The sequence below is a fragment of the Camelus dromedarius genome, chromosome 11 (genome assembly GCF_036321535.1).
Source record: "Camelus dromedarius isolate mCamDro1 chromosome 11, mCamDro1.pat, whole genome shotgun sequence".
NCBI classification, from domain to species: Eukaryota; Metazoa; Chordata; class Mammalia; order Artiodactyla; family Camelidae; genus Camelus; species Camelus dromedarius.
In genome coordinates, this window is record NC_087446.1 from 72014744 (window position 1) to 72086832 (window position 72089).

Here is a 72089-nt window from a genome sequence, read left to right on the forward strand (position 1 = left end):
GTTTTCACTGTCAAACCGAGTTGGAGCTAGTACCTCCCCATATATATGTATGGATTGGAGTTGGAAACTGCAAAGAAACTTTATGTTTTCAACAAGCAATGTGAAGGACGGCTTTCACACACACTTACCTCTCAGAACTGAGCATGTGGAGAGACGTTCATTCATCTAGCACAAAGGGAAAGGGTTGCAGGAAAAATTTTATTCTGGTTTCTCAGTCTGTTTCCTTGTGCCGGTTTGAAGTTCCTGCAGTTTTCACTGTAAAACAGAGATTTAGATAATCCTCCCCATATATATGTATGGATTGGTAATGGCAACTGCAAAGAAACTATGTTTTCCCAACAAGCTAGTTGAATTACGGCTTTCACACACAATTATCTCTCAGAACTGAGCAAGTGGAGAGAAGTTCGTTCATCTAGCACAAATGTACGGGTTGCAGGAGAAACTTTTACTCTGGTTTCTCAGTCTGTTTCCTAGTGCCGGTTTGAAGTTCCTGCAGTTTTCACTGTAAAACCGAGTTGGAGCTTGTACCTCCCTTTATATATGTATGGATTGGTGTTGGCAACTGCAAAGAAACTTTGTGTTCCCATCAAGCTAGTTGAAGGACGGAATTCACACACACTTAACTCACAGAAGTTAGCATGTGGAGAGGCGTTCGTTCATCTAGCACAAAGGGAACGTGTGGCCGAAGAAACTTTTACTCTGGCTTGTCAGTCTGTTTCCTAGTGCCGGTTTGAAGTTCCTGCAGTTTTCACTGTGAAACCGAGATTTAGATAGTACCTCCCCATATATATTTATGCAGTGGAGTTGGCAACTGAAAAGAAACTTTTTGTTCCTAACAAGCTAGGTGAATTACGGCTTTCACACACACTTATCTCCCAGAATTGAGCATGTGGAAAGACGTTCATTCATCTAGCACAAAGGGAACGGTTTGTAGGAGAAAATTTTACTCTGGTTTCTCAGTCTGTTTCCTAGTGCCGGTTTGAAGTTCCTGCAGTTTTCACTGTGAAACCGAGTTTTATATAGTACTTCCCCATATATATTTAAGGAGTGGTGTTGGCAAATTCAAAGAATCTAAGTGTTCCCAAAAAGCTAGTTTAAGGACGGGTTTCACACAGAATTTATTCTCTGAACTGAGCATGTGGAGCGACGTTCGTTCATCTAGCACAAAGGGAACGTGTTGCAGGAGAAACTTTTACTCTCTTTTTCAGTCTGTTTCCTAGTGCCGGTTTGAAGTTCCTGCAGTTTACACTGTAAAATCGTGTTGGATCAGTACCTCCCCATATATATGTATGGAGTTGATTTGGCAACTGCAAAGAAACTTTGTTTTCCCAACAATCTAGCTGAAGGACGGCTTCCACACACTCTTCTCTCTCAGAACTGAGCAAGTGGAGAGAAGTTCGTTCATCTAGCACAAATGTACGGGTTGCAGGAAAAACTTTTACTCTGGTTTCTCATTCTGTTTCCTACTGCCGGTTTGAAGTTCCTGCAGTTTTCACTGTAAAACGAGTTGGAGCTAGGACCTCCCCATACATATGTATGGAGTGGAATTGGCAACTGCAAAGAAACTTTTTGTTTCCAAAGCTAGTTGAAGGACGGCTTTCACAAACAATTATCTCTCAGTACGGAGCATGTGGAGAGACGTTCGTTCATCTAGGAAAAAGGGAACGGGTTGCAGGAAAATCTTTTACTCTGGTATCTCAGTCTGTTTCCTAGTGCCTGTTTGAAGTTCCTGCACTTTTCACTGTAAAACCGATTTGGAGTTGGAACCTCCCCATATATATACATGGAATGGTGTATGCAAATCCAAAAAACTTTGTTTTCCCAACAAGCTAGTTGAAGGACGGAATTCACACACACTTATCTCTTAGAAATTACCATGTGGAGAGACGTACGTTCATCTAGCACAAAGGGAACGGTTGGCAGAATAAACATATACTCTGGCTTCTCAGTCTGTTTCCTTAGTGCCGGTTTGAAGTTCCTGCAGTTTTCACTGTAAAACCGAATTTTAGCTAGTACCTCCCCATATATATGTATGGATTGGAGTTTGCAACTGCAAAGAAACTTTGTGTTCCCAACAAGCTAAGTGAAGTTCGGTATTCACACACACTTATCTCCCAGAACTGAGCATGTGGAGAGACGTTCGTTCATCTAGCACAAAGGGATCGGGTTGCAGGAGAAACTTTTTCTCTGAATTCTCAGTCTGTTTCCTAGTGCCGGTTTGAAGTTCCTACAGTTTTCACAGTAAAATCTATTTGGACAAGTAAATACCCATATATATGTATGGAGTGGATTTGGCAACTGCAAAGAAACTTTGTGTTCCCAACAAGCTAGGTGAAGGACGGCTTTCACACACACTTATCTCTCAGAACTGAGCAAGTGGAGAGAATTTCGTTCATCTAGCACAAAAGGTACGGGTTGCAGGAGAAACTTTTACTCTGCTTTCTCAGTCTGTTTCCTAGTGCCGTTTGGAAATCCTGCAGATTTCACTGTAAAACAGAGTTTTAGCTAGTACTTCCCCATATATATTTATGGAGTGGTGTGTGCAACTTAAAAGAAATTTTTGTTCCCAACAATCTAGTTGTAGGACGGCTTTCACACACACTTATCTCTCAGAACTGAGCATTTTGAGAGACTTCCGTTCATCTAGCACAAAGTGAACTGGTGGAAGGAGAAACTTTTACTCTGGTTTCTCAGTCTGTTTCCTAGTGCCGGTTTGAATTTCCTGCAGTTTTAACTGTAAAACCGAGTTGGGGCTAGTACTTCCCCATATATATGTTTGGAGTGGATTTGGCAACTGCAAAGAAACTTTGTGTTCCCAACAAGCTAGTTGAAGGACGGAATTCACACTCACTTAACTCACAGAAGTTAGCATGTGGAGAGACGTTTGTTCATCTAGCACAAAGGGAACGTGTGGCAAAAGAAACTTTTACCTGGCTTCTCAGATTGTATCCTAGTGCCGGTTTGAAGTTCCTGCAGTTTTCACTGTGAAACCGAGATGTAGATAGTACCTCCCCATATATATTTATGGAGTGGAGTTGGCAACTGAAAAGAAACTTTGTGTTCCTAACAAGCTAGGTGAATTACGGCTTTCACACACACTTATCTCCCAGAACTGGGCATGTGGAGAGACGTTCATTCATCTAGCAAAAAGGGAACGGGTTGCAGGAGAAAATTTTACTCTGGTTTCTCAGTCTGTTTCCTAGTGCCGGTTTGAAGTTCCTCCAATTTTCACTGTAAAACCGAGTTTTAGCTAGTACCTCCAGATATATATTTATGGAGTGGAGTTGGCAACCTAAAAGGAACTTTGTGTTCCCAACAAGCTAGGTGAATTACGGCTTTCACACACACTTATCTCTCAGAACTGAGCTTGTGGAGAGACGTTCGTTCATCTAGCACAAAGGGAACGGGTTGCAGGAGAAAATTTTACTCTGGTTTCTCAGTCTGTTTCCTAGTGCCTTTTTGAAGTTCCTGCAATTTTCACTGTAATACCGAGTTTTAGCTAGTACCTCCCCATATATATGTAAGGAGTGGAGTTTGCAACTGCAAAGAAACTTTGTGTTCCCAACAAGCTAGGTGAAGTACGGCTTTCACACACACTAATCTCTCAGAACTAAGCATGTGGAGAGACTTTCGTTCATCTAGGACAAATTGAACGGTTTGAAGGAAAAACTATTTCTCTGGTTTGTCAGTCTGTTTCCTTGTGCCGGATTGAAGTTCCTTCAGTTTTCACTGAGAAACCGAGTTTTACATAGTACTTCCCCATATATATTTATGGAGTGGTTTTGGCAAATGCAAAGAAACTAAGTGTTCCCAACAAACTAGGTTAAGGGCGGCTTTCACACACACTTTACTCTCTGAACTGATCATGTGGAGAGACGTTCGTTCATCTAGCACAGATGGAACGGTTTGCAGGAGAAACTTTTACTCTATTTTTCAGTCTGTTTCCTAGTGCCGGTTTGAAGTTCCTGCAGGTTTCACTGTAAAATGTGTTGGAGCTTGTACCTCCCCATATATATATATGGAATAGAGTTGGCAAATGAAAAGAAACTTTGTGTTCTGAAGAAGCTAGTTGAATTACGGCTTTCACACTCACTTATCTCTTAGAACTGAGCATGTGGAGGGACTTTCGTTCATCTAGCTCAAAGGGAACGCGTTGCAGGAGAAACTGGTACTATTTTTTCTCAGTCGGATTCCTAGTGCCGGTTTGAAGTTCCTGCAGTTTTCACTGTAAAATCGAGTTGGAGCTAGAACCACCCCATATATATGTATGGAGTGGAGTTGGCACCTGAAAAGAAACTTTGTGTTCTGAAGAAGCAAGGTGAAGGACGGCATTCACACACAGTTATCTCTCAGAAATGAGCATGTGGATAGACTTTCGTTCATCTAGCACAAAGGGAACGGATTGCAGGAGAAACTATGACTCTGATTTATAAGTCTGTTTCCTAGTTCCGGTTTGAAATTCCTGCAGGTTTCTCTGTAAAATCGAGTTGGAGCTAGTACCTCCCCATATATATGTAAGGAGTGGAGTTGGCATCTGAAAAGAAACATTTTGTTCCGAACAATCTAGTTGAAGGACCGCTTTCACACACACTTATCTCTCAGAACTGAGCATTTGGAGAGACGTACGTTCATCTAGCACAAAGGGAACTGGTTGCAGGAGAAACTATTACTGTGATTTATAAGTCTGTTTCCTAGTTCCGGTTTGAAATTCCTGCAGGTTTCTCTGTAAAACCGAGTTGGAGCTAGTATTTCCCCATATATATGTTTGGAGTGGATTTGGCAACTGCAAAGAAACTTTGTGTTCCCAACCAGCTAGCTGAAGGACGGCTTTCACACACAATTATCTGTCAGAACTGAGCAAGTGGAGAGAAGTTCGTTCATCTAGCACAAATGTACGGGTTGCAGGAGAAACTTTTACTCTGGTTTCTCAGTCTGTTTCCTAGTGCCGGTTTGAAGTTCCTGCAGTTTTCACTGTAAAACCGAGTTGGAGCTAGTACCTTCCCATATATATGTATGGAGTGGAATTGGCAACTGCAAAGATATTTGTGTTCCCAAAAGCTAGTTGAAGGACGGATTTCACACACAATTATCTCTCAGAACTGAGCATGTGGAGAGACGTTCGTTCATCTAGAAGAAAGGGAACGGTTTACAGGAGAAACTTTTACTCTGGTATCTCAGTCTGTTTCCTTGTGCCGGTTTGAAGTTCCTGCAATTTTCACTGTAAAACCGATTTGGAGCTGGTACCTCCCCATATATATGTATGGAATGGAGTAGGCAAATGCAAAAAACTTTGTGTTCCCAGAAAGCTAGGTGAAGAACGGCTTTCACACACATGTATCTCTTAGAACTGAGCATGTGTGGAGAAGTTCGTTCATCAAGCACAAAAGGACCGGGTTGCAGGGGAAACATTTACTCTGGTTACTCAGTCTGTTTCCTAGTGCCGGTTTGAAGTTCCTGCAGTTTTCACTGTAAAACCGAGTTGGAGCTTGTACCTCCCTTTATATATGTATGGATTGGTGTTGGCAACTGCAAAGAAACTTTGTGTTCCCATCAAGCTAGTTGAAGGACGGAATTCACACACACTTAACTCACAGAAGTTAGCATGTGGAGAGGCGTTCGTTCATCTAGCACAAAGGGAACGTGTGGCCGAAGAAACTTTTACTCTGGCTTCTCAGTCTGTTTCCTAGTGCCGGTTTGAAGTTCCTGCAGTTTTCACTGTGAAACCGAGATTTAGATAGTACCTCCCCATATATATTTATGCAGTGGAGTTGGCAACTGAAAAGAAACTTTTTGTTCCTAACAAGCTAGGTGAATTACGGCTTTCACACACACTTATCTCCCAGAATTGAGCATGTGGAGAGACGTTCATTCATCTAGCACAAAGGGAACGGGTTGTAGGAGAAAATTTTACTCTGGATTCTCAGTCTGTTTCCTAGTGCCGGTTTGAAGTTCCTGCAATTTTCTCTGTAAAACCGATTTTTAGCTAGTACCTCACCATATATATGTATGGAGTGGAGTTGGCAAACTAAAAGGAACTTTGTGTTCTCAACAAGCTAGGTGAATTACGGCTTTCACACAGACTTATCTCTCAGAACTGAGCATGTGGAGAGACGTTCGTTCATCTAGCACAAAGGGAACGGGTTTCAGGAGAAACTTTTACTCTGTTTTCTCAGTCTGTTTCCTAGTGACGTTTTGAAGTTCCTGCAGTTTTCACTGTAAAACTGAGTTGGAGCTAGTACGTCCCCATATATATGTATGGAGTATAGTTGGCACCTGAAAAGGAACTTTGTCTTCCCAATAAGCTAGGTGAAGGACGGCTTTCACACACAATTATCTCTCAGAAATGAGCATGTGGAGAGACGTTCGTTCATCTAGAACAAAGGGAACGGGTTGCAGGAGAAACAATTACTCTGTTTTCTCAGTCTGTTTCCTTGTGCCGGTTTGAAGTTCCTTCAGTTTTCACTGTGAAACCGAGTTTTATATAGTACTTCCCCATATATATTTAAGGAGTGGTGTTGGCAAATGCAAAGAAACTAAGTGTTCCCAAAAAGCTAGGTTAAGGACGGCTTTCACACACAATTTATTCTCTGAACTGAGCATGTGGAGAGACGTTCGTTCATCTAGCACAAAGGGAACGTGTTGCAGGAGAAACTTTTACTCTCTTTTTCAGTCTGTTTCCTAGTGCCGGTTTGAAGTTCCTGCAGATTTCACTGTAAAATCGTGTTGGAGCTAGTACCTCCCCATATATATGTATGGAGTTGATTTGGCAACTGCAAAGAAACTTTGTTTTTGCAACAAGCTAGCTGAAGGACGGCTTCCACACACTCTTCTCTCTCAGAACTGAGCAAGTGGAGAGAAGTTCGTTCATCTAGCACAAATGTACGGGTTGCAGGAAAAACTTTTACTCTCGTTTCTCAGTCTGTTTCCTAGTGCTGGTTTGAAGTTCCTGCAGTTTTCACTGTAAAACCGAGTTGGAGCTAGGACCTCCGCATACATATGTATGGAGTGGAATTGGCAACTGCAAACAAAATTTTTGTTTCCAAATCTAGTTGAAGGACGGATTTCACACACAATTATCTCTCAGAACGGAGCATGTGGAGAGACGTTCTTTCATCCTGCAAAAAGGGAACGGGTTGCAGGAGAAACTTTTACTCTGGTATCTCAGTATCATTCCTAGTGCCTGTTTGAAGTTCCTGCACTTTTCACTGTAAAACCGATTTGTAGCTGGAACGTCCCCATATATATACATGGAATGGAGTATGCAAATACAAAAAACTTTGTGTTCCCAAAAAGTTAGGTGAAGGACGGCTTTCACACACATTTATCTCTCAATGTGAGCATGTGGGGAGATGTTCGTTCATCTAGCACAAAAGGAACGGGTTTCAGGAGAACTTTTACTCTGGTTTCTCAGTCTGTTTCCTAGTGCCGGTTTGAAGTTCCTGCAGATTTCACTGTAAAACCGAGTTGGAGCTAGTACTTCCCCATATATATGAATGGAGTGGAGTTGGCAACTGCAAAGAAACTACGTGTTCCCAACAAGCTAGTTGAATGACGGAATTCACACACACTTATCTCTTAGAAATTAGCATGTGGAGAGACGTACGTTCATCTAGCACAAAGGGAACGGTTGGCAGAATAAACTTTTACTCTGGCTTCTCAGTCTGTTTCCTAGTGCCGGTTTGAAGATCCTGCAGTTTTCACTGTGAAACCGAGTTATAGATAGTACCTCCCCATATATATGTATGGAGTGGAGTTGGGATCTGAAAAGAAACTTTGTGTTCCCAACAAGCTAAGCGAAGGACGGCTTTCACACACACATATCTCTCAGAACTGAGCATGCGGAAAAACGTTCGTTCATCTCGCACAAAGGGAAAGGGTTGCTGGAGAAACTTTTTCTCTGGTTTCTCAGACTGTTTCCTAGTGCCGGTTTGAATTTCCTGCAGTTTTCACTGTTAAACCGAGTTGGAGATGGTACCACACCATATATATGTAAGGAGTGGAGTTGGCAACTGAAAAGAAACTTTTTGTTCCCAACAATCTAGGTGAAGGACGGCTTTCACACACACTTATCTCTCAGAACTGAGCAAGTGGAGAGAATTTCGTTCATCTAGCACAAAAGGTACGGGTTGCATGAGAAACTATTACTCTGCTTTCTCAGTCTATTTCCTAGTGCCGTTTTGAAATCCTGCAGTTTTCACTGTAAAACAGAGATTTAGCTAGTACCTCCCCATATATATTTATGGAGTGGTGTGTGCAACTTAAAAGAAACTCTTTGTTCCCAACAATCTAGGTGAAGGACGACTTTCACACACACTTATCTCTCAGAAATGAGCATGTGGTGAGACGTTCGTTCATCTAGCACAAAGGGCACGGGTTGCAGGAGAAACTTTTACTCTGGTTTCTCAGTCTGTTTCCTAGTGCCGGTTTGAAGTTCCTGCAGTTTTCAGTGTAAAACCGAGATGGAGCTAGTACGTCCCCATATATATGTATGGATTGGAGTTTGTAACTGCAAAGAATATTTGTGTTCCCAACAATCTAGCTGAAGGACGGCTTTCACACACACTTATCTCTCAGAAATGAGCATGTGGAGAGACGTTCGTTCATCTAGAACAAAGGGAACGGGTTGCAGGAGAAACAATTACTCTGTTTTCTCAGTCTGTTTCCTTGTGCCGGTTTGAAGTTCCTGCAGTTTTCACTGTGAAACCGAGTTTTATATAGTACTTCCCCATATATATTTAAGGAGTGGTGTTGGCAAATTCAAAGAATCTAAGTGTTCCCAAAAAGCTAGTTTAAGGACGGGTTTCACACAGAATTTATTCTCTGAACTGAGCATGTGGAGCGACGTTCGTTCATCTAGCACAAAGGGAACGTGTTCCAGGAGAAACTTTTACTCTCTTTTTCAGTCTGTTTCCTAGTGCCGGTTTGAAGTTCCTGCAGTTTACACTGTAAAATCGTGTTGGATCAGTACCTCCCCATATATATGTATGGAGTTGATTTGGCAACTGCAAAGAAACTTTGTTTTCCCAACAATCTAGCTGAAGGACGGCTTCCACACACTCTTCTCTCTCAGAACTGAGCAAGTGGAGAGAAGTTCGTTCATCTAGCACAAATGTACGGGTTGCAGGAGAAACTTTTACTCTGGTTTCTCAGTCTGTTTCCTACTGCCGGTTTGAAGTTCCTGCAGTTTTCACTGTAAAACGAGTTGGAGCTAGGACCTCCCCATACATATGTATGGAGTGGAATTGGCAACTGCAAAGAAACTTTTTGTTTCCAAAGCTAGTTGAAGGACGGCTTTCACAAACAATTATCTCTCAGTACGGAGCATGTGGAGAGACGTTCGTTCATCTAGGAAAAAGGGAACGGGTTGCAGGAAAATCTTTTACTCTGGTATCTCAGTCTGTTTCCTAGTGCCTGTTTGAAGTTCCTGCACTTTTCACTGTAAAACCGATTTGGAGTTGGAACCTCCCCATATATATACATGGAATGGAGTATGCAAATCCAAAAAACTTTGTGTTCCCAACAAGCTAGTTGAAGGACGGAATTCACACACACTTATCTCTTAGAAATTACCATGTGGAGAGACGTACGTTCATCTAGCACAAAGGGAACGGTTGGCAGAATAAACATATACTCTGGCTTCTCAGTCTGTTTCCTTAGTGCCGGTTTGAAGTTCCTGCAGTTTTCACTGTAAAACCGAATTTTAGCTAGTACCTCCCCATATATATGTATGGATTGGAGTTTGCAACTGCAAAGAAACTTTGTGTTCCCAACAAGCTAAGTGAAGTTCGGTATTCACACACACTTATCTCCCAGAACTGAGCATGTGGAGAGACGTTCGTTCATCTAGCACAAAGGGATCGGGTTGCAGGAGAAACTTTTTCTCTGAATTCTCAGTCTGTTTCCTAGTGCCGGTTTGAAGTTCCTGCAGTTTTCACTGTAAAACCGAGTTGGAGCTATTACCTCCCGATATATATGTATGGAGTGGATTTGGCAACTGCAAAGAAACTTTGTGTTCCCAACAAGCTAGGTGAAGGACGGCTTTCACACACACTTATCTCTCAGAACTGAGCAAGTGGAGAGAATTTCGTTCATCTAGCACAAAAGGTACGGGTTGCAGGAGAAACTTTTACTCTGCTTTCTCAGTCTGTTTCCTAGTGCCGTTTTGAAATCCTGCAGATTTCACTGTAAAACAGAGTTTTAGCTAGTACTTCCCCATATATATTTATGGAGTGGTGTGTGCAACTTAAAAGAAATTTTTGTTCCCAACAATCTAGTTGTAGGACGGCTTTCACACACACTTATCTCTCAGAACTGAGCATTTTGAGAGACTTCCGTTCATCTAGCACAAAGTGAACTGGTGGAAGGAGAAACTTTTACTCTGGTTTCTCAGTCTGTTTCCTAGTGCCGGTTTGAATTTCCTGCAGTTTTAACTGTAAAACCGAGTTGGGGCTAGTACTTCCCCATATATATGTTTGGAGTGGATTTGGCAACTGCAAAGAAACTTTGTGTTCCCAACAAGCTAGTTGAAGGACGGAATTCACACTCACTTAACTCACAGAAGTTAGCATGTGGAGAGACGTTTGTTCATCTAGCACAAAGGGAACGTGTGGCAAAAGAAACTTTTACCTGGCTTCTCAGATTGTATCCTAGTGCCGGTTTGAAGTTCCTGCAGTTTTCACTGTGAAACCGAGATGTAGATAGTACCTCCCCATATATATTTATGGAGTGGAGTTGGCAACTGAAAAGAAACTTTGTGTTCCTAACAAGCTAGGTGAATTACGGCTTTCACACACACTTATCTCCCAGAACTGGGCATGTGGAGAGACGTTCATTCATCTAGCAAAAAGGGAACGGGTTGCAGGAGAAAATTTTACTCTGGTTTCTCAGTCTGTTTCCTAGTGCCGGTTTGAAGTTCCTCCAATTTTCACTGTAAAACCGAGTTTTAGCTAGTACCTCCAGATATATATTTATGGAGTGGAGTTGGCAACCTAAAAGGAACTTTGTGTTCCCAACAAGCTAGGTGAATTACGGCTTTCACACACACTTATCTCTCAGAACTGAGCTTGTGGAGAGACGTTCGTTCATCTAGCGCAAAGGGAACGGGTTGCAGGAGAAAATTTTACTCTGGTTTCTCAGTCTGTTTCCTAGTGCCTTTTTGAAGTTCCTGCAATTTTCACTGTAATACCGAGTTTTAGCTAGTACCTCCCCATATATATGTAAGGAGTGGAGTTTGCAACTGCAAAGAGACTTTTTGTTCCCAACAAGCTAGGTGAAGTACGGCTTTCAAACACACTTAACTCTCAGAACTGAGCATGTGGAGAGACGTTAGTTCATCTAGCACAAATGGAACTTATTGCAGGAGAAACTTTTACTCTGCTTTCTCAGTCTGTTTCCTAGTGACGTTCTGATGTTCCTGCAGTTTTCAGTGTAAAACCGAGTTGGAGCTAGTACCTCCCCATACATATGTATGGAGTGGAGATGGCACCTTAAAAGGAACTTTGTGTTCCCAATAAGCTAGGTGAAGGACGGCTTTCACACACACTTATCTCTCAGAACTGAGCATGTGGAGAGACGTTCGTTCATCTAGCACAAAGGGATCGGGTTGCAGGAGAAACTTTTTCTCTGGTTTCTCAGTCTGTTTCCTAGTGCCGGTTTGAAGTTCCTGCAGTTTTCACTGTGAAACCGAGTTTTATATAGTACTTCCCCATATATATTTAAGGAGTGGTGTTGGCAAATGCAAAGAAACTAAGTGTTCCCAAAAAGCTAGGTTAAGGACGGCTTTCACACACAATTTATTCTCTGAACTGAGCATGTGGAAAGACGTTCGTTCATCTAGCACAAAGGGAACGTGTTGCAGGAGAAACTTTTACTCTATTTTTCAGTCTGTTTCCTAGGGCCGGTTTGAAGTTCCTGCAGTTTTCACTGTCAAACCGAGTTGGAGCTAGTACCTCTCCATATATATGTATGGATTGGAGTTGGAAACTGCAAAGAAACTTTATGTTTTCAACAAGCAATGTGAAGGACGGCTTTCACACACACTTACCTCTCAGAACTGAGCATGTGGAGAGACGTTCATTCATCTAGCACAAAGGGAAAGGGTTGCAGGAAAAAATTTTATTCTGGTTTCTCAGTCTGTTTCCTTGTGCCGGTTTGAAGTTCCTGCAGTTTTCACTGTAAAACAGAGATTTAGATAATCCTCCCCATATATATGTATGGATTGGTGATGGCAACTGCAAAGAAACTATGTTTTCCCAACAAGCTAGTTGAATTACGGCTTTCACACACAATTATCTCTCAGAACTGAGCAAGTGGAGAGAAGTTCGTTCATCTAGCACAAATGTACGGGTTGCAGGAGAAACTTTTACTCTGGTTTCTCAGTCTGATTCCTAGTGCCGGTTTGAAGTTCCTGCAGTTTTCACTGTAAAACCGAGTTGGAGCTTGTACCTCCCTTTATATATGTATGGATTGGTGTTGGCAACTGCAAAGAAACTTTGTGTTCCCATCAAGCTAGTTGAAGGACGGAATTCACACACACTTAACTCACAGAAGTTAGCATGTGGAGAGGCGTTCGTTCATCTAGCACAAAGGGAACGTGTGGCCGAAGAAACTTTTACTCTGGCTTGTCAGTCTGTTTCCTAGTGCCGGTTTGAAGTTCCTGCAGTTTTCACTGTGAAACCGAGATTTAGATAGTACCTCCCCATATATATTTATGCAGTGGAGTTGGCAACTGAAAAGAAACTTTTTGTTCCTAACAAGCTAGGTGAAATACGGCTTTCACACACACTTATCTCCCAGAATTGAGCATGTGGAAAGACGTTCATTCATCTAGCACAAAGGGAACGGGTTGTAGGAGAAAATTTTACTCTGGTTTCTCAGTCTGTTTCCTACTGCCGGTTTGAAGTTCCTGCAGTTTTCACTGTAAAACGAGTTGGAGCTAGGACCTCCCCATACATATGTATGGAGTGGAATTGGCAACTGCAAAGAAACTTTTTTTTCCAAAGCTAGTTGAAGGACGGCTTTCACAAACAATTATCTCTCAGTACGGAGCATGTGGAGAGACGTTCGTTCATCTAGGAAAAAGGGAACGGGTTGCAGGAAAATCTTTTACTCTGGTATCTCAGTCTGTTTCCTAGTGCCTGTTTGAAGTTCCTGCACTTTTCACTGTAAAACCGATTTGGAGTTGGAACCTCCCCATATATATACATGGAATGGAGTATGCAAATCCAAAAAACTTTGTGTTCCCAACAAGCTAGTTGAAGGACGGAATTCACACACACTTATCTCTTAGAAATTACCATGTGGAGAGACGTACGTTCATCTAGCACAAAGGGAACGGTTGGCAGAATAAACATATACTCTGGCTTCTCAGTCTGTTTCCTTAGTGCCGGTTTGAAGTTCCTGCAGTTTTCACTGTAAAACCGAATTTTAGCTAGTACCTCCCCATATATATGTATGGATTGGAGTTTGCAACTGCAAAGAAACTTTGTGTTCCCAACAAGCTAAGTGAAGTTCGGTATTCACACACACTTATCTCCCAGAACTGAGCATGTGGAGAGACGTTCGTTCATCTAGCACAAAGGGATCGGGTTGCAGGAGAAACTTTTTCTCTGAATTCTCAGTCTGTTTCCTAGTGCCGGTTTGAAGTTCCTGCAGTTTTCACTGTAAAACCGAGTTGGAGCTATTACCTCCCGATATATATGTATGGAGTGGATTTGGCAACTGCAAAGAAACTTTGTGTTCCCAACAAGCTAGGTGAAGGACGGCTTTCACACACACTTATCTCTCAGAACTGAGCAAGTGGAGAGAATTTCGTTCATCTAGCACAAAAGGTACGGGTTGCAGGAGAAACTTTTACTCTGCTTTCTCAGTCTGTTTCCTAGTGCCGTTTTGAAATCCTGCAGATTTCACTGTAAAACAGAGTTTTAGCTAGTACTTCCCCATATATATTTATGGAGTGGTGTGTGCAACTTAAAAGAAATTTTTGTTCCCAACAATCTAGTTGTAGGACGGCTTTCACACACACTTATCTCTCAGAACTGAGCATTTTGAGAGACTTCCGTTCATCTAGCACAAAGTGAACTGGTGGAAGGAGAAACTTTTACTCTGGTTTCTCAGTCTGTTTCCTAGTGCCGGTTTGAATTTCCTGCAGTTTTAACTGTAAAACCGAGTTGGGGCTAGTACTTCCCCATATATATGTTTGGAGTGGATTTGGCAACTGCAAAGAAACTTTGTGTTCCCAACAAGCTAGTTGAAGGACGGAATTCACACTCACTTAACTCACAGAAGTTAGCATGTGGAGAGACGTTTGTTCATCTAGCACAAAGGGAACGTGTGGCAAAAGAAACTTTTACCTGGCTTCTCAGATTGTATCCTAGTGCCGGTTTGAAGTTCCTGCAGTTTTCACTGTGAAACCGAGATGTAGATAGTACCTCCCCATATATATTTATGGAGTGGAGTTGGCAACTGAAAAGAAACTTTGTGTTCCTAACAAGCTAGGTGAATTACGGCTTTCACACACACTTATCTCCCAGAACTGGGCATGTGGAGAGACGTTCATTCATCTAGCAAAAAGGGAACGGGTTGCAGGAGAAAATTTTACTCTGGTTTCTCAGTCTGTTTCCTAGTGCCGGTTTGAAGTTCCTCCAATTTTCACTGTAAAACCGAGTTTTAGCTAGTACCTCCAGATATATATTTATGGAGTGGAGTTGGCAACCTAAAAGGAACTTTGTGTTCCCAACAAGCTAGGTGAATTACGGCTTTCACACACACTTATCTCTCAGAACTGAGCTTGTGGAGAGACGTTCGTTCATCTAGCGCAAAGGGAACGGGTTGCAGGAGAAAATTTTACTCTGGTTTCTCAGTCTGTTTCCTAGTGCCTTTTTGAAGTTCCTGCAATTTTCACTGTAATACCGAGTTTTAGCTAGTACCTCCCCATATATATGTAAGGAGTGGAGTTTGCAACTGCAAAGAGACTTTTTGTTCCCAACAAGCTAGGTGAAGTACGGCTTTCAAACACACTTAACTCTCAGAACTGAGCATGTGGAGAGACGTTAGTTCATCTAGCACAAATGGAACTTATTGCAGGAGAAACTTTTACTCTGCTTTCTCAGTCTGTTTCCTAGTGACGTTCTGATGTTCCTGCAGTTTTCAGTGTAAAACCGAGTTGGAGCTAGTACCTCCCCATACATATGTATGGAGTGGAGATGGCACCTGAAAAGGAACTTTGTGTTCCCAATAAGCTAGGTGAAGGACGGCTTTCACACACACTTATCTCTCAGAACTGAGCATGTGGAGAGACGTTCGTTCATCTAGCACAAAGGGATCGGGTTGCAGGAGAAACTTTTTCTCTGGTTTCTCAGTCTGTTTCCTAGTGCCGGTTTGAAGTTCCTGCAGTTTTCACTGTGAAACCGAGTTTTATATAGTACTTCCCCATATATATTTAAGGAGTGGTGTTGGCAAATGCAAAGAAACTAAGTGTTCCCAAAAAGCTAGGTTAAGGACGGCTTTCACACACAATTTATTCTCTGAACTGAGCATGTGGAAAGACGTTCGTTCATCTAGCACAAAGGGAACGTGTTGCAGGAGAAACTTTTACTCTATTTTTCAGTCTGTTTCCTAGGGCCGGTTTGAAGTTCCTGCAGTTTTCACTGTCAAACCGAGTTGGAGCTAGTACCTCTCCATATATATGTATGGATTGGAGTTGGAAACTGCAAAGAAACTTTATGTTTTCAACAAGCAATGTGAAGGACGGCTTTCACACACACTTACCTCTCAGAACTGAGCATGTGGAGAGACGTTCATTCATCTAGCACAAAGGGAAAGGGTTGCAGGAAAAAATTTTATTCTGGTTTCTCAGTCTGTTTCCTTGTGCCGGTTTGAAGTTCCTGCAGTTTTCACTGTAAAACAGAGATTTAGATAATCCTCCCCATATATATGTATGGATTGGTGATGGCAACTGCAAAGAAACTATGTTTTCCCAACAAGCTAGTTGAATTACGGCTTTCACACACAATTATCTCTCAGAACTGAGCAAGTGGAGAGAAGTTCGTTCATCTAGCACAAATGTACGGGTTGCAGGAGAAACTTTTACTCTGGTTTCTCAGTCTGTTTCCTAGTGCCGGTTTGAAGTTCCTGCAGTTTTCACTGTAAAACCGAGTTGGAGCTTGTACCTCCCTTTATATATGTATGGATTGGTGTTGGCAACTGCAAAGAAACTTTGTGTTCCCATCAAGCTAGTTGAAGGACGGAATTCACACACACTTAACTCACAGAAGTTAGCATGTGGAGAGGCGTTCGTTCATCTAGCACAAAGGGAACGTGTGGCCGAAGAAACTTTTACTCTGGCTTGTCAGTCTGTTTCCTAGTGCCGGTTTGAAGTTCCTGCAGTTTTCACTGTGAAACCGAGATTTAGATAGTACCTCCCCATATATATTTATGCAGTGGAGTTGGCAACTGAAAAGAAACTTTTTGTTCCTAACAAGCTAGGTGAATTACGGCTTTCACACACACTTATCTCCCAGAATTGAGCATGTGGAAAGACGTTCATTCATCTAGCACAAAGGGAACGGGTTGTAGGAGAAAATTTTACTCTGGTTTCTCAGTCTGTTTCCTAGTGCCGGTTTGAAGTTCCTGCAATTTTCTCTGTAAAACCGATTTTTAGCTAGTACCTCACCATATATATGTATGGAGTGGAGTTGGCAAACTAAAAGGAACTTTGTGTTCTCAACAAGCTAGGTGAATTACGGCTTTCACACAGACTTATCTCTCAGAACTGAGCATGTGGAGAGACGTTCGTTCATCTAGCACAAAGGGAACGGGTTTCAGGAGAAACTTTTACTCTGTTTTCTCAGTCTGTTTCCTAGTGACGTTTTGAAGTTCCTGCAGTTTTCACTGTAAAACCGAGTTGGAGCTAGTACGTCCCCATATATATGTATGGAGTATAGTTGGCACCTGAAAAGGAACTTTGTCTTCCCAATAAGCTAGGTGAAGGACGGCTTTCACACACAATTATCTCTCAGAAATGAGCATGTGGAGAGACGTTCGTTCATCTAGAACAAAGGGAACGGGTTGCAGGGGAAACAATTACTCTGTTTTCTCAGTCTGTTTCCTTGTGCCGGTTTGAAGTTCCTTCAGTTTTCACTGTGAAACCGAGTTTTATATAGTACTTCCCCATATATATTTAAGGAGTGGTGTTGGCAAATGCAAAGAAACTAAGTGTTCCCAAAAAGCTAGGTTAAGGACGGCTTTCACACACAATTTATTCTCTGAACTGAGCATGTGGAGAGACGTTCGTTCATCTAGCACAAAGGGAACGTGTTGCAGGAGAAACTTTTACTCTCTTTTTCAGTCTGTTTCCTAGTGCCGGTTTGAAGTTCCTGCAGATTTCACTGTAAAATCGTGTTGGAGCTAGTACCTCCCCATATATATGTATGGAGTTGATTTGGCAACTGCAAAGAAACTTTGTTTTCCCAACAAGCTAGCTGAAGGACGGCTTCCACACACTCTTCTCTCTCAGAACTGAGCAAGTGGAGAGAAGTTCGTTAACTAGCACAAATGTACGGGTTGCAGGAGAAACTTTTACTCTGGTTTCTCAGTCTGTTTCCTAGTGCCGGTTTGAAGTTCCTGCAGTTTTCACTGTAAAACCGAGTTGGAGCTAGGACCTCCGCATACATATGTATGGAGTGGAATTGGCAACTGCAAAGAAACTTTTTGTTTCCAAATCTAGTTGAAGGACGGATTTCACACACAATTATCTCTCAGAACGGAGCATGTGGAGAGACGTTCTTTCATCCTGCAAAAAGGGAACGGGTTGCAGGAGAAACTTTTAATCTGGTATCTCAGTATCCTTCCTAGTGCCTGTTTGAAGTTCCTGCACTTTTCACTGTAAAACCGATTTGTAGCTGGAACTTCCCCATATATATACATGGAATGGAGTATGCAAATACAAAAAACTTTGTGTTCCCAAAAAGTTAGGTGAAGGACGGCTTTCACACACATTTATCTCTCAATGTGAGCATGTGGGGAGATGTTCGTTCATCTAGCACAAAAGGAACGGGTTTCAGGAGAACTTTTACTCTGGTTTCTCAGTCTGTTTCCTAGTGCCGGTTTGAAGTTCCTGCAGATTTCACTGTAAAACCGAGTTGGAGCTAGTACTTCCCCATATATATGTATGGAGTGGAGTTGGCAACTGCAAAGAAACTACGTGTTCCCAACAAGCTAGTTGAATGACGGAATTCACACACACTTATCTCTTAGAAATTAGCATGTGGAGAGACGTACGTTCATCTAGCACAAAGGGAACGGTTGGCAGAATAAACTTTTACTCTGGCTTCTCAGTCTGTTTCCTAGTGCCGGTTTGAAGATCCTGCAGTTTTCACTGTGAAACCGAGTTATAGATAGTACCTCCCCATATATATGTATGGAGTGGTGTTGGGATCTGAAAAGAAACTTTGTGTTCCCAACAAGCTAAGCGAAGGACGGCTTTCACACACACATATCTCTCAGAACTGAGCATGCGGAAAAAAGTTCGTTCATCTCGCACAAAGGGAAAGTGTTGCTGGAGAAACTTTTTCTCTGGTTTCTCTGTCTGTTTCCTAGTGCCGGTATGAAGTTCCTGCAGTTTTCACTGTAAAACCGAGTTGGAGTTTGTACCTCCCCATATATATGTACGGAGTGTTGTTGGCAACTGCAAAGAAACTTTTGTTCCCATCAAGCCAGGTTAAGGAACGCTTTCACACACACTAACCTCTCAGAACTGAGCTTGTGGAGAGACGTTCGTTCATTTAGCACATAGGGAAAGTTTTGCAGGAGAAAATTTTACTCTGTTTTCTCAGTCTGTTTCCTAGTGCCGTTTTGAAGTTCCTGCAGTTTTCAATGTAAAACTGAGTTGGAGCTTGTACCTCTCCATATATATATATGGAGTGGATTTGGGAACTTAAAAGAATCTTTGTGTTCCCAACAAGCTGGTTGAAGGACGGCTTTTACACACACTTAACTCTCAGAACTGACCATGTGGAGAGACGTTAGTTCATCTAGCACAAAGGGAAAGGGTTGCAGGAAAAAATTTTTCTCTGGTTTCTCAGTCTGTTTCCTAGTGCCGGTTTGAAGTTCCTGCAATTTTCACTGTAAAACCGAGTTGGAGCTAGTACCTCCCCATATATATGTATGGATTGGAGTTGGAAACTGCAAAGAAACTTTATGTTTTCAACAAGCAATGTGAAGGACGGCTTTCACACACACTTACCTCTCAGTACTGAGCATGTGGAGAGACGTTCATTCATCTAGCACAAAGGGAAAGGGTTGCAGGAAAAAATTTTATTCTGGTTTCTAAGTCTGTTTCCTTGTGCCGGTTTGAAGTTCCTGCAGTTTTCACTGTAAAACAGAGATTTAGATAGTCCTCCCCATATATATGTAAGGATTGGTGATGGCAACTGCAAAGAAACTATGTTTTCCCAACAAGCTAGTTGAATTACGGCTTTCACACACACTTATCTCTCAGAACTGAACATGTGGAGAGAAGTTCGTTCATCTATCACAAGGGAACGGATTGCAGGAGAAACTTTTACTCTGGTATCTCAGTCTGTTTCCTAGTGCCGGTTTGAATTTCCTGCAGGTTTCACTGTAAAACAGAGTTTTAGTTAGTACCTCCCCATATATATGAATGGAATTGTGTTGGCAACTGCAAAGAAATATTGTGTCCCCAACAAGGAATTTGATGGGCGGCTTTCACATACACTTATCTCTCAGAACGGAGCATGTGGAGAGACGTTCTTTCATCTAGCATAAGGGAACGGGTTGCAGGAGAAACTTTTACTCTGGATTCTCAATCTGTTTCCTAGTGCGGGTATGAATTTCCTGCAGTTTTCAGTGTAAAACCGAGTTGGAGCTAGTACCACCCCGTATATATTTATGGAATGGAGTTGGCAAATTCAAAGAAACTTTGTGTTCCCAACAAGCAAGTTGAAGGACGGCTTTAACACACACTTATCTTTCAGAACTGAGCATGTGGAGATACAATCGTTCATCTAGCACAAAGGTAACGTGTTGCAGGAGAAATTTTTACTCTGATTTCTCAGTCTGTTTCCTAGTGCCGGTTTGAAGTTCCTGCAGTTTTCACTGTAAAACTGTGTTGGAGCTAGTATCTCCCCATATATATGTAAGGAATGGAGTTATCAACTGAAAAGAGATTTTGTGTTCCCAAAAAGCTAGGTGAAATCTTCTTTCACACACACTAATCTCTCAGAACTGAGCATGTGGAGAGACGTTCGTTCATCTAGCACAAAGGGAACGTGTTGCAGAAAAAACTTTTATTCTGGTTTCTCTGTCTAGTTCCTAGTGCCGGTTTTAATTTCCTGCAGTTTTCACTGTAAAACTGATTTGGAGCTAGTACCTACCCATATATATGTATGGAGTGGGGTTGGCAACTGCAAAGAAACTTTGTGTTCCCAACAAGCTAAGTGAAGGACGGCTTTAACACACAATTATCTCTCAGAACTGAGCATGTGGAAAGACGTTCGTTCATCTAGCACAAAGGGAACGCGTTGCAGGAGAAACTTTTACTCTGGTTTCTCAGTCTGTTTCCTAGTGCCGGTTTGAAGTTCCTGAAGTATTCACTGTTAAGACGAGTTGGAGGTAGTACCTCCCCATATATATGTATGGTGTGGAGTTGGCAACTGAAAAGAAACTTTGTGTTCCCAACAAGCTAGCTTTAGGACGGCTTTCACACACACTTATCTCTCAGAACTGAGCATGTGGAGAGATTTTCGTTCATCTAGAACAAAAGAACGTGTTGCAGGGAAAATTTTACTCTGGTTTCTCAGTCTGTTTCCTAGTGCCGTTTTGAATTTCCTGCATTTTTCACTGTAAAACCGAGTTGGAGCTAGTACCTCCCCATATAAATCTATGGAGTGGATTTGGCAACTTCAAAGAAACTTTGTGTTCCCAGCAATCTAGTTGAAGAACGGCTTTCACACACAGTTATCTCTCAGAACTGAGCATGTGGATAGACGATCGTTCATCTAGAACAAAAGAACGTGTTGCAGGGAAAATTTTACTCTGGTTTCTCAGTCTGTTTCCTAGTGCCGGTTTGAATTTCCTGTAGTTTTCACTGTTAAGCAGAGTTGGAGCTTGTACCTCTCCATGTATATGTATGGATTTCAGTTGTCAACTGAAAAGAAACTTTGTGATCCCAACAAGCTACGTGAAGAAAGGCTTTCACACACATTTATCTCTAAGAACTGAGCATGTGGAGAGACGTTCGTTCATCTAGAAAAAAAGAACGTGTTGCAGGAGAAACTTTTAGTCAGGGTTCTCAGTGTGTTTCCTAGTGCCGGTTAGAAGTTCCTGCAGTTTTCACTGTAAAACCGAGTTGGAGTTAGTACCTCCCTGTATATATGTATGGAATGGAGTTGGCACCTGCAAAGGAACTTTGTGTTCCCAACTAGCTAAGTAAAGGACGGCTTTCACACACACTTAACTCTCAGAACTGAGCATGTGGAGAGACGTTCGTTCATCTAGAACAAAGGAAACGGTTTGCAGGAGATACTTTTACTCTGGTTTCTCAGACTGTTTCCTAGAGCCGGTTTGAAGTTCCTGCATGTTTCACTGTAAAACCGAGTTGGAGGTAGAGTCTACCCATATATATGTATGGATTGGAGTTGGCAACTGCAAAGAAACTTTTTGTTCCCAACAAGCTATGTGAAGGACGGTTTTCACACACACTTATTTCTAAAGAACTGAGCATGTGGAGAGGAGTTCGTTCATCTAGCACAAATTGAATGGGTTGCAGGAGAAACTTTTACTCTGTTTTCTCAGTCTGTTTCCTAGTGCCGGTTAGAAGTTCCTGCAGTTTTCACTGTAAAATCTTTTTGGAGCTAGTACCTCCCCATATATATGTATGGAGTGGAGTTGGCAACTACAAAGAAACTTTGTGATCCCAACAAGCTATGTGATGACGGCTTTCACACACACTTATCTCTCAGAACTGAGCATGTGGTGAGACGTTCGTTCATCTAGAACAAAGGGAACGGGTTGCATGAAAAACTTTTACTCTTGTTTCTCAGTCTGTTTCCTAGTGCCGTTTTGAAGTTCCTGCAGTTTTCTCTGTAAAACAGAGTTGGAGCTAGTACCTCCCCATATATATTTATGGAGTGGAGTTGGCAACTGCAAAGAAACATTGTGTTCCCAACAATCTAGTAGAAGGACGGCTTTCACACACAATTATATCTCAGAACTTAGCATGTGGAGAGACGTTCGTTTACCTAGCACAAATGGAACGGTTTGCAGGAGAAACTTTTACTCTGTTTTCTCAGTCAGTTTCCTAGTGCCGGATTGAAGTTCCTGCAGTTTTCACTGTAAAAGAGTTTTGGAGCTACTACCACCCCATGTATATGTATGGATTTCATTTGTCAACTGAAAAGAAACTTTGTGTTCCCAACAAGCTAGGTGAAGGAGGGCTTTCACACACACTTATCTCTCAGAAGTGAGCATGTGGATTGACGTTCATTCATTTAGCAAATAGGGAACAGTTTGCAGGAGAAACTTTTACTCTGATTTCTCAGTCTGTTTCCTAGTGCCGGTTTGAAATTCCTGCAGTTTTCACTGTAAAACCGGGTTTTAGCTGGTAATTCCCCATATATATATATGGAGTGGAGTTGGCAACTGATAGAAACATTGTGTTCCCAACAATCAAATTGAAGAACGTCTTTCACTCACACATGTCTCAGAACAGAGCATGTGGAGAGGAGTTCATTCATTAAGCACAAATAGAACAGGTTGCAGGAGAAACATTTAATCTGGTTTCTCAGTCTGTTTCCTAGTGCCGGTTTGAAGTTCCTGCAGTTTTCTCTGTAAAACCGAGTTGGAGCTAGTACATCCCCATATATATGTATGGATTGTGGTTGGCAATTTAAAAGAAACTTTCAGTTCCAAACAAGCTAGCTGAAGGACGGCTTTCACACACATTAATCTCTCAGAACTGAGCATGTGGAGAGACTTTCGTTCATCTAGAAAAAAAGAACGGGTTGCAGGAGAAACTTTTACTCTGTTTTCTCAGTCTGTTTCCTAGTGCCGGTTTGAAGTTCCTGCAGTTTTCACTGTAAAACCGAGTTGGAGGTAGAACCTCCCCATATATATGAATGGAGTGGAGTTGGCAACTGAAAAGTAACTTTGTGTTCCCAACAAGCCAGTTGAAGGACGGAATTCACACTCACTTAACTCACAGAAGTTAGCATGTGGAGAGACGTTTGTTCATCTAGCACAAAGGGAACGTGTGGCAAAAGAAACTTTTACCTGGCTTCTCAGATTGTATCCTAGTGCCGGTTTGAAGTTCCTGCAGTTTTCACTGTGAAACCGAGATGTAGATAGTACCTCCCCATATATATTTATGGAGTGGAATTGGCAACTGAAAAGAAACTTTGTGTTCCTAACAAGCTAGATGAATTACGGCTTTCACACACACTTATCTCCCAGAACTGGGCATGTGGAGAGACGTTCATTCATCTAGCAAAAAGGGAACGGGTTGCAGGAGAAAATTTTACTCTGGTTTCTCAGTCTGTTTCCTAGTGCCGGTTTGAAGTTCCTCCAATTTTCACTGTAAAACCGAGTTTTAGCTAGTACCTCCAGATATATATTTATGGAGTGGAGTTGGCAACCTAAAAGGAACTTTGTGTTCCCAACAAGCTAGGTGAATTACGGCTTTCACACACACTTATCTCTCAGAACTGAGCTTGTGGAGAGACGTTCGTTCATCTAGCGCAAAGGGAACGGGTTGCAGGAGAAAATTTTACTCTGGTTTCTCAGTCTGTTTCCTAGTGCCTTTTAGAAGTTCCTGCAATTTTCACTGTAATACCGAGTTTTAGCTAGTACCTCCCCATATATATGTAAGGAGTGGAGTTTGCAACTGCAAAGAGACTTTTTGTTCCCAACAAGCTAGGTGAAGTACGGCTTTCAAACACACTTAACTCTCAGAACTGAGCATGTGGAGAGACGTTAGTTCATCTAGCACAAATGGAACTTATTGCAGGAGAAACTTTTACTCTGCTTTCTCAGTCTGTTTCCTAGTGACGTTCTGATGTTCCTGCAGTTTTCAGTGTAAAACCGAGTTGGAGCTAGTACCTCCCCATACATATGTATGGAGTGGAGATGGCACCTGAAAAGGAACTTTGTGTTCCCAATAAGCTAGGTGAAGGACGGCTTTCACACACACTTATCTCTCAGAACTGAGCATGTGGAGAGACGTTCGTTCATCTAGCACAAAGGGATCGGGTTGCAGGAGAAACTTTTTCTCTGGTTTCTCAGTCTGTTTCCTAGTGCCGGTATGAAGTTCCTGCAGTTTTCACTGTGAAACCGAGTTTTATATAGTACTTCCCCATATATATTTAAGGAGTGGTGTTGGCAAATGCAAAGAAACTAAGTGTTCCCAAAAAGCTAGGTTAAGGACGGCTTTCACACACAATTTATTCTCTGAACTGAGCATGTGGAAAGACGTTCGTTCATCTAGCACAAAGGGAACGTGTTGCAGGAGAAACTTTTACTCTATTTTTCAGTCTGTTTCCTAGGGCCGGTTTGAAGTTCCTGCAGTTTTCACTGTCAAACCGAGTTGGAGCTAGTACCTCCCCATATATATGTATGGATTGGAGTTGGAAACTGCAAAGAAACTTTATGTTTTCAACAAGCAATGTGAAGGACGGCTTTCACACACACTTACCTCTCAGAACTGAGCATGTGGAGAGACGTTCATTCATCTAGCACAAAGGGAAAGGGTTGCAGGAAAAAATTTTATTCTGGTTTCTCAGTCTGTTTCCTTGTGCCGGTTTGAAGTTCCTGCAGTTTTCACTGTAAAACAGAGATTTAGATAATCCTCCCCATATATATGTATGGATTGGTGATGGCAACTGCAAAGAAACTATGTTTTCCCAACAAGCTAGTTGAATTACGGCTTTCACACACAATTATCTCTCAGAACTGAGCAAGTGGAGAGAAGTTCGTTCATCTAGCACAAATGTACGGGTTGCAGGAGAAACTTTTACTCTGGTTTCTCAGTCTGTTTCCTAGTGCCGGTTTGAAGTTCCTGCAGTTTTCACTGTAAAACCGAGTTGGAGCTTGTACCTCCCTTTATATATGTATGGATTGGTGTTGGCAACTACAAAGAAATTTTGTGTTCCCATCAAGCTAGTTGAAGGACGGAATTCAAACACACTTAACTCACAGAAGTTAGCATGTGGAGAGGCGTTCGTTCATCTAGCACAAAGGGAACGTGTGGCCGAAGAAACTTTTACTCTGGCTTGTCAGTCTGTTTCCTAGTGCCGGTTTGAAGTTCCTGCAGTTTTCACTGTGAAACCGAGATTTAGATAGTACCTCCCCATATATATTTATGCAGTGGAGTTGGCAACTGAAAAGAAACTTTTTGTTCCTAACAAGCTAGGTGAATTACGGCTTTCACACACACTTATCTCCCAGAATTGAGCATGTGGAAAGACGTTCATTCATCTAGCACAAAGGGAACGGGTTGTAGGAGAAAATTTTACTCTGGTTTCTCAGTCTGTTTCCTAGTGCCGGTTTGAAGTTCCTGCAATTTTCTCTGTAAAACCGATTTTTAGCTAGTACCTCACCATATATATGTATGGAGTGGAGTTGGCAAACTAAAAGGAACTTTGTGTTCTCAACAAGCTAGGTGAATTACGGCTTTCACACAGACTTATCTCTCAGAACTGAGCATGTGGAGAGACGTTCGTTCATCTAGCACAAAGGGAACGGGTTTCAGGAGAAACTTTTACTCTGTTTTCTCAGTCTGTTTCCTAGTGACGTTTTGAAGTTCCTGCAGTTTTCACTGTAAAACCGAGTTGGAGCTAGTACGTCCCCATATATATGTATGGAGTATAGTTGGCACCTGAAAAGGAACTTTGTCTTCCCAATAAGCTAGGTGAAAGACGGCTTTCACACACAATTATCTCTCAGAAATGAGCATGTGGAGAGACGTTCGTTCATCTAGAACAAAGGGAACGGGTTGCAGGGGAAACAATTACTCTGTTTTCTCAGTCTGTTTCCTTGTGCCGGTTTGAAGTTCCTTCAGTTTTCACTGTGAAACCGAGTTTTATATAGTACTTCCCCATATATATTTAAGGAGTGGTGTTGGCAAATGCAAAGAAACTAAGTGTTCCCAAAAAGCTAGGTTAAGGACGGCTTTCACACACAATTTATTCTCTGAACTGAGCATGTGGAGAGACGTTCGTTCATCTAGCACAAAGGGAACGTGTTGCAGGAGAAACTTTTACTCTCTTTTTCAGTCTGTTTCCTAGTGCCGGTTTGAAGTTCCTGCAGATTTCACTGTAAAATCGTGTTGGAGCTAGTACCTCCCCATATATATGTATGGAGTTGATTTGGCAACTGCAAAGAAACTTTGTTTTCCCAACAAGCTAGCTGAAGGACGGCTTCCACACACTCTTCTCTCTCAGAACTGAGCAAGTGGAGAGAAGTTCGTTCATCTAGCACAAATGTACGGGTTGCAGGAGAAACTTTTACTCTGGTTTCTCAGTCTGTTTCCTAGTGCCGGTTTGAAGTTCCTGCAGTTTTCACTGTAAAACCGAGTTGGAGCTAGGACCTCCGCATACATATGTATGGAGTGGAATTGGCAACTGCAAAGAAACTTTTTGTTTCCAAATCTAGTTGAAGGACGGATTTCACACACAATTATCTCTCAGAACGGAGCATGTGGAGAGACGTTCTTTCATCCTGCAAAAAGGGAACGGGTTGCAGGAGAAACTTTTACTCTGGTATCTCAGTATCCTTCCTAGTGCCTGTTTGAAGTTCCTGCACTTTTCACTGTAAAACCGATTTGTAGCTGGAACTTCCCCATATATATACATGGAATGGAGTATGCAAATACAAAAAACTTTGTGTTCCCAAAAAGTTAGGTGAAGGACGGCTTTCACACACATTTATCTCTCAATGTGAGCATGTGGGGAGATGTTCGTTCATCTAGCACAAAAGGAACGGGTTTCAGGAGAACTTTTACTCTGGTTTCTCAGTCTGTTTCCTAGTGCCGGTTTGAAGTTCCTGCAGATTTCACTGTAAAACCGAGTTGGAGCTAGTACTTCCCCATATATATGTATGGAGTGGAGTTGGCAACTGCAAAGAAACTACGTGTTCCCAACAAGCTAGTTGAATGACGGAATTCACACACACTTATCTCTTAGAAATTAGCATGTGGAGAGACGTACGTTCATCTAGCACAAAGGGAACGGTTGGCAGAATAAACTTTTACTCTGGCTTCTCAGTCTGTTTCCTAGTGCCGGTTTGAAGATCCTGCAGTTTTCACTGTGAAACCGAGTTATAGATAGTACCTCCCCATATATATGTATGGAGTGGAGTTGGGATCTGAAAAGAAACTTTGTGTTCCCAACAAGCTAAGCGAAGGACGGCTTTCACACACACATATCTCTCAGAACTGAGCATGCGGAAAAAAGTTCGTTCATCTCGCACAAAGGGAAAGGGTTGCTGGAGAAACTTTTTCTCTGGTTTCTCTGTCTGTTTCCTAGTGCCGGTATGAAGTTCCTGCAGTTTTCACTGTAAAACCGAGTTGGAGTTTGTACCTCCCCATATATATGTACGGAGTGTTGTTGGCAACTGCAAAGAAACTTTTATTCCCATCAAGCCAGGTTAAGGAACGCTTTCACACACACTAACCTCTCAGAACTGAGCTTGTGGAGAGACGTTCGTTCATTTAGCACATAGGGAAAGTTTTGCAGGAGAAAATTTTACTCTGTTTTCTCAGTCTGTTTCCTAGTGCCGTTTTGAAGTTCCTGCAGTTTTCAATGTAAAACTGAGTTGGAGCTTTTACCTCTCCATATATATATATGGAGTGGATTTGGGAAATTAAAGGAATCTTTGTGTTCCCAACAAGCTGGTTGAAGGACGGCTTTTACACACACTTAACTCTCAGAACTGACCATGTGGAGAGACGTTAGTTCATCTAGCACAAAGGGAAAGGGTTGCAGGAAAAAATTTTTCTCTGGTTTCTCAGTCTGTTTCCTAGTGCCGGTTTGAAGTTCCTGCAATTTTCACTGTAAAACCGAGTTGGAGCTAGTACCTCCCCATATATATGTATGGATTGGAGTTGGAAACTGCAAAGAAACTTTATGTTTTCAACAAGCAATGTGAAGGACGGCTTTCACACACACTTACCTCTCAGTACTGAGCATGTGGAGAGACGTTCATTCATCTAGCACAAAGGGAAAGGGTTGCAGGAAAAAATTTTATTCTGGTTTCTAAGTCTGTTTCCTTGTGCCGGTTTGAAGTTCCTGCAGTTTTCACTGTAAAACAGAGATTTAGATAGTCCTCCCCATATATATGTAAGGATTGGTGATGGCAACTGCCAAGAAACTATGTTTTCCCAACAAGCTAGTTGAATTACGGCTTTCACACACACTTATCTCTCAGAACTGAACATGTGGAGAGAAGTTCGTTCATCTATCACAAGGGAACGGATTGCAGGAGAAACTTTTACTCTGGTATCTCAGTCTGTTTCCTAGTGCCGGTTTGAATTTCCTGCAGGTTTCACTGTAAAACAGAGTTTTAGTTAGTACCTCCCCATATATATGAATGGAATTGTGTTGGCAACTGCAAAGAAATATTGTGTCCCCAACAAGGAATTTGATGGGCGGCTTTCACATACACTTATCTCTCAGAACGGAGCATGTGGAGAGACGTTCTTTCATCTAGCATAAGGGAACGGGTTGCAGGAGAAACTTTTACTCTGGATTCTCAATCTGTTTCCTAGTGCGGGTATGAATTTCCTGCAGTTTTCAGTGTAAAACCGAGTTGGAGCTAGTACCACCCCGTATATATTTATGGAATGGAGTTGGCAAATTCAAAGAAACTTTGTGTTCCCAACAAGCAAGTTGAAGGACGGCTTTAACACACACTTATCTTTCAGAACTGAGCATGTGGAGATACAATCGTTCATCTAGCACAAAGGTAACGTGTTGCAGGAGAAATTTTTACTCTGATTTCTCAGTCTGTTTCCTAGTGCCGGTTTGAAGTTCCTGCAGTTTTCACTGTAAAAATGTGTTGGAGCTAGTATCTCCCCATATATATATGTAAGGAATGGAGTTATCAACTGAAAAGAGATTTTGTGTTCCCAAAAAGCTAGGTGAAATCTTCTTTCACACACACTAATCTCTCAGAACTGAGCATGTGGAGAGACGTTCGTTCATCTAGCACAAAGGGAACGTGTTGCAGAAAAAACTTTTATTCTGGTTTCTCTGTCTAGTTCCTAGTGCCGGTTTTAATTTCCTGCAGTTTTCACTGTAAAACTGAGTTGGAGCTAGTACCTACCCATATATATGTATGGAGTGGGGTTGGCAACTGCAAAGAAACTTTGTGTTCCCAACAAGCTAAGTGAAGGACGGCTTTAACACACAATTATCTCTCAGAACTGAGCATGTGGAAAGACGTTCGTTCATCTAGCACAAAGGGAACGCGTTGCAGGAGAAACTTTTACTCTGGTTTCTCAGTCTGTTTCCTAGTGCCGGTTTGAAGTTCCTGAAGTATTCACTGTTAAGACGAGTTGGAGGTAGTACCTCCCCATATATATGTATGGTGTGGAGTTGGCAACTGAAAAGAAACTTTGTGTTCCCAACAAGCTAGCTTTAGGACGGCTTTCACACACACTTATCTCTCAGAACTGAGCATGTGGAGAGATTTTCGTTCATCTAGAACAAAAGAACGTGTTGCAGGGAAAATTTTACTCTGGTTTCTCAGTCTGTTTCCTAGTGCCGTTTTGAATTTCCTGCATTTTTCACTGTAAAACCGAGTTGGAGCTAGTACCTCCCCATATAAATCTATGGAGTGGATTTGGCAACTTCAAAGAAACTTTGTGTTCCCAGCAATCTAGTTGAAGAACGGCTTTCACACACAGTTATCTCTCAGAACTGAGCATGTGGATAGACGATCGTTCATCTAGAACAAAAGAACGTGTTGCAGGGAAAATTTTACTCTGGTTTCTCAGTCTGTTTCCTAGTGCCGGTTTGAATTTCCTGTAGTTTTCACTGTTAAGCAGAGTTGGAGCTTGTACCTCTCCATGTATATGTATGGATTTCAGTTGTCAACTGAAAAGAAACTTTGTGATCCCAACAAGCTACGTGAAGAAAGGCTTTCACACACATTTATCTCTAAGAACTGAGCATGTGGAGAGACGTTCGTTCATCTAGAAAAAAAGAACGTGTTGCAGGAGAAACTTTTAGTCAGGATTCTCAGTGTGTTTCCTAGTGCCGGTTAGAAGTTCCTGCAGTTTTCACTGTAAAACCGAGTTGGAGTTAGTACCTCCCTGTATATATGTATGGAATGGAGTTGGCACCTGCAAAGGAACTTTGTGTTCCCAACTAGCTAAGTAAAGGACGGCTTTCACACACACTTAACTCTCAGAACTGAGCATGTGGAGAGACGTTCGTTCATCTAGAACAAAGGGAACGGTTTGCAGGAGATACTTTTACTCTGGTTTCTCAGACTGTTTCCTAGAGCCGGTTTGAAGTTCCTGCATGTTTCACTGTAAAACCGAGTTGGAGGTAGAGCCTACCCATATATATGTATGGATTGGAGTTGGCAACTGCAAAGAAACTTTTTGTTCCCAACAAGCTATGTGAAGGACGGTTTTCACACACACTTATTTCTAAAGAACTGAGCATGTGGAGAGGAGTTCGTTCATCTAGCACAAATTGAATGGGTTGCAGGAGAAACTTTTACTCTGTTTTCTCAGTCTGTTTCCTAGTGCCGGTTAGAAGTTCCTGCAGTTTTCACTGTAAAATCTTTTTGGAGCTAGTACCTCCCCATATATATGTATGGAGTGGAGTTGGCAACTACAAAGAAACTTTGTGATCCCAACAAGCTATGTGATGACGGCTTTCACACACACTTATCTCTCAGAACTGAGCATGTGGTGAGACGTTCGTTCATCTAGAACAAAGGGAACGGGTTGCATGAAAAACTTTTACTCTTGTTTCTCAGTCTGTTTCCTAGTGCCGTTTTGAAGTTCCTGCAGTTTTCTCTGTAAAACAGAGTTGGAGCTAGTACCTCCCCATATATATTTATGGAGTGGAGTTGGCAACTGCAAAGAAACATTGTGTTCCCAACAATCTAGTAGAAGGACGGCTTTCACACACAATTATATCTCAGAACTTAGCATGTGGAGAGACGTTCGTTTACCTAGCACAAATGGAACGGTTTGCAGGAGAAACTTTTACTCTGTTTTCTCAGTCAGTTTCCTAGTGCCGGATTGAAGTTCCTGCAGTTTTCACTGTAAAAGAGTTTTGGAGCTACTACCACCCCATGTACATGTATGGATTTCATTTGTCAACTGAAAAGAAACTTTGTGTTCCCAACAAGCTAGGTGAAGGAGGGCTTTCACACACACTTATCTCTCAGAAGTGAGCATGTGGATTGACGTTCATTCATTTAGCAAATAGGGAACAGTTTGCAGGAGAAACTTTTACTCTGATTTCTCAGTCTGTTTCCTAGTGCCGGTTTGAAATTCCTGCAGTTTTCACTGTAAAACCGGGTTTTAGCTGGTAATTCCCCATATATATATATGGAGTGGAGTTGGCAACTGATAGAAACATTGTGTTCCCAACAATCAAATTGAAGAACGTCTTTCACTCACACATGTCTCAGAACAGAGCATGTGGAGAGAAGTTCATTCATTAAGCACAAATAGAACAGGTTGCAGGAGAAACATTTAATCTGGTTTCTCAGTCTGTTTCCTAGTGCCGGTTTGAAGTTCCTGCAGTTTTCTCTGTAAAACCGAGTTGGAGCTAGTACATCCCCATATATATGTATGGATTGTGGTTGGCAATTTAAAAGAAACTTTCAGTTCCAAACAAGCTAGCTGAAGGACGACTTTCACACACATTAATCTCTCAGAACTGAGCATGTGGAGAGACTTTCGTTCATCTAGAAAAAAAGAATGGGTTGCAGGAGAAACTTTTACTCTGGTTTCACAGTCTGTTTCCTAGTGCCGGTTTGAAGTTCCTGCAGTTTTCACTGTAAAAACGAGTTGGAGGTAGAACCTCCCCATATATATGAATGGAGTGGAGTTGGCAACTGAAAAGTAACTTTGTGTTCCCAACAAGCCAGGTGAAGGTGGGCTTTCACACACAATTATCTCTCAGAACTGAGCATGAAGAAAGACTTTCTTTCATCAAGCACAAAGTGAACGGTTTGCATGAGGAACATATTATCTGGTTTCTCAGTCTGTTTCCTAGTGCCGGTTTGAAGTTCCTGCAGTTTTCACTGTAAAATCGAGTTGGAGCTAGTACCTCCCCTTATATATGTATGGATTGGTGTTGGCAACTGAAAAGAATCTTTGTGTTCCCAACAAGCTAGGTGAAGGACGGCTTTCACACAAACTTATCTCTCAGAAATGAGCATGTGGAGAGACTTTCGTTCATCTAGAACAAAAGAACGGGTTGCAGGAAACTTTTACTCTGGTTTCTCAGTCTGTTTCCTAGTGCCGGTTTGAAGTTCCTGCAGTTTTCACTGTAAAATAGAGTTGGAGATAGAACCTCCCCATATATATGTATGGAGTGGATTTGGCAACTGAAATGAAACTTTGATTTGCCAACAAGCTAGGTGAAGGAGGGCTTTCACACACATTTATCTCTCAGAACTGAGCATGTGGAGAGACGTTCGTTCATTTAGCAAATAGGGATCAGTTAGGAGGAGAAAATTTTACTCTGTTTTCTCAGTCTGTTTCCTAGTGCCGTTTTGAAATTCCTGCAGTTTTAATTGTAAAACCGGGTTTTCGCTGGTACATCCCCATATATATATATGGAGTGGATTTTGCAACTGAAAGAAACTTTGTGTTCCCAACAATCAAAGTGAAGTACGTCTTTCACTCAAACATGTCTCAGAACAGAGCATGTGGAGAGACGTTCGTTCATTAAGCACAAAGGGAACGTGTTGCAGGAGAAACATTTAATCTGGTTTCTCAGTCTGTTTCCTAGTGCCGGTTTGAAGTTCCTGCAGTTTTCACTGTAAAACCGAGTTAGAGCTAGTACCTCCCCATATATATGTACGGATTGTTGTTGGCAATTGAAAAGAAACTTTGTGTTCCAAACAAGCTAGGTGAAGGACGGCTTTCACACACACTAATCTCTCAGAACTTAGCATGTGGAGAGACGTTCGTTCATCTAGCAAAAATGGAACGGGTTGCAGGAGAAACTTTTACTTGGTTTCTCAGTCTGTGTCCTAGTGCCGTTTTGAAGATCCTGCAGATTTCTCTGTAAAACAGAGTTGGAACGAGTACATCCCCATAAATATTTATGGAGAGGAGTAGGCAACTGTAAAGGAACATTGTGTTCCCCCAATCTAGTTGAAGGACGGCTTTCACACACACTTATCTCTCAGAACTTAGCATGTGGAGAGACGTTCGTTCATCTAGCACAAAGGGAACGGGTTTCAGGTGAAACTATTACCCTGGTTTCTCAGTCTGTTTCCTAGTGCCGGTTTGTAGTTCCTGCAGTTTTCTCTGTAAAACCGAGTTGGAGCTAGTACCTCCCCATATATATTTATGGGTGGAGTTGGCAAATGCAAAGAAACATTGTGTTCCCAACAATCTAGTTGAAGGACGGCTTTCACACACACTTATCTCTCAGAACTGAGCATGTGGAGAGACGTTCTTTCATCTAGCACAAAGGGAACGGGTTGAAGGAGAAACTTTTACTCTGTTTTCTCAGTCTGTTTCCTAGTGCCGGTTTGAATTTCCTGAGGTTTTCACGGTAAAATCGAGTTGGAGCTAGTACCTCCCCATATATATGTATGGAGTGGAGTTGGCAAATGAAAAGAAACTTTGTGTTCCCAACAAGCTAGGTGAAGGAGGGCTTTCACACACACTTTTCTCTCAGAAGTGAGCATGTGGATTGACGTTCCTTCATTTAGCAAATAGGGAACAGTTTGCAGGAGAAACTTTTACTCTGATTTCTCAGTCTGTTTCCTAGTGCCGGTTTGAAATTCCTGCAGTTTTCACTGTAAAACCGGGTTTTAGCTGGTATTTCCCCATATATATATATGGGGTGGAGTTGGCAACTGAAAGAAACATTGTGTTCCCAACAATCAAAGTGAAGAAAGTCTTTCACTCACACATGTCTCAGAACAGAGCATGTGGAGAGAAGTTCATTCATTTAGCACAAAGAGAACAAGTTGCAGGAGAAACATTTAATCTGGTTTCTACGTCTGTTTCCTAGTGCCGGTTTGATGTTCCTGCAGTTTTCCCTGTAAAACCGAGTTGGAGCTAGTACATCCCCATATATATGTATGGAATGTGGTTGGCAATTTAAAAGAAACTTTCAGTTCCAAACAAGCTAGGTGAAGGACGGCTTTCACACACACTAATCTCTCAGAACAGAGCAAGTGGAGAGACTTTCGTTCATCTAGAAAAAAAGAACGGGTTGTAGGAGAAACTTTTACTCTGGTTTCTCAGTCTGTTTCCTAGTGCCGGTTTGAGGTTCCTGCAGTTTTCACTGTAAAACCGATTTGGAGCTAGAACCTCCCCATATATATGAATGTAGTGGAGTTGGCAACTGAAAAGTAACTTTGTGTTCCCAACAAGCTAGGTGAAGGACGGCTTTCACACACAATTATCTCTCAGAACTGAGCATGTGGAGAGACGTTCGTTCATCATAAAAAAAAGAACAGGTTGCAGGATAAAATTTTATTCTGTTTTCTCAGGCTTTTTCCTAGTGCTGGTTTGAAGTTCCTGCATTTTTCACTGTAAAACAGATTTGGAGCTAGTACCTCCCCATATATATTTATGGAGTGGAGTTGACAATTGCAAAGAAACATTTTGTTCCCAACAATCTAGTTGAAGGACGGCATTCACACACACTTATCTCTCAGAACTGAGCATGTGGAGAGACTTTCGTTCATCTAGCACAAAGGGAACGGGTTGCAGGAGAAACTTTTACTCTGGTTTCTCAGTCTGTTTCCTAGTGCTGGTTTGAAGTTCCTGAAGTTTTCACAGTTAAGCCGAGTTGGAGCTAGTACCTCCCCATATATACGTATGGAGTGGAGTTGGCAACTGAAAAGAAAATTTGTGTACCCAACAAGCTAGGTGAAGGAGGGCTTTCAGAATCACTTATCTGTCAGAACTCAACATGTGGAGAGACATTCGTTCATCAAGCACAAAGTGAACGAGTTGCAGGAGGAACATTTTATCTGGTTTCTCAGTCTGTTTCCTAGTGCCGGTTTGAAGTTCCTGCAGTTTTCACTTTTAAACAGATTTGGATCTAGTACCTCCCCATATATATGTATGGATTGGTGTTGGACACTGAAAAGAAACTTTGTGTTCCCTAAAAGCTAGGTGAAGGACGGCTTTCACACACAATTATCTCTCAGAACTCAGCATGTGGAGAGACGTTCGTTCATCTAGAACAAAAGAATGGGTTGCAGGGAAAATTTTTCTCTGGTTTCTCAGTCTGTTTCCTAGTGCCAGTTTGAAGTTCCTGCAGTTTTCACTTTAAAACCGAGTTGGAGCTAGAACCTCCCCATATATATGTATGGAGTGGAGTTGGCAACTGAAAAGGAAATTTGTGTTCCCAACAAGCTAGGTGAAGGACGGTTTCACACACACTTATCTCTCAGAACTTAGCATGTGGAGAGACGTTCGTTCAATTAGCAAACTGGGAACAGGTTGCAGGAAAAATTTTGCTCTGTTTTCTCAGTCTGCTTCCTAGTGCCGGTTTGAATTTCCTGCAGTTTTCACTCTAAAACCGAGTTGGAGCTAATACCTCCCCATATATATGTATGCAGTGGTGATGGCAACTGAAAAGAAACTGTGATCTCAACAAGCTAGGTGAAGGACGGCTTTCACACACACATATCTCTCAGAACTGAGCATGTGGAGAGACGTTCGTTCATCTAGCAAAATGGGAACGAGGTGCAGGGGAAACTTTTACTCTGGTTTCTCATTATTTTTCCTAGTGCAGTTTTGAAGTTCCTGCAGTTTTCACTGTAAAACCGAGTTGGAGCTAGTACCTCCCCATATATATTTATGGAGTGTAGTTGTCAAATGAAAAGAAACTTTCCGTTCCCAACAAGCTAGGTGAAGGATGGCGTTCACACACACTTATCTCTCAGAACAGAGCATGTGGAGAGAAGTTCGTTCATCTAGCACAAAGGGAACGGGTTGCAGGAGAAATTTTTACACTGGTTTCTCAGTCTGTTTCCTAGTGCCGGTTTGAAGTTCCTGCAGTTTTCACTGTAAAACAGATTTGGAGCTAGTACCTCACCATATATATGTATGGACTGGTGTTGGCAACTGAAAAGAATCTTTGTGTTCCCGACAAGCTATGTGAAGGACGGCTTTCACACACATAATTGTCTCAGAACTGAGCATGTGTGGAGACGTTCGCTCATCTAGCAGAAAGGGAACGGGTTGCATGAGAAACTTTTCCTCTGTTTTCTCAGTCTGTTTCCTAGTGCCAGTTTGAAGTTCCTGCTGTTTTCACTGTAAAACCGAGTTGGAACTAGTACCTCCCCATATATATGTATGGAGTGGAGTTGGCAACTGAAAAGAATCTATGTGTTCCCAACAAGCTAGGTAAAGTACGGCTTTCACACACACTTATCTCACAGAACTGGGATTGTGGAGACAATTTCGTTCATCTAGCACAAAGGGAACGTGTTGCAGGAGAAACTTATACTCTAGTTTCTCAGTCTGTTTCCTAGTGCCGGGTTTAAGTTCATGCAATTTTCACTGTAAAACCGAATTTGAGCTAGTACCTCCCCATATATATGTATGGAGTGGAGTTGGCAACTGAAAAGAAACCTTGTGTTCCCAACAAGCAAGTTGAAGGACGGCTTTCACACACACTTATCTCTCAGAACTGAGCATGTGGAGAGACTTTCTTTCATCTAGCACAAAGGGAACTGTTTCCTGTAGAAACATTTACTCTGGTTTCTCAGTGTGTTTCCTAGTGCCGGGTTGAAGTTCCTGCAGTTCTCACTGTAAAACCGATTTGGAGCTAGTACCTCCCCATATATATTTATGGACTGGGGTTTGTAACTGAAAAGGATCTTTGTGTTCCCAACAAGCTAGGTGAAGTACGGCTTTAACACACACATTATTCTCAGAACTGAGCATGTGTGGAGACGTTCGTTCATCTAGCACAAACGGAACGGTTTGCAGGGGAAACTATTCCTCTGGTTTCTCAGTCTGTTTCCTAGTGCCGTTTTGAAGTTCCTGCAATTTTCACTGAAAACAGACTTATAACTAGTACCTCACCATATTTATTTTTGGATTGGAGTTGACAACTGCAAAGAAACTTTGTGTTCCCAACAATCTAGTTGAAGAATGGCTTCCACACAAACTTATTTCTTAGAACTGAGCATGTGGAGAGACGTTCGTTCACCCAGCAAAAATGGAACGAGTTGCAGGAGAAACTTTTACTCTGGTTTCTCAGTCTGTTTCCTAGTGCCGTTTTGAAGTTTCTGCAATTTTCACTGTAAAACAGAGATGGAGCTAGTACCTCCCCATATATATATATGGAGTGGAGTTTGCAACTGCAAAGAATCTTTGTGTTCCCAACAAGCTAGGTTAAGGACGGTTTCACACACAATTATCTCTCAGAACAGAGCATGTGGAGTGACGTTGTTTCATCTAGCACAAAGTGAACGGTTTGCACGAGAAACTTTTACTCTGGTTTCTCAGTCTGTTTCCTAGTGCCGGTTTGAAGTTCCTGCAGTTTTCACTGTAAAACCGAGTTGGAGCTAGTACTTCCCCATATATATGTATGGACTGGAGTTGGCAACTGAAAAGAAACTTTGTGTTCCCAACAAGCTAGGTGAAGAACGGCTTTCACACACACATATGTCTCAGAACTGAGCATGTGTGGAGACGTTCTCTCATCTAGCAGAAAGGGAACGGTTTGCAGGAGAAACTTTTACTCTGGTTTCTCAGTCTGTTTCCTAGTGCCGGTTTGAAGTTCCTGCAGTTTTCACTGTAAAACCGAGTTGGAGCTAGTACCTCCCCATATATATTTATGGAGTGGAGTGGCAACTGAAAAGAAACTATGTGTTCCCAACAAGCTAGGTGAAGGAAGGCTTTCACACACACTTAAATCTCAGAACTGAGCATGTGGAGAGACTTTCGTTCATCAAGCACAAAGTGAACGGGTTGCAGGAGGAACATTTTATCTGGTTTCTCAGTCTGTTTCCTAGTGCCGGTTTGAAGTTCCTGCAGTTTCCACTGTAAAACAGAGTTGGAGCTAGTACCTCCCCATATATATGTATGGATTGGTGTTGGCCACTGAAAAGAAACTTTGTGTTCCCAACAAGCTAGGTGAAGGACGGCTTTCACACACACTTATCTCTCAGAACTGAGCATGTGGAGAGACGTTCGTTCATCTAGAACAAAAGAATGGGTTGCAGGGAAAATTTAACTCTGGTTTCTCAGTCTGTTTCCTAGTGCCAGTTTGAAGTTCCTGCAGTTTTCACTTTAAAACCGAGTTGGAGCTAGAACCTCCCCATATATATCTATGGAGTGGAGTTGGCAACTGAAAAGGAACTTTGTGTTCCCAACAAGCTAGGTGAAGGATGGTTTCACACACACTTATCTCTCAGAACTTAGCATGTGGAGAGACGTTCGTTCAATTAGCAAACTGGGAACAGGTTGCAGGAAAAATTTTGCTCTGTTTTCTCAGTCTGCTTCCTAGTGCCGGTTTGCAATTCCTGCAGTTTTCACTCTAAAACCTAGTTTTAGCTGGTACTTCCCCATATATATATATGGAGTGGAGTTGGAAACTGAAAGAAACATTGTTTTCCCAACAATCAAGTTGAAGGTCGGCTTTCACACACACTTATCTCTGAGAACTGAACATGTGGAGAGACTTTCGTTCATCTAGGATAAAAGAACGGGGTGCAGGAGAAATTTATACTCTGGATTCTCAGTCTGTTTCATAGTGCCGATTTGAAGTTCCTGCAGTTTTCACTGTATAACAGAGTTGGAGCTAGTACCTCCCCATATATATGTATGGAGTGGAATTAGCAACTGAAAAAAAGTATGTGTTCCCAACAAGCCAAGTGAAGGACTGCTTTCACACACACTTATCTCTCAGAACAGAGCATGTGGAGAGACGTTCGTTCATCTAGCACAAAGGGAACGGGTTGCAGGAGAAACTTTTCCTCTTTATTCTCAGTCTGTTTCCTAGTGCCGGTTTGAAGTTCCTTCAGTTTTCACTGTAAAACCGAGTTGGAGCAAGTACCACCCATATATATGTATGGAGTGGAGTTGGCAACTGAAAAGAAACTGTGATCCCAACAAGCTAGGTGAAGGACGGCTTTCACACACACTTACCTCTCAGAACTGAGCATGTGGAGAGCCGTTCGTTCATCTAGCACAAAAGGAACGGGTTGCAGGAGAAACTTTTCCTCTGGATTCTCAGTCTGTTTCCTTGTGCCGTTTTGAATTTCCTGCAGTTTTCACTGTAAAACCGAGTTGGAGCTAGTACCTCCCCATATATACGTATGGAGTGGAGTTAGCAACTGAAAAGAAAGTATGTGTTCCCAACAAGCCAATTGAAGGACGGCTTTCACACACAATTATCTCTCAGATCTGAGCATGTGGAGAGACTTTCGTTCATCTAGAACAAAGGGAACGGGTGGCAGGAGAAACTTTTACACTGGTTTCTCAGTCTGTTTCCTAGTGCCGGTTTGAAGTTCCTCCTGTTTTTACTGTAAATCCGATTTGGTGCTAGTACCTCCCCATATATATGTATGGATTGGAGTTGGCAACTTAAAAGGACCTTAGTGTTCCCAACAAGCTAGGTTAAGGACGGCTTTCACACACACTTAACTCTCAGAACTGAAAATGTGGAGAGACGTTCGTTCATCTAGCACAAAGGGAACGGGTTGTAGGAAAAACTTTTCCTCTGGTTTCTCAGTCTGTTTCCTAGTGCCGGTTTGAATTTCCTGCAGTTTTCACTGTAAAACCGAGTTGGAGCTAGTACCTCCCCTTATATATGTATGGAGTGGTGTTGGTAACTGAAAAGAATCTTTGTGTTCCCAACAAGCAAGGTGAAGGACGGCTTTCACACACACTTATCTCTGAGAACTGAGCATGTGGAGAGACTTCCTTTCATCAAGCACAAAGTGAACGGTTTGCATGAGAAACTTTTACTCTGGTTTCTCAGTCTGTTTCCTAGTGCCGGTTTGAAGATCCTGCAGTTTTCACTGTAAAACAGATTTGGAGCTAGTACCGCACCATATATATGTATGGACTGGTGTTGGCAACTTAAAAGAATCTTTGTGTTCCCAACAAGCTATGTGAAGGACGGCTTTCACACACATAATTGTCTCAGAACTGAGCATGTGTGGAGACGTTCGCTCATCTAGCAGAAAGGGAACGGGTTGCATGAGAAAATTTTCCTCTGATTTCTCAGTCTGTTTCCTAGAGCCGGTTTGAAGTTCCTGCTGTTTTCACTGTAAAACCGAGTTGGAACTAGTACCTCCCCATATATATGTATGGAGTGGAGTTGGCAACTAAAAGAATCTATGTGTTCCCAACAAGCTAGGTAAAGTACGGCTTTCACACACACTTAACTCTCAGAACTGAGCATGTGGAGATAAGTTCGTTCATTTAGCTCAAAGGCAACGGTTTGAGTGGAAACATTTACTCTGGTTTCTCAGTCTGTTTCCCAGTGCCGCTTTGAATTTCCTGCAGTTATCCCTGTAAAAGCGAGTTGGAGCTAGTACCTCCCCATATATATGTATGGAGTGGAGTTGGCAACTGCAAAGAAACTTAGTGTTCCCAACAAGCTGGTTAAGGACGGATTTCACCCACACTTATCTTTCAGAACTGAGAATGTGGTGAGACGTTCGTTCATCTAGCAAAAATGGAACGAGTTGCAGGAGAAACTTTTACCCTGGTTTCTCAGTCTGTTTCCTAGTGCCGGTTGGAAGTTCCTGCAGTTTTCACTGTAAAACCGAGTTGGAGCTAGTACCTCGCCATATATATATATGGAGTGGAATTTGCAACTGAAAAGAAACTTTATGTTCCCAACAAGCTAGGTGAAGAACGGCTTTCACACACACTTATCTCACAGAACTGGGATTGTGGAGACACGTTCGTTCATCTAGCACAAAGGGAACGTGTTGCAGGAGAAACTTATACTCTAGTTTCTCAGTCTGTTTCCTAGTGCCGGGTTTAAGTTCATGCAATTTTCACTGTAAAACCGAATTTGAGCTAGTACCTCCCCATATATATGTATGGAGTGGAGTTGGCAACTGAAAAGAAACCTTGTGTTCCCAACAAGCAAGTTGAAGGACTGCTTTCACACACACTTATCTCTGAGAACTGAGCATGTGGAGAGACGTTCGTTCATCTAGCACAAATGGAATGGTTTGCAGGAGAAACTTTTACTCTGTATTCTCAGTCTGTTTCCTAGTGCCAGTTTGATTTTCCTGCAGTTTTCACTGTAAAACCGAGTTGGAGCTTGTACCTGCCCATATATATTTATGGATTGGAGTTGGCAACTGAAAAGAAACTTTGTGTTCCCAAAAAGCTAGGAGAAAGACGGCTTTCACAGACAATTATCTCTCAGTAATGAGCATGTGGGGAGACGTTTGCTCATTTAGCACAAAGGGAACAGGATGCAGGAAAAACTATTCCTCTGGTTTCTCAGTCTGTTTCCTAGTGCCGGTTTGAATTTCCTGCAGTTTTCACTCTAAAACCGATTTGGAGCTAATACCTCCCCATATATATGTATGGAGTGGTGATGGCAACTGAAAAGAAACTGTGATCTCAACAAGCTAGGTGAAGGACGGCTTTCACACACACATATCTCTCAGAACTGAGCATGTGGAGAGACGTTCTTTCATCTAGCAAAAAGGGAACGAGGTGCAGGGGAAACTTTTACTCTGGTTTCTCAGTATTTTTCCTAGTGCAGTTTTGAAGTTCCTGCAGTTTTCACTGTAAAACCGAGTTGGAGCTAGTACCTCCCCATATATATTTATGGAGTGTAGTTGTCAAATGAAAAGAAACTTTCCGTTCCCAACAAGCTAGGTGAAGGATGGCGTTCACACACACTTATCTCTCAGAACAGAGCATGTGGAGAGACGTTCGTTCATCTAGCACAAAGGGAATGGGTTGCAGGAGAAACTTTTCCTCTGGATTCTCAGTCTGTTTTCTAGTGCCGGTTTGAAGTTCCTTCAGTTTTCACTGTAAAACCGAGTTGGAGCAAGTACCTCCCCATATATATGTATGGAGTGGAGTTGGCAACTGAAAAGAAACTGTGATCCCAACAAGCTAGGTGAAGGACGGCTTTCACACACACTTACGTCTCAGAACTGAGCATGTGGAGAGCCGTTCGTTCATCTAGCACAAAAGGAACGGGTTGCAGGAGAAACTTTTCCTCTGGATTCTCAGTCTGTTTCCTTGTGCCGTTTTGAATTTCCTGCAGTTTTCACTGTAAAACCGAGTTGGAGCTAGTACCTCCCCATATATATGTATGGATTGGAGTTGGCAACTGAAAAGAAAGTATGTGTTCCCAACAAGCCAATTGAAGGACGGCTTTCACACACAATTATCTCTCAGCTCTGAGCATGTGGAGAGACTTTCGTTCATCTAGAACAAAGGGAACGGGTGGCAGGAGAAACTTTTACACTGGTTTCTCAGTCTGTTTCCTATTGCCGGTTTGAAGTTCCTCCTGTTTTTACTGTAAATCCGATTTGGAGCTAGTACCTCCCCATATATATATATGGATTGGAGTTGGCAACTGAAAAGGACCTTAGTGTTCCCAACAAGCTAGGTTAAGGACGGCTTTCACACACACTTAACTCTCAGAACTGAAAATGTGGAGAGACGTTCGTTCATCTAGCACAAAGGGTACGGGTTGCAGGAAAAACTTTTCCTCTGGTTTCTCAGTCTTTTTCTTAGTGCCGGTTTGAATTTCCTGCAGTTTTCACTGTAAAACCGAGTTGGAGCTAGTACCTCCCCTTATATATGTATGGAGTGGTGTTGGTAACTGAAAAGAATCTTTGTGTTCCCAACAAGCAAGGTGAAGGACGGCTTTCACACACACTTATCTCTGAGAACTGAGCATGTGGAGTGACTTTCTTTCATCAAGCAGAAAGTGAACGGTTTGCATGAGAAACTTTTACTCTGGTTTCTCAGTCTGTTTCCTAGTGCCGGTTTGAAGTTCCTGCAGTTTTCACTGTAAAACAGATTTGGAGCTAGTACCGCACCATATATATGTATGGACTGGTGTTGGCAACTTAAAAGAATCTTTGTGTTCCCAACAAGCTATGTGAAGGACGGCTTTCACACACATATTTGTCTCAGAACTGAGCATGTGTGGAGACGTTCGCTCATCTAGCAGAAAGGGAACGGGTTGCATGAGAAACTTTTCCTCTGATTTCTCAGTCTGTTTCCTAGAGCCGGTATGAAATTCCTGCTGTTTTCACTGTAAAACCGAGTTGGAACTAGTACCTCCCCATATATATGTATGGAGTGGAGTTGGCAACTGAAAAGAATCTATGTGTTCCCAACAAGCTAGGTAAAGTACGGCTTTCACACACACTTAACTCTCAGAACTGAGCATGTGGAGATAAGTTCGTTCATTTCGCTCAAAGGCAACGGTTTGAGTGGAAAGTTTTACTCTGGTTTCTCAGTCTGTTTCCCAGTGCCGCTTTGAATTTCCTGCAGTTATCCCTGTAAAACCGAGTTGGAGCTAGTACCTCCCCATATATTTGTATGGAGTGGAGTTGGCAACTGCAAAGAAACTTTGTGTTCCCAACAAGCTGGTTAAGGACGGATTTCACACACACTTATCTTTCAGAACTGAGAATGTGGAGAGACGTTCGTTCATCTAGCAAAAATGGAACGAGTTGCAGGAGAAACTTTTACCCTGGTTTCTCAGTCTGTTTCCTAGTGCCGGTTGGAAGTTCCTGCAGTTTTCACTGTAAAACCGAGTTGGAGCTAGTACCTCGCCATATATATATATGGAGTGGAATTTGCAACTGAAAAGAAACTTTATGTTCCCAACAAGCTAGGTGAAGAACGGCTTTCACACACACTTATCTCACAAAACTGGGATTGTGGAGACACGTTCGTTCATCTAGCACAAAGGGAACGTTTTGCAGGAGAAACTTATACTCTAGTTTCTCAGTCTGTTTCCTAGTGCCGGGTTTAAGTTCATGCAATTTTCACTGTAAAACCGAATTTGAGCTAGTACCTCCCCATATATATGTATGGAGTGGAGTTGGCAACTGAAAAGAAACCTTGTGTTCCCAACAAGCAAGTTGAAGGACGGCTTTCACACACACTTATCTCTCAGAACTGAGCATGTGGAGAGACTTTCTTTCATCTAGCACAAAGGGAACTCTTTCCTATAGAAATATTTACTCTGGTTTCTCAGTGTGTTTCCTAGTGGCGTTTTGAAGTTCCTGCAGTTTTCACTGTAAAACCGAGTTGGAGCTAGTACCTCCCCATATATATGTATGGACTGGAGTTTGTAACTGAAAAGGATCTTTGTGTTCCCAACAAGCTAGGTGAAGGACGGCTTTCACACACACATTACTCTCAGAACTGAGCATATGTGGAGACGTTCGTTCATCTAGCACAAACGGAACGGTTTGCAGGGGAAACTTTTCCTCTGGTTTCTCAGACTGTTTCCTAATGCCGGTTTGCAGTTCCTGCTGTTTTCACTGTAAAACAGGGTTCGAGCTTGTAACTCCCCATATATATATATGGAGTGGATTTTGCAACTGAAAAGAAACTATGTGTTCCCAACAAGCTAGGTGAAGGACGGCTTTCACTCACACTTATATTTCAGAACTGAGCATGTGGAGAGACGTTCGTTCATCCAGCAAAAATGGAACGAGTTGCAGGAGAAACTTTTACTCTGGTTTCTCAGTCTGTTTCCTAGTGCCGTTTTGATGTTCCAGCAATTTTCACTGTAAAACCGAGATGGAGCTAGTACCTCCCCATATATAAATATATAGTGGAGTTTGCAACTGCAAAGAATCTTTGTGTTCCCAACAAGCTAGGTGAAGGACGGTTTCACACACAATTATCTCTCAGAACAGAGCATGTGGAGAGACGTTGGTTCATCTAGCACAATGTGAATGGTTTGCACGAGAAACTTTTACTCTGGTTTCTCAGTCTGTTTCCTAGTGCCGGTTTGAAGTTCCTGCAGTTTTCACTGTTAAACCGAGTTGGAGCTAGTACCTCCCCATATATATTTATGGAGTGGAGTGGCAACTGAAAAGAAACTATGTGTTCCCAACAAGCTAGGTGAAGGACGGCTTTCACACACACTTAAATCTCAGAACTGAGCATGTGGAGAGACTTTCGTTCATCAAGCACAAAGTGAACGGTTTGCAGGAGGAACATTTTCTCTGGTTTCTCAGTCTGTTTCCTAGTGCCGGTTTGAAGTTCCTGCAGTTTTCACTGTAAAACAGATTTGGAGCTAGTACCTCCCCATATATATGTATGGATTGGTGTTGGCCACTGAAAAGAAACTTTGTGTTCCCAACAAGCTAGGTGAATGACGGCTTACACACACACTTATCTCTCAGAACTGAGCATGTGGAGAGACGTTCGTTCTTCTAGAACAAAAGAATGGGTTGCAGGGAATATTTAACTGTGGTTTCTCAGTCTGTTTCCTAGTGCCAGTTTGAAGTTCCTGCAGTTTTCACTTTAAAACCGAGTTGGAGCTAGAACCTCCCCATATATATGTATGGAGTGGAGTTGGCAACTGAAAAGGAACTTTGTGTTCCCAACAAGCTAGGTGAAGGACGGTTTCACACACACTTATCTCTCAGAACTTAGCATGTGGAGAGACGTTCGTTCAATTAGCAAACTGGGAACAGGTTGCAGGAAAAATTTTGCTCTGTTTTCTCAGTCTGCTTCCTAGTCCCGGTTTGTAATTCCTGCAGTTTTCACTGTAAAACCTAGTTTTAGCTGGTACTTCCCCATATATATATATGGAGTGGATTTGGCAACTGAAAGAAACATTGTTTTCCCAACAATCAAGTTGAAGTTCAGCTTTCACACACACTTATCTCTCAGAACTAAACATGTGGAGAGACGTTCGTTCATCTAGGATAAAAGAACGGGTTGCAGGAGAAACTTATACTCTGGATTATCAGTCTGTTTCCTAGTGCCGATTTGAAGTTCCTGCAGTTTTCACTGTATAACAGAGTTGGAGCTAGTACCTCCCCATATATATGTATGGAGTGGAATAAGCAACTGAAAAAAGTATGTGTTCCCAACAAGCCAAGTGAAGGACTGCTTTCACACACACTTATCTCTGAGAACTGAGCATGTGGAGAGACGTTCGTTCATCTAGCACAAATGGAATGGTTTGCAGGAGAAACTTTTACTCTGTATTCTCAGTCTGTTTCCTAGTGCCAGTTTGAATTTCCTGCAGTTTTCACTGTAAAACCGAGTTGGATCTTGTACCTGCCCATATATATTTATGGATTGGAGTTGTCAACTGAAAAGAAATTTTGTGTTCCCAACAAGCTAGGTGAAGGACGGCTTTCACACACACATATCTCTCAGAACTGAGCATGTGGAGAGACGTTCTTTCATCTAGCAAAAAGGGAACGAGTTGCAGGGGAAACTTTTACTCTGGTTTCTCAGTATTTTTCCTAGTGCAGTTTTGAAGTTCCTGCAGTTTTCACTGTAAAACCGAGTTGGAGCTAGTACCTCCCCATATATATTTATGGAGTGTAGTTGTCAACTGAAAAGAAACTTTCCGTTCCCAACAAGCTAGGTGAAGGATGGCGTTCACACACACTTATCTCTCAGAACAGAGCATGTGGAGAGACGTTCGTTCATGTAGCACAAAGGGAACGGTTTGCAGGAGAAACTTTTCCTCTAGATTCTCAGTCTGTTTCCTAGTGCCGGTTTGAAGTTCCTTCAGTTTTCACTGTAAAACCGAGTTGGAGCAAGTACCTCCCCATATATATGTATGGAGTGGAGTTGGCAACTGAAAAGAAACTGTGATCCCAACAAGCTAGGTGAAGGACGGCTTTCACACACACTTACCTCTCAGAACTGAGCATGTGGAGAGACGTTCGTTCATCTAGCACAAAAGGAACTGGTTGCAGGAGAAACTTTTCCTCTGGATTCTCAGTCTGTTTCCTTGTGCCGTTTTGAATTTCCTGCAGTTTTCACTGTAAAACCGAGTTGGAGCTAGTACCTCCCCATATATACGTATGGAGTGGAGTTAGCAACTGAAAAGAAAGTATGTGTTCCCAACAAGCCAATTGAAGGACGGCTTTCACACACAATTATCTCTCAGATCTGAGCATGTGGAGAGACTTTCGTTCATCTAGAACAAAGGGAACGGGTGGCAGGAGAAACTTTTACACTGGTTTCTCAGTCTGTTTCCTAGTGCCGGTTTGAAGTTCCTGCTGTTTTTACTGTAAATCCGATTTGGAACTAGTACCTCCCCATATATATGTATGGATTGGAGTTGGCAACTGAAAAGGACCTTAGTGTTCCCAACAAGCTAGGTTAAGGACGGCTTTCACACACACCTATCTCTCAGAACTGAAAATGTGGAGAGACATTCGTTCATCTAGCACAAAGGGAACGGGTTGCAGGAAAAACTTTTCCTCTGGTTTCTCAGTCTGTTTCCTAGTGCCGGTTTGAATTTCCTGCAGTTTTCACTGTAAAACCGAGTTGGAGCTAGTACCTCCCCTTATATATGTATGGAGTGGTGTTGGTAACTGAAAAGAAACTTTGTGTTCCCAGCAAGCAAGGTGAAGGACGGCTTTCACACACACTTATCTCTGAGAACTGAGCATGTGGAGAGACTTTCTTTCATCAAGCACAAAGTGAACGGTTTGCAAGAGAAACTTTTACTCTGGTTTCTCAGTCTGTTTCCTAGTGCCGGTTTGAAGTTCCTGCAGTTTTCACTGTAAAACAGATTTGGAGCTAGTACCTCACCATATATATGTATGGACTGGTGTTGGCAACTGAAAAGAATCTTTGTGTTCCCGACAAGCTATGTGAAGGACGGCTTTCACACACATAATTGTCTCAGAACTGAGCATGTGTGGAGACGTTCGCTCATCTAGCAGAAAGGGAACGGGTTGCATGAGAAACTTTTCCTCTGTTTTCTCAGTCTGTTTCCTAGTGCCAGTTTGAAGTTCCTGCTGTTTTCACTGTAAAACCGAGTTGGAACTAGTACCTCCCCATATATATGTATGGAGTGGAGTTGGCAACTGAAAAGAATCTATGTGTTCCCAACAAGCTAGGTAAAGTACGGCTTTCACACACACTTATCTCACAGAACTGGGATTGTGGAGACAATTTCGTTCATCTAGCACAAAGGGAACGTGTTGCAGGAGAAACTTATACTCTAGTTTCTCAGTCTGTTTCCTAGTGCCGGGTTTAAGTTCATGCAATTTTCACTGTAAAACCGAATTTGAGCTAGTACCTCCCCATATATATGTATGGAGTGGAGTTGGCAACTGAAAAGAAACCTTGTGTTCCCAACAAGCAAGTTGAAGGACGGCTTTCACACACACTTATCTCTCAGAACTGAGCATGTGGAGAGACTTTCTTTCATCTAGCACAAAGGGAACTGTTTCCTTTAGAAACATTTACTCTGGTTTCTCAGTGTGTTTCCTAGTGCCGGGTTGAAGTTCCTGCAGTTCTCACTGTAAAACCGATTTGGAGCTAGTACCTCCCCATATATATTTATGGACTGGGGTTTGTAACTGAAAAGGATCTTTGTGTTCCCAACAAGCTAGGTGAAGTACGGCTTTAACACACACATTATTCTCAGAACTGAGCATGTGTGGAGACGTTCGTTCATCTAGCACAAACGGAACGGTTTGCAGGGGAAACTATTCCTCTGGTTTCTCAGTCTGTTTCCTAGTGCCGTTTTGAAGTTCCTGCAATTTTCACTGAAAACAGACTTATAACTAGTACCTCACCATATTTATTTTTGGATTGGAGTTGACAACTGCAAAGAAACTTTGTGTTCCCAACAATCTAGTTGAAGAATGGCTTCCACACAAACTTATTTCTTAGAACTGAGCATGTGGAGAGACGTTCGTTCATCCAGCAAAAATGGAACGAGTTGCAGGAGAAACTTTTACTCTGGTTTCTCAGTCTGTTTCCTAGTGCCGTTTTGAAGTTTCTGCAATTTTCACTGTAAAACAGAGATGGAGCTAGTACCTCCCCATATATATATATGGAGTGGAGTTTGCAACTGCAAAGAATCTTTGTGTTCCCAACAAGCTAGGTTAAGGACGGTTTCACACACAATTATCTCTCAGAACAGAGCATGTGGAGTGACGTTGTTTCATCTAGCACAAAGTGAACGGTTTGCACGAGAAACTTTTACTCTGGTTTCTCAGTCTGTTTCCTAGTGCCGGTTTGAAGTTCCTGCAGTTTTCACTGTAAAACCGAGTTGGAGCTAGTACTTCCCCATATATATGTATGGACTGGAGTTGGCAACTGAAAAGAAACTTTGTGTTCCCAACAAGCTAGGTGAAGAACGGCTTTCACACACACATATGTCTCAGAACTGAGCATGTGTGGAGACGTTCTCTCATCTAGCAGAAAGGGAACGGTTTGCAGGAGAAACTTTTACTCTGGTTTCTCAGTCTGTTTCCTAGTGCCGGTTTGAAGTTCCTGCAGTTTTCACTGTAAAACCGAGTTGGAGCTAGTACCTCCCCATATATATTTATGGAGTGGAGTGGCAACTGAAAAGAAACTATGTGTTCCCAACAAGCTAGGTGAAGGAAGGCTTTCACACACACTTAAATCTCAGAACTGAGCATGTGGAGAGACTTTCGTTCATCAAGCACAAAGTGAACGGGTTGCAGGAGGAACATTTTATCTGGTTTCTCAGTCTGTTTCCTAGTGCCGGTTTGAAGTTCCTGCAGTTTCCACTGTAAAACAGAGTTGGAGCTAGTACCTCCCCATATATATGTATGGATTGGTGTTGGCCACTGAAAAGAAACTTTGTGTTCCCAACAAGCTAGGTGAAGGACGGCTTTCACACACACTTATCTCTCAGAACTGAGCATGTGGAGAGACGTTCGTTCATCTAGAACAAAAGAATGGGTTGCAGGGAAAATTTAACTCTGGTTTCTCAGTCTGTTTCCTAGTGCCAGTTTGAAGTTCCTGCAGTTTTCACTTTAAAACCGAGTTGGAGCTAGAACCTCCCCATATATATCTATGGAGTGGAGTTGGCAACTGAAAAGGAACTTTGTGTTCCCAACAAGCTAGGTGAAGGATGGTTTCACACACACTTATCTCTCAGAACTTAGCATGCGGAGAGACGTTCGTTCAATTAGCAAACTGGGAACAGGTTGCAGGAAAAATTTTGCTCTGTTTTCTCAGTCTGCTTCCTAGTGCCGGTTTGCAATTCCTGCAGTTTTCACTCTAAAACCTAGTTTTAGCTGGTACTTCCCCATATATATATATGGAGTGGAGTTGGAAACTGAAAGAAACATTGTTTTCCCAACAATCAAGTTGAAGGTCGGCTTTCACACACACTTATCTCTGAGAACTGAACATGTGGAGAGACTTTCGTTCATCTAGGATAAAAGAACGGGGTGCAGGAGAAATTTATACTCTGGATTCTCAGTCTGTTTCCTAGTGCCGATTTGAAGTTCCTGCAGTTTTCACTGTATAACAGAGTTGGAGCTAGTACCTCCCCATATATATGTATGGAGTGGAATTAGCAACTGAAAAAAAGTATGTGTTCCCAACAAGCCAAGTGAAGGACTGCTTTCACACACACTTATCTCTCAGAACAGAGCATGTGGAGAGACGTTCGTTCATCTAGCACAAAGGGAACGGGTTGCAGGAGAAACTTTTCCTCTTTATTCTCAGTCTGTTTCCTAGTGCCGGTTTGAAGTTCCTTCAGTTTTCACTGTAAAACCGAGTTGGAGCAAGTACCACCCATATATATGTATGGAGTGGAGTTGGCAACTGAAAAGAAACTGTGATCCCAACAAGCTAGGTGAAGGACGGCTTTCACACACACTTACCTCTCAGAACTGAGCATGTGGAGAGCCGTTCGTTCATCTAGCACAAAAGGAACGGGTTGCAGGAGAAACTTTTCCTCTGGATTCTCAGTCTGTTTCCTTGTGCCGTTTTGAATTTCCTGCAGTTTTCACTGTAAAACCGAGTTGGAGCTAGTACCTCCCCATATATACGTATGGAGTGGAGTTAGCAACTGAAAAGAAAGTATGTGTTCCCAACAAGCCAATTGAAGGACGGCTTTCACACACAATTATCTCTCAGATCTGAGCATGTGGAGAGACTTTCGTTCATCTAGAACAAAGGGAACGGGTGGCAGGAGAAACTTTTACACTGGTTTCTCAGTCTGTTTCCTAGTGCCGGTTTGAAGTTCCTCCTGTTTTTACTGTAAATCCGATTTGGTGCTAGTACCTCCCCATATATATGTATGGATTGGAGTTGGCAACTTAAAAGGACCTTAGTGTTCCCAACAAGCTAGGTTAAGGACGGCTTTCACACACACTTAACTCTCAGAACTGAAAATGTGGAGAGACGTTCGTTCATCTAGCACAAAGGGAACGGGTTGTAGGAAAAACTTTTCCTCTGGTTTCTCAGTCTGTTTCCTAGTGCCGGTTTGAATTTCCTGCAGTTTTCACTGTAAAACCGAGTTGGAGCTAGTACCTCCCCTTATATATGTATGGAGTGGTGTTGGTAACTGAAAAGAATCTTTGTGTTCCCAACAAGCAAGGTGAAGGACGGCTTTCACACACACTTATCTCTGAGAACTGAGCATGTGGAGAGACTTCCTTTCATCAAGCACAAAGTGAACGGTTTGCATGAGAAACTTTTACTCTGGTTTCTCAGTCTGTTTCCTAGTGCCGGTTTGAAGATCCTGCAGTTTTCACTGTAAAACAGATTTGGAGCTAGTACCGCACCATATATATGTATGGACTGGTGTTGGCAACTTAAAAGAATCTTTGTGTTCCCAACAAGCTATGTGAAGGACGGCTTTCACACACATAATTGTCTCAGAACTGAGCATGTGTGGAGACGTTCGCTCATCTAGCAGAAAGGGAACGGGTTGCATGAGAAAATTTTCCTCTGATTTCTCAGTCTGTTTCCTAGAGCCGGTTTGAAGTTAGTGCTGTTTTCACTGTAAAACCGAGTTGGAACTAGTACCTCCCCATATATATGTATGGAGTGGAGTTGGCAACTGAAAAGAATCTATGTGTTCCCAACAAGCTAGGTAAAGTACGGCTTTCACACACACTTAACTCTCAGAACTCAGCATGTGGAGATAAGTTCGTTCATTTAGCTCAAAGGCAACGGTTTGAGTGGAAACATTTACTCTGGTTTCTCAGTCTGTTTCCCAGTGCCGCTTTGAATTTCCTGCAGTTATCCCTGTAAAAGCGAGTTGGAGCTAGTACCTCCCCATATATATGTATGGAGTGGAGTTGGCAACTGCAAAGAAACTTAGTGTTCCCAACAAGCTGGTTAAGGACGGATTTCACCCACACTTATCTTTCAGAACTGAGAATGTGGAGAGACGTTCGTTCATCTAGCAAAAATGGAACGAGTTGCAGGAGAAACTTTTACCCTGGTTTCTCAGTCTGTTTCCTAGTGCCGGTTGGAAGTTCCTGCAGTTTTCACTGTAAAACCGAGTTGGAGCTAGTACCTCGCCATATATATATATGGAGTGGAATTTGCAACTGAAAAGAAACTTTATGTTCCCAACAAGCTAGGTGAAGAACGGCTTTCACACACACTTATCTCACAGAACTGGGATTGTGGAGACACGTTCGTTCATCTAGCAAAAAGGGAACGTGTTGCAGGAGAAACTTATACTCTAGTTTCTCAGTCTGTTTCCTAGTGCCGGGTTTAAGTTCATGCAATTTTCACTGTAAAACCGAATTTGAGCTAGTACCTCCCCATATATATGTATGGAGTGGAGTTGGCAACTGAAAAGAAACCTTGTGTTCCCAACAAGCAAGTTGAAGGACGGCTTTCACACACACTTATCTCTCAGAACTGAGCATGTGGGGAGACTTTCTTTCATTTAGCACAAAGGGAACTGTTTCCTATAGAAACATTTACTCTGGTTTCTCAGTGTGTTTAATAGTGGCGTTTTGAAGTTCCTGCAGTTTTCACTGTAAAACCGAGTTGGAGCTAGTACCTCCCCATATATATGTATGGACTGGAGTTTGTAACTGAAAAGGATCTTTGTGTTCCCAACAAGCTAGGTGAAGAACGGCTTTCACACACACATTACTCTCAGAACTGAGCATATGTGGAGACGTTCGTTCATCTAGCACAAACGGAACGGTTTGCAGGGGAAACTTTTCCTCTGGTTTCTCAGTCTGTTCCCTAGTGCCGGTTTGCAGTTCCTGCTGTTTTCACTGTAAAACAGAGTTCGAGCTTGTAACTCCCCATATATATGTATGGAGTGGAGTTTGCAACTGAAAAGAAACTATGTGTTCCCAACAAGCTAGGTGAAGGACGGCTTTCACTCAAACATATATTTCAGAACTGAGCATGTGGAGAGACGTTCGTTCATCCAGCAAAAATGGAACGAGTTGCAGGAGAAACTTTTACTCTGGTTTCTCAGTCTCTTTCCTAGTGGCGTTTTGAAGTTCCTGCAATTTTCACTGTAAAACCGAGATGGAGCTAGTACCTCCCCATATATAAATATGGAGTGGAGTTTGCAACTGCAAAGAATCTTTGTGTTCCCAACAAGCTAGGTGAAGGACGGTTTCACACACAATTATCTCTCAGAACAGAGCATGTGGAGAGATGTTGGTTCATCTAGCACAAAGTGAACGGTTTGCACGAGAAACTTTTACTCTGGTTTCTCAGTCTGTTTCCTAGTGCCGGTTTGAAGTTCCTGCAGTTTTCACTGTAAAACCGAGTTGGAACTAGTACATCCCCATATATATATATGGAGTGGAGTGGCAACTGAAAAGAAACTATGTGTTCCCAACAAGCTAGGTGAAGGACGGCTTTCACACACACTTAAATCTCAGAACTGAGCATGTGGAGAGACTTTCGATCATCAAGCACAAAGTGAACGGTTTGCAGGAGGAACATTTTATCTGGTTTCTCAGTCTGTTTCCTAGTGCCGGTTTGAAGTTCCTGCAGTTTCCACTGTAAAACAGAGTTGGAGCTAGTACCTCCCCATATATATTTATGGATTGGTGTTGGCCACTGAAAAGAAACTTTGTGTTCCCAACAAGCTAGGTGAAGGACGGCTTTCACACACAATTATCTCTCAGAACTGAGCATGTGGAGAGACGTTCGTTCATCATAAAAAAAAGAACAGGTTGCAGGATAAAATTTTACTCTGTTTTCTCAGGCTTTTTCCTAGTGCTGGTTTGAAGTTCCTGCATTTTTCACTGTTAAACAGATTTGGAGCTAGTACCTCCCCATATATATTTATGGAGTGGAGTTGACAATTGCAAAGTAACATTTTGTTCCCAACAATCTAGTTGAAGGACGGCATTCACACACACTTATCTCTCAGAACTAAGCATGTGGAGAGACTTTCGTTCATCTAGCACAAAGGGAACGGGTTGCAGGAGAAACTTTTACTCTGGTTTCTCAGTCTGTTTCCTAGTGCCGGTTTGAAGTTCCTGAAGTTTTCACAGTTAAGCCGAGTTGGAGCTAGTACCTCCCCATATATACGTATGGAGTGGAGTTGGCAACTGAAAAGAAAATTTGTATTCCCAACAAGCTAGGTGAAGGAGGGCTTTCAGAATCACTTATCTCTCAGAACTCAACATGTGGAGAGACATTCGTTCATCAAGCACAAAGTGAACGAGTTGCAGGAGGAACATTTTATCTGGTTTCTCAGTCTGTTTCCTAGTGCCGGTTTGAAGTTCCTGCAGTTTTCACTTTTAAATAGATTTGGAGCTAGTACCTCCCCATATATATGTATGGATTGGTGTTGGACACTGAAAAGAAACTTTGTGTTCCCAACAAGTTAGGTGAAGGACGGCTTTCACACACACTTATCTCTCAGAACTGAGCATGTGTAGAGACGTTCGTTCATCTAGAACAAAAGAATGGGTTGCAGGGAAAATTTAACTCTGGTTTCTCAGTCTGTTTCCTAGTGCCAGTTTGAAGTTCCTGCAGTTTTCACTTTAAAACCGAGTTGGAGCTAGAACCTCCCCATATATATGTATGGAGTGGAGTTGGCAACTGAAAAGGAACTTTGTGTTCCCAACAAGCTAGATGAAGGACGGTTTCACACACACTTATCTCTCAGAACTTAGCATGTGGAGAGACGTTCGTTCAATTAGCAAACTGGGAACAGGTTGCAGGAAAAATTTTGCTCTGTTTTCTCAGTCTGCTTCCTAGTGCCGGTTTGTAATTCCTGCAGTTTTCACTGTAAAACCTAGTTTTAGCTGTTACTTCCCCATATATATATATGGATTGGAGTTGGCAACTGAAAGAAACATTGTTTTCCCAACAATCAAGTTGAAGGTCGGCTTTCACACACACTTATCTCTCAGAACTGAACATGTGGAGAGACGTTCGTTCATCTAGGATAAAAGAACGGGGTGCAGGAGAAACTTATACTCTGGATTCTCAGTCTGTTTCCTAGTGCCGATTTGAAGTTCCTGCAGTTTTCACTGTATAACAGAGTTGGAGCTAGTACCTCCCCATATATATGTATGGAGTGGAATTAGCAACTGAAAAAAAGTATGTGTTCCCAACAAGCCAAGTGAAGGACTGCTTTCACACACACTTATCTCTGAGAACTGAGCATGTGGAGAGACGTTCGTTCATCTAGCACAAATGGAATGGTTTGCAGGAGAAACTTTTACTCTGTATTCTCAGTCTGTTTCCTAGTGCCAGTTTGATTTTCCTGCAGTTTTCACTGTAAAACCGAGTTGGAGCTTGTACCTGCCCATATATATTTATGGAGTGTAGTTGTCAAATGAAAAGAAACTTTCCGTTCCCAACAAGCTAGGTGAAGGATGGCGTTCACACACACTTATCTCTCAGAACAGAGCATGTGGAGAGACGTTCGTTCATCTAGCACAAAGGGAATGGGTTGCAGGAGAAACTTTTCCTCTGGATTCTCAGTCTGTTTTCTAGTGCCGGTTTGAAGTTCCTTCAGTTTTCACTGTAAAACCGAGTTGGAGCAAGTACCTCCCCATATATATGTATGGAGTGGAGTTGGCAACTGAAAAGAAACTGTGATCCCAACAAGCTAGGTGAAGGACGGCTTTCACACACACTTACCTCTCAGAACTGAGCATGTGGAGAGCCGTTCGTTCATCTAGCACAAAAGGAACGGGTTGCAGGAGAAACTTTTCCTCTGGATTCTCAGTCTGTTTCCTTGTGCCGTTTTGAATTTCCTGCAGTTTTCACTGTAAAACCGAGTTGGAGCTAGTACCTCCCCATATATATGTATGGATTGGAGTTGGCAACTGAAAAGAAAGTATGTGTTCCCAACAAGCCAATTGAAGGACGGCTTTCACACACAATTATCTCTCAGCTCTGAGCATGTGGAGAGACTTTCGTTCATCTAGAACAAAGGGAACGGGTGGCAGGAGAAACTTTTACACTGGTTTCTCAGTCTGTTTCCTATTGCCGGTTTGAAGTTCCTCCTGTTTTTACTGTAAATCCGATTTGGAGCTAGTACCTCCCCATATATATATATGGATTGGAGTTGGCAACTGAAAAGGACCTTAGTGTTCCCAACAAGCTAGGTTAAGGACGGCTTTCACACACACTTAACTCTCCGAACTGAAAATGTGGAGAGACGTTCGTTCATCTAGCACAAAGGGTACGGGTTGCAGGAAAAACTTTTCCTCTGGTTTCTCAGTCTTTTTCTTAGTGCCGGTTTGAATTTCCTGCAGTTTTCACTGTAAAACCGAGTTGGAGCTAGTACCTCCCCTTATATATGTATGGAGTGGTGTTGGTAACTGAAAAGAATCTTTGTGTTCCCAACAAGCAAGGTGAAGGACGGCTTTCACACACACTTATCTCTGAGAACTGAGCATGTGGAGTGACTTTCTTTCATCAAGCAGAAAGTGAACGGTTTGCATGAGAAACTTTTACTCTGGTTTCTCAGTCTGTTTCCTAGTGCCGGTTTGAAGTTCCTGCAGTTTTCACTGTAAAACAGATTTGGAGCTAGTACCGCACCATATATATGTATGGACTGGTGTTGGCAACTGAAAAGAATCTTTGTGTTCCCAACAAGCTATGTGAAGGACGGCTTTCACACACATAATTGTCTCAGAACTGAGCATGTGTGGAGACGTTCGCTCATCTAGCAGAAAGGGAACGGGTTGCATGAGAAACTTTTCCTCTGATTTCTCAGTCTGTTTCCTAGAGCCGGTTTGAAATTCCTGCTGTTTTCACTGTAAAACCGAGTTGGAACTAGTACCTCCCCATATATATGTATGGAGTGGAGTTGGCAACTGAAAAGAATCTATGTGTTCCCAACAAGCTAGGTAAAGTACGGCTTTCACACACACTTAACTCTCAGAACTGAGCATGTGGAGATAAGTTCGTTCATTTCGCTCAAAGGCAACGGTTTGAGTGGAAAGTTTTACTCTGGTTTCTCAGTCTGTTTCCCAGTGCCGCTTTGAATTTCCTGCAGTTATCCCTGTAAAACCGAGTTGGAGCTAGTACCTCCCCATATATTTGTATGGAGTGGAGTTGGCAACTGCAAAGAAACTTTGTGTTCCCAACAAGCTGGTTAAGGACGGATTTCACACACACTTATCTTTCAGAACTGAGAATGTGGAGAGACGTTCGTTCATCTAGCAAAAATGGAACGAGTTGCAGGAGAAACTTTTACCCTGGTTTCTCAGTCTGTTTCCTAGTGCCGGTTGGAAGTTCCTGCAGTTTTCACTGTAAAACCGAGTTGGAGCTAGTACCTCGCCATATATATATATGGAGTGGAATTTGCAACTGAAAAGAAACTTTATGTTCCCAACAAGCTAGGTGAAGAACGGCTTTCACACACACTTATCTCACAAAACTGGGATTGTGGAGACACGTTCGTTCATCTAGCACAAAGGGAACGTTTTGCAGGAGAAACTTATACTCTAGTTTCTCAGTCTGTTTCCTAGTGCCGGGTTTAAGTTCATGCAATTTTCACTGTAAAACCGAATTTAAGCTAGTACCTCCCCATATATATGTATGGAGTGGAGTTGGCAACTGAAAAGAAACCTTGTGTTCCCAACAAGCAAGTTGAAGGACGGCTTTCACACACACTTATCTCTCAGAACTGAGCATGTGGAGAGACTTTCTTTCATCTAGCACAAAGGGAACTCTTTCCTATAGAAATATTTACTCTGGTTTCTCAGTGTGTTTCCTAGTGGCGTTTTGAAGTTCCTGCAGTTTTCACTGTAAAACCGAGTTGGAGCTAGTACCTCCCCATATATATGTATGGACTGGAGTTTGTAACTGAAAAGGATCTTTGTGTTCCCAACAAGCTAGGTGAAGGACGGCTTTCACACACACATTACTCTCAGAACTGAGCATATGTGGAGACGTTCGTTCATCTAGCACAAACGGAACGGTTTGCAGGGGAAACTTTTCCTCTGGTTTCTCAGACTGTTTCCTAATGCCGGTTTGCAGTTCCTGCTGTTTTCACTGTAAAACAGAGTTCGAGCTTGTAACTCCCCATATATATATATGGAGTGGATTTTGCAACTGAAAAGAAACTATGTGTTCCCAACAAGCTAGGTGAAGGACGGCTTTCACTCACACTTATATTTCAGAACTGAGCATGTGGAGAGACGTTCGTTCATCCAGCAAAAATGGAACGAGTTGCAGGAGAAACTTTTACTCTGGTTTCTCAGTCTGTTTCCTAGTGCCGTTTTGATGTTCCTGCAGTTTTCACTGTAAAACAGATTTGGAGCTAGTACCTCCCCATATATATGTATGGATTGGTGTTGGCCACTGAAAAGAAACTTTGTGTTCCCAACAAGCTAGGTGAATGACGGCTTACACACACACTTATCTCTCAGAACTGAGCATGTGGAGAGACGTTCGTTCTTCTAGAACAAAAGAATGGGTTGCAGGGAAAATTTAACTCTGGTTTCTCAGTCTGTTTCCTAGTGCCAGTTTGAAGTTCCTGCAGTTTTCACTTTAAAACCGAGTTGGAGCTAGAACCTCCCCATATATATGTATGGAGTGGAGTTGGCAAATGAAAAGGAACTTTGTGTTCCCAACAAGCTAGGTGAAGGACGGTTTCACACACACTTATCTCTCAGAACTTAGCATGTGGAGAGACGTTCGTTCAATTAGCAAACTGGGAACAGGTTGCAGGAAAAATTTTGCTCTGTTTTCTCAGTCTGCTTCCTAGTCCCGGTTTGTAATTCCTGCAGTTTTCACTGTAAAACCTAGTTTTAGCTGGTACTTCCCCATATATATATATGGAGTGGATTTGGCAACTGAAAGAAACATTGTTTTCCCAACAATCAAGTTGAAGTTCAGCTTTCACACACACTTATCTCTCAGAACTAAACATGTGGAGAGACGTTCGTTCATCTAGGATAAAAGAACGGGTTGCAGGAGAAACTTATACTCTGGATTATCAGTCTGTTTCCTAGTGCCGATTTGAAGTTCCTGCAGTTTTCACTGTATAACAGAGTTGGAGCTAGTACCTCCCCATATATATGTATGGAGTGGAATAAGCAACTGAAAAAAGTATGTGTTCCCAACAAGCCAAGTGAAGGACTGCTTTCACACACACTTATCTCTGAGAACTGAGCATGTGGAGAGACGTTCGTTCATCTAGCACAAATGGAATGGTTTGCAGGAGAAACTTTTACTCTGTATTCTCAGTCTGTTTCCTAGTGCCAGTTTGAATTTCCTGCAGTTTTCACTGTAAAACCGAGTTGGATCTTGTACCTGCCCATATATATTTATGGATTGGAGTTGTCAACTGAAAAGAAATTTTGTGTTCCCAACAAGCTAGGTGAAGGACGGCTTTCACACACACATATCTCTCAGAACTGAGCATGTGGAGAGACGTTCTTTCATCTAGCAAAAAGGGAACGAGTTGCAGGGGAAACTTTTACTCTGGTTTCTCAGTATTTTTCCTAGTGCAGTTTTGAAGTTCCTGCAGTTTTCACTGTAAAACCGAGTTGGAGCTAGTACCTCCCCATATATATTTATGGAGTGTAGTTGTCAACTGAAAAGAAACTTTCCGTTCCCAACAAGCTAGGTGAAGGATGGCGTTCACACACACTTATCTCTCAGAACAGAGCATGTGGAGAGACGTTCGTTCATCTAGCACAAAGGGAACGGGTTGCAGGAGAAACTTTTCCTCTAGATTCTCAGTCTGTTTCCTAGTGCCGGTTTGAAGTTCCTTCAGTTTTCACTGTAAAACCGAGTTGGAGCAAGTACCTCCCCATATATATGTATGGAGTGGAGTTGGCAACTGAAAAGAAACTGTGATCCCAACAAGCTAAGTGAAGGACGGCTTTCACACACACTTACCTCTCAGAACTGAGCATGTGGAGAGACGTTCGTTCATCTAGCACAAAAGGAACGGGTTGCAGGAGAAACTTTTCCTCTGGATTCTCAGTCTGTTTCCTTGTGCCGTTTTGAATTTCCTGCAGTTTTCACTGTAAAACCGAGTTGGAGCTAGTACCTCCCCATATATACGTATGGAGTGGAGTTAGCAACTGAAAAGAAAGTATGTGTTCCCAACAAGCCAATTGAAGGACGGCTTTCACACACAATTATCTCTCAGATCTGAGCATGTGGAGAGACTTTCGTTCATCTAGAACAAAGGGAACGGGTGGCAGGAGAAACTTTTACACTGGTTTCTCAGTCTGTTTCCTAGTGCCGGTTTGAAGTTCCTGCTGTTTTTACTGTAAATCCGATTTGGAACTAGTACCTCCCCATATATATGTATGGATTGGAGTTGGCAACTGAAAAGGACCTTAGTGTTCCCAACAAGCTAGGTTAAGGACGGCTTTCACACACACCTATCTCTCAGAACTGAAAATGTGGAGAGACATTCGTTCATCTAGCACAAAGGGAACGGGTTGCAGGAAAAACTTTTCCTCTGGTTTCTCAGTCTGTTTCCTAGTGCCGGTTTGAATTTCCTGCAGTTTTCACTGTAAAACCGAGTTGGAGCTAGTACCTCCCCTTATATATGTATGGAGTGGTGTTGGTAACTGAAAAGAAACTTTGTGTTCCCAGCAAGCAAGGTGAAGGACGGCTTTCACACACACTTATCTCTGAGAACTGAGCATGTGGAGAGACTTTCTTTCATCAAGCACAAAGTGAACGGTTTGCAAGAGAAACTTTTACTCTGGTTTCTCAGTCTGTTTCCTAGTGCCGGTTTGAAGTTCCTGCAGTTTTCACTGTAAAACAGATTTGGAGCTAGTACCTCACCATATATATGTATGGACTGGTGTTGGCAACTGAAAAGAATCTTTGTGTTCCCGACAAGCTATGTGAAGGACGGCTTTCACACACATAATTGTCTCAGAACTGAGCATGTGTGGAGACGTTCGCTCATCTAGCAGAAAGGGAACGGGTTGCATGAGAAACTTTTCCTCTGTTTTCTCAGTCTGTTTCCTAGTGCCAGTTTGAAGTTCCTGCTGTTTTCACTGTAAAACAGATTTGGAGCTAGTACCTCACCATATATATGTATGGACTGGTGTTGGCAACTGAAAAGAATCTTTGTGTTCCCGACAAGCTATGTGAAGGACGGCTTTCACACACATAATTGTCTCAGAACTGAGCATGTGTGGAGACGTTCGCTCATCTAGCAGAAAGGGAACGGGTTGCATGAGAAACTTTTCCTCTGTTTTCTCAGTCTGTTTCCTAGTGCCAGTTTGAAGTTCCTGCTGTTTTCACTGTAAAACCGAGTTGGAACTAGTACCTCCCCATATATATGTATGGAGTGGAGTTGGCAACTGAAAAGAATCTATGTGTTCCCAACAAGCTAGGTAAAGTACGGCTTTCACACACACTTATCTCACAGAACTGGGATTGTGGAGACAATTTCGTTCATCTAGCACAAAGGGAACGTGTTGCAGGAGAAACTTATACTCTAGTTTCTCAGTCTGTTTCCTAGTGCCGGGTTTAAGTTCATGCAATTTTCACTGTAAAACCGAATTTGAGCTAGTACCTCCCCATATATATGTATGGAGTGGAGTTGGCAACTGAAAAGAAACCTTGTGTTCCCAACAAGCAAGTTGAAGGACGGCTTTCACACACACTTATCTCTCAGAACTGAGCATGTGGAGAGACTTTCTTTCATCTAGCACAAAGGGAACTGTTTCCTGTAGAAACATTTACTCTGGTTTCTCAGTGTGTTTCCTAGTGCCGGGTTGAAGTTCCTGCAGTTCTCACTGTAAAACCGATTTGGAGCTAGTACCTCCCCATATATATTTATGGACTGGGGTTTGTAACTGAAAAGGATCTTTGTGTTCCCAACAAGCTAGGTGAAGTACGGCTTTAACACACACATTATTCTCAGAACTGAGCATGTGTGGAGACGTTCGTTCATCTAGCACAAACGGAACGGTTTGCAGGGGAAACTATTCCTCTGGTTTCTCAGTCTGTTTCCTAGTGCCGTTTTGAAGTTCCTGCAATTTTCACTGAAAACAGACTTATAACTAGTACCTCACCATATTTATTTTTGGATTGGAGTTGACAACTGCAAAGAAACTTTGTGTTCCCAACAATCTAGTTGAAGAATGGCTTCCACACAAACTTATTTCTTAGAACTGAGCATGTGGAGAGACGTTCGTTCATCCAGCAAAAATGGAACGAGTTGCAGGAGAAACTTTTACTCTGGTTTCTCAGTCTGTTTCCTAGTGCCGTTTTGAAGTTTCTGCAATTTTCACTGTAAAACAGAGATGGAGCTAGTACCTCCCCATATATATATATGGAGTGGAGTTTGCAACTGCAAAGAATCTTTGTGTTCCCAACAAGCTAGGTTAAGGACGGTTTCACACACAATTATCTCTCAGAACAGAGCATGTGGAGTGACGTTGTTTCATCTAGCACAAAGTGAACGGTTTGCACGAGAAACTTTTACTCTGGTTTCTCAGTCTGTTTCCTAGTGCCGGTTTGAAGTTCCTGCAGTTTTCACTGTAAAACCGAGTTGGAGCTAGTACTTCCCCATATATATGTATGGACTGGAGTTGGCAACTGAAAAGAAACTTTGTGTTCCCAACAAGCTAGGTGAAGAACGGCTTTCACACACACATATGTCTCAGAACTGAGCATGTGTGGAGACGTTCTCTCATCTAGCAGAAAGGGAACGGTTTGCAGGAGAAACTTTTACTCTGGTTTCTCAGTCTGTTTCCTAGTGCCGGTTTGAAGTTCCTGTAGTTTTCACTGTAAAACCGAGTTGGAGCTAGTACCTCCCCATATATATTTATGGAGTGGAGTGGCAACTGAAAAGAAACTATGTGTTCCCAACAAGCTAGGTGAAGGAAGGCTTTCACACACACTTAAATCTCAGAACTGAGCATGTGGAGAGACTTTCGTTCATCAAGCACAAAGTGAACGGGTTGCAGGAGGAACATTTTATCTGGTTTCTCAGTCTGTTTCCTAGTGCCGGTTTGAAGTTCCTGCAGTTTCCACTGTAAAACAGAGTTGGAGCTAGTACCTCCCCATATATATGTATGGATTGGTGTTGGCCACTGAAAAGAAACTTTGTGTTCCCAACAAGCTAGGTGAAGGACGGCTTTCACACACACTTATCTCTCAGAACTGAGCATGTGGAGAGACGTTCGTTCATCTAGAACAAAAGAATGGGTTGCAGGGAAAATTTAACTCTGGTTTCTCAGTCTGTTTCCTAGTGCCAGTTTGAAGTTCCTGCAGTTTTCACTTTAAAACCGAGTTGGAGCTAGAACCTCCCCATATATATCTATGGAGTGGAGTTGGCAACTGAAAAGGAACTTTGTGTTCCCAACAAGCTAGGTGAAGGATGGTTTCACACACACTTATCTCTCAGAACTTAGCATGTGCAGAGACGTTCGTTCAATTAGCAAACTGGGAAGAGGTTGCAGGAAAAATTTTGCTCTGTTTTCTCAGTCTGCTTCCTAGTGCCGGTTTGCAATTCCTGCAGTTTTCACTCTAAAACCTAGTTTTAGCTGGTACTTCCCCATATATATATATGGAGTGGAGTTGGAAACTGAAAGAAACATTGTTTTCCCAACAATCAAGTTGAAGGTCGGCTTTCACACACACTTATCTCTGAGAACTGAACATGTGGAGAGACTTTCGTTCATCTAGGATAAAAGAACGGGGTGCAGGAGAAATTTATACTCTGGATTCTCAGTCTGTTTCCTAGTGCCGATTTGAAGTTCCTGCAGTTTTCACTGTATAACAGAGTTGGAGCTAGTACCTCCCCATATATATGTATGGAGTGGAATTAGCAACTGAAAAAAAGTATGTGTTCCCAACAAGCCAAGTGAAGGACTGCTTTCACACACACTTATCTCTCAGAACAGAGCATGTGGAGAGACGTTCGTTCATCTAGCACAAAGGGAACGGGTTGCAGGAGAAACTTTTCCTCTTTATTCTCAGTCTGTTTCCTAGTGCCGGTTTGAAGTTCCTTCAGTTTTCACTGTAAAACCGAGTTGGAGCAAGCACCACCCATATATATGTATGGAGTGGAGTTGGCAACTGAAAAGAAACTGTGATCCCAACAAGCTAGGTGAAGGACGGCTTTCACACACACTTACCTCTCAGAACTGAGCATGTGGAGAGCCGTTCGTTCATCTAGCACAAAAGGAACGGGTTGCAGGAGAAACTTTTCCTCTGGATTCTCAGTCTGTTTCCTTGTGCCGTTTTGAATTTCCTGCAGTTTTCACTGTAAAACCGAGTTGGAGCTAGTACCTCCCCATATATACGTATGGAGTGGAGTTAGCAACTGAAAAGAAAGTATGTGTTCCCAACAAGCCAATTGAAGGACGGCTTTCACACACAATTATCTCTCAGATCTGAGCATGTGGAGAGACTTTCGTTCATCTAGAACAAAGGGAACGGGTGGCAGGAGAAACTTTTACACTGGTTTCTCAGTCTGTTTCCTAGTGCCGGTTTGAAGTTCCTCCTGTTTTTACTGTAAATCCGATTTGGTGCTAGTACCTCCCCATATATATGTATGGATTGGAGTTGGCAACTTAAAAGGACCTTAGTGTTCCCAACAAGCTAGGTTAAGGACGGCTTTCACACACACTTAACTCTCAGAACTGAAAATGTGGAGAGACGTTCGTTCATCTAGCACAAAGGGAACGGGTTGTAGGAAAAACTTTTCCTCTGGTTTCTCAGTCTGTTTCCTAGTGCCGGTTTGAATTTCCTGCAGTTTTCACTGTAAAACCGAGTTGGAGCTAGTACCTCCCCTTATATATGTATGGAGTGGTGTTGGTAACTGAAAAGAATCTTTGTGTTCCCAACAAGCAAGGTGAAGGACGGCTTTCACACACACTTATCTCTGAGAACTGAGCATGTGGAGAGACTTCCTTTCATCAAGCACAAAGTGAACGGTTTGCATGAGAAACTTTTACTCTGGTTTCTCAGTCTGTTTCCTAGTGCCGGTTTGAAGATCCTGCAGTTTTCACTGTAAAACAGATTTGGAGCTTGTTCCTAACCATATATATGTATGGACTGGTGTTGGCAACGGAAAAGAATCTTTGTGTTCCCAACAAGCTATGTGAAGGACGGCTTTCACACACATAAATGTCTCAGAACTGAGCATGTGTGGAGACGTTCGCTCATCTAGTAGAAATGGAACTGGTTGCATGAGAAACTTTTCCTCTGGTTTCTCAGTCTGTTTCCTAGTGCCGGTTTGAAGTTCCTACTGTTTTCACCGTAAAACCGAGTTGGAACTAGTACCTCCCCATATATATGTATGGAGTGGATTTGGCAACTGAAAAGAATCTATGTGTTCCCAACAAGCTAGGTAAAGTACGGCTTTCACACACACTTAACTCTCAGAACTGTGCATGTGGAGATAAGTTCGTTCATTTAGCTCAAAGGCAACGGTTTGAGTGGAAAGTTTTACTCTGGTTTCTCAGTCTGTTTCCCAGTGCCGCTTTGAATTTCCTGCAGTTATCCCTGTAAAACCGAGTTGGAGCTAGTACCTCCCCATATATATTTATGGAGTGGAGTTGGCAACTGCAAAGAAACTTTGTGTTCCCAACAAGCTGGTTAAGGACGGCTTTCACACACACTTATCTTTCAGAACTGAGAATGTGGAGAGACGTTCGTTCATCTAGCAAAAATGGAACGAGTTGCAGGAGAAACTTTTACCCTGGTTTCTCAGTCTGTTTCCTAGTGCCGGTTGGAAGTTCCTGCAGTTTTCACTGTAAAACCGAGTTGGAGCTAGTACCTCGCCATATATATATATGGAGTGGAATTTGCAACTGAAAAGAAACTTTATGTTCCCAACAAGCTAGGTGAAGAACGGCTTTCACACACACTTATCTCACAGAACTGGGATTGTGGAGACACGTTCGTTCATCTAGCAAAAAGGGAACGTGTTGCAGGAGAAACTTATACTCTAGATTCTCAGTCTGTTTCCTAGTGCCGGGTTTAAATTCATGCAATTTTCACTGTAGAACCGAATTTGAGCTAGTACCTCCCCATATATATGTATGGAGTGGAGTTGGCAACTGAAAAGAAACCTTGTGTTCCCAACAAGCAAGTTGAAGGACGGCTTTCACACACACTTATCTCTCAGAAACTAGCATGTGGAGAGACTTTCTTTCATCTAGCACAAAGGGAACTGTTTCCTGTAGAAACATTTTCTCTGGTTTCTCAGTGTGTTTCCTAGTGCCGGTTTGAAGTTCCTGCAGTTTTCACTGTAAAACCGATTTGGAGCTATTACCTCCCCATATATATGTATGGATTGGGGTTTGTAACTGAAAAGGATCTTTGTGTTCCCAACAAGCTAGGTGAAGGACGGCTTTAACACACACATTACTCTCAGAACTGAGCATGTGTGGAGACTTTCGTTCATCTAGCACAAACGGAACGGTTTGCAGGGGAAACTTTTCCTCTGGTTTCTCAGTCTGTTTCCTAGTGCCGGTTTGCAGTTCCTGCTGTTTTCACTGTAAAACAGAGTTCGAGCTTGTAACTTCCCATATATATGTATGGAGTGGAGTTTGCAACTGAAAAGAAACTATGTGTTCCCAACAAGCTAGGTGAAGGACGGCTTTCACTCACACTTATCTTTCAGAACTGAGCATGTGGAGAGACGTTCGTTCATCCAGCAAAAATGGAACGAGTTGCAGGAGAAACTTTTACTCTGGTTTCTCAGTCTGTTTCCTACTGCCGTTTTGACGTTCCTGCAATTTTCACTGAAAACAGACTTATAACTTGTATCTCACCATATATATTTTTGGATTGGAGTTGACAACTGCAAAGAAACTTTGTTTTCCCAAAAATCTAGTTGAAGAATGGCTTCCACACACACTTATATCTTAGAACTGAGCATGTGGAGAGACGTTCGTTCATCTACCACAAATGGAAAGATTTGAAAGTGAAACATTTACTCTGGTATCTCAGTCTGTTTCCTAGTGCCGGTTTGAACTTCATGCAGTTTTCACTGTAAAACCGAGATGGAGCTAGTACCTCCCATATATATATATGGAGTGGAGTTTGCAACTGCAAAGAATCTTTGTGTTCCCAACAAGCTATGTGAAGGACGGTTTCACACACAATTATCTCTCAGAACAGAGCATGTGGAGAGACGTTGGTTCATCTAGCACAAAGTGAACGGTTTGCACGAGAAACTTTTACTCTGGTTTCTCAGTTTGTTTCCTAGTGCCGGTTTGAATTTCCTGCAGTTTTCACGGTTAAACCGAGTTGGAGCTTGTACCTCCCCATATATATGTATGGACTGGAGTTGGCAACTGAAAAGAAACTTTGTGTTCCCAACAAGCTAGGTGAAGGACGGCTTTCAAACACACATATGTCTCAGAACTGAGCATGTGTGGAGACGTTCTCTCATCTAGCAGAAAGGAAACGGTTTGCAGGAGAAACTTTTCCTCTGGTTTCTCAGACTATTTCTTAGTGCCGGTTTGAAGTTCTTGCTGTTTTCACTGTAAAACCTTGTTGGAGCTAGTACCTCCCAATATATATTTATGGAGTGGAGTTGGCAACTGAAAAGAAACTATGTGTTTCCAACAAGCTAGGTGAAGGAAGACTTTCACACACACTTAAATCTCAGAACTGAGTATGTGGAGATAAGTTCGTTCATTTAGCACAAAGGGAACGGTTTGAGTGGAAACATTTACTCTGGATTCTCAGTCTGTTTCCTAGTGCCGCTTTGAATTTCCTGCAGTTATCCCTGTAAAACCGAGTTGGAGCTAGTACCTCCCCATATATATTTATGGAGTGGAGTTGGCAACTGAAAATAAACTTTGTGTTTCCAAGAAGCTAGGTGAAGGACGGCTTTCACACACACTTATCTCTCAGATCTGAGCATGTGGAGAGACGTTCATTCATCTAGCACAAAGGAAAAAATTTGAGGGGAAACATTTACTTTGGTTTCTCAGTCTGTTTCATAGTGCCGGTTTGAAGTTCCTGCAGTTTTCACTGTAAAACCGATTTTTAGCTAGTACCTCCCCATATATATTTATGGAGTGGGGTTGGCAAATGAAAAGAAACTTTGTGTTCCCAACAAACTAGGTGAAGTACGGCTTTCACACACTCTTATCTCTCAGATCTGAGCATGTGGAGACTCGTTCATTCATCTAGCACAAATGGAACGGGATGCAGGAGAAACTTTCACTGTGGTATGTCAGTCTGTTTCCTAGTTCCGGTTTGAAGTTCCTGCAGTTTTCACTGTAAAACCGAGTTGGAGCTATTACTTCCCCATATATATGTATGGAGTGAAGTTGGCAACTGCAAAGAGAGTTTGTGTTCCCAACAAGCTAGGTGAAGGACGGCTTTCAGACACACTTATCTCTCAGAACAGAGCATGTGGAGAGAGTTTCGTTCATCTAGCAAAAAGGGAACGGGTTGCAGGAGGAACTTTTACTCTGTTTTCTCAGTCTGTTTCCTAGTGCCGGTTTGAAGATCCTGCAGGTTTCACTGTAATATAGAGTTGGAGATAGTACCTCCCCATATATATGTATGGATTGGAGTTAGCAAATGAAAAGAATCTTTTTGTTCCCAACAAGCTAGCTGAAGGACGGCTTTCACACACACTTATCTCTCAGAACTGTGCATGTGGAGAGACGTTCTTTCATCTAGCACAATTTGAACCGTTTGCAGGAGAAAGTTTTACTCTGGTTTCTCAGTCAGTTTCCTAGTGCCGGCTTGAAGTTCCTGCAGTTTTCACTGTAAAACCGAGTTGGAGCTAGTACCTCCCCATATATATGTATGGACTGGAGTTTGTAACTGAAAAGGATATTTGTGTTCCCAACAAGCTAGGTGAAGGACGGCTTTCACACACACATTACTCTCAGAACTGAGCATGTGTGGAGACGTTCGTTCATCTAGCACAAACGGAACGGTTTCCAGGGGAAACATTTACTCTGGTTTCTCAGTCTTTTTCCTAGTGCCGGTTTGCAGTTCCTGCTGTTTTCACTGTAAAACAGAGTTCGAGCTTGTAACACCCCATATACATGTATGGAGTGGAGTTTGCAACTGAAAAGAAACTATGTGTTCCCAACAAGCTAGGTGAAGGACGGCTTTCACTCACACTTATCTTTCAGAACTGAGCATGTGGAGAGACGTTCGTTCATCCAGCAAAAATGGAACGAGTTGCAGGAGAAACATTTACTCTGGTTTCTCAGTCTGTTTCCTAGTGCCGATTTGAAGTTCCTGCAGTTTTACCTGTAAAACCGAGTTGGAGCTTGTACCTACCCATATATATATATGGAGTGGATTTTGCAACTGAAAGGAAACTTTATGTTCCCAACAAGTTAGGTGAAGGACGGCTTTCACACACACATACCTTTCAGAACTGAGATTTTGGAGAGACGTTCGTTCATCTAGCACAAATCGAACGTGTTTGAGGAGAAACTTATACTCTAGTTTCTCAGTCTGTTTCCTAGTGCCGGTTTGAAGTTCATGCAATTTTCACTGTAAAACCGAATTTGAGCTAGTACCTCCCCATATATATGTATGGAGTGGAGTTGGCAACTGAAAAGAAAGTTTGTGTTCCCAACAAGCAAGGTGAAGGACGGCTTTCACACACAATTATCTCTCAGAACATAGCATGTGGAGAGAGGTTCGTTCATCTAGCAAATAGGGAACGGGTTGCAGGAGAATCTTTTACTCTGGTTTCTCAGTCTGTTTCCTAGTGCCGGTTTGAAGTTCCTGCAGTTTTCACTGTAAAACCGAGTTGGAGCTAGTAAATCCCCATACATATTTATGGAGTGGTGTTGTCAACTGAAAAGAAACTTTGTGTTCCCAACAAGTTATGTGAAGGGCGGCTTTCACACACACTTATCTCTCAGAATTGAGCATGTGCAGATACTTTCGTGCATCTACCACAAAGGGAACGGTTTGCAGTAGAAATATTTACTCAGTTTTCTCAATCTGTTTCCTAGTGCCGGTTTGAAGTTCCTGCAGTTTTCACTGTAAATGAGACTTATATCTAGGACCTCCCCATTTATATTTTTGGATTGGAGTTGGCAACTGAAAAGGAACTTTGTGTTCCCAACAATCAAGTTGAAGGATGACTTTCACACACACTTATTTCTCAGAACTGAGCATGTGGAGAGACTTTCGTTCATCTACCACAAATGGAATGATTTGAAAGTGAAACATTTACTCTGGTATGTCAGTCTGTTTCCTAGTGCCGGTTTGAAGTTCATGCAGTTTTCACTGTAATACCGTGTTGGAGCTAGTACTTGACCATATATATGTATGGAGTGGAGTTGGCAACTGAAAAGAAACTTTGTGCTCCCAACAAGCTAGGTGAAGGACGGCTTTCACACACACTTATCTCTCAGAACTGAGCATGTGGAGAGACGTTTGTTCATCTAGCACAAGAGGAACGGGTTGCAGGAGAATGTTTTACTCTGGTTTCCCAGTGTGTTTCCTAGTGCTATTTTGAATTTCCTGCAGTTTTCACTGTAAAACAGAGTTGGAGCTAGTACCTCCCCATATATATGTATGGACTGCAAGTGGCCACTGAAAAGAATCTTTGTGTTCCCATCAAGCTAGGTGAAGGACGGCTTTCACTCACATTTATCTCTCAGAACTGAGCATGTGGAGAGAATTTCGTTCATTTAGCACAAAGGGAAATGTTTGCAGTAGAAACATTTCCTCTGGTTTCTCAGTCTGTTTCCTAGTGCCGGTTTGATGTTCATGCAATTTTCAGTGTAAAACCGAATTTGAGCTAGTACATCCCCATATATATGTATGGAGTGGAGTTGGAAACTGAAAAGAAATTTTGTGTTCCCAACAAGCTATGTGAAGGACGGTTTTCACACACACACTTATCTCTCAGATCTGAGGACGTGGAGAGACGTTCTTTCATCTAGCTCAAAGGGAACGGGTTGCAGGAGAAACTATTACTCTGGTTTCTCAGTCTGTTTCCTATTGCCAGTTTGAAGTTTCTGCATTTTTCACTGTAAAATCGTGTTTTAACTAGTACCACCCCATATATATGTATGGATTGGAGTTGGCAACTGCAAAGAAACATTGTGCTCCCAAAAAGCTAGTTGAAGGACGGCTTTCACACACACTTATCTCTAAGAACTTAGCATGTGGAGAGACGTTCGTTCATCTAGCACAAAGGGAACGTGTTGCAGAAGAAACTTTTACTCTGGTTTCTCAGACTTTTTCCTAGTTCCGGTTTGATGTTCCTGCAGTTTTCAGTGTAAAACAGAGTTTGAGCTAGTACCTCCCCATATATATGTATGGAGTGGATTTGGCAACTGAAAAGAAACTTTGTGTTCCCAACAAGCTAGGTGAAGGATGGCATTCACACACACTTATATCTCAGAAATGAGCATGTGGAGAGACGTTCGTTCATCTAGCTCAAAGGAAGCGGGTTGCAGGAGAAACATTTTCTCTGGATTTTCAGTCTGTTTCCTAGTGCCGGTTTGATGTTCCTGCACTTTTCAGTGTAAAAACGTGTTAGAAATTGTACCTCCCCATATATATGTATGAAGTGGAGTTGGCAACTGAAAAGTAACTTTGT